The sequence below is a fragment of the Meriones unguiculatus genome, chromosome X (assembly GCF_030254825.1).
Source record: "Meriones unguiculatus strain TT.TT164.6M chromosome X, Bangor_MerUng_6.1, whole genome shotgun sequence".
NCBI classification, from domain to species: domain Eukaryota; kingdom Metazoa; phylum Chordata; class Mammalia; order Rodentia; family Muridae; genus Meriones; species Meriones unguiculatus.
This window is the reverse complement of record NC_083369.1, coordinates 52,591,808-52,663,896: the sequence shown is the minus strand read 5'-3', so window position 1 is coordinate 52,663,896 and position 72,089 is coordinate 52,591,808. Positions and strand designations below refer to the sequence as shown.

Sequence of the window (72,089 nt, the reverse complement as noted above, 5' to 3'; positions counted from 1 at the left end):
CTTCAGCAAAGTGGCAGGATACAAAATCAACTCAAAAAAATCACAAGCCCTCCTCTATACCAAAGACAAAAGGGCCGAGAAAGAAATTAGGGAAACAACACCCTTCACAATAGCCACTAATAACATAAAGTACCTTGGGGGTGACACTAACCAAGCAAATGAAAGACCTGTTTGAGAAAAATTCCAAGTCTTTGAAGAAAGAAATTGAAAAAGATATCAGAAGATGGACAGATCTCTCTTGCTCATAGATTAATAGGATTAACATTGTGAAATGGCCATGCTGCCAAAAGCAATCTACAGATTCAATGCAATTCCCATCAAAATACCAAGTCAATTCTTTACAGACCTTGAAAAAAAGATTCTCAGCTTCATATAGAGAAACAAAAAACACAGAATCTCCAAAACAATCCTGTACAACAACATATCATCTGGAGTTATCTTCATCCCTGATCTCAAGCTGTACTACAGAGTAATAGTAATAATAACTGCATGGTATTGGCATAAAAACAGAAAGGAGGATCAATGGAATCGAATAGAAGACCCAGAAATAAACCCACACACCTATGAATACTCGATTTTTGACAAAGAAACCAAAACCATTCAATGGAAAAAGGACAGCACCTTCAACAAATGGTGCTGGTCCAACTGGATGTCTACATGCAGAAAAATGAAAATAGATCCATATTTATCACCCTGCACAAAACTAAAGTCCAAGTGGATCAAAGACCTCGACATATGTTGCGAGCCGCGTGGTCGTCTCGCCAGCAAGAACGCACGCGGACAACAGGATCCTTCTGCAGCAAGCTTTATTGCAGTCAAACGATGACAGGAGGAAGACCCTGAGCCCCAAAGTGGCGCTGTTTATATAAGCCCTGCTTGCACCAGAGTGGTGTGAGATGACGTATCATCCCCTGATTGGCTGCTCACCCATCACCCCATATGATGCCCCAGGCTGGGCTCATGATGACGGTTGCCTAACGGTCATAACGGTCATAACGTTCATGCACTCTAGGACTTGTTTACCAGTTTGGAAGGGCAGAAGCCAGCGCCATGGCAACCAAACCCCGGCTCTCCACATCTCCCCCTTTTTTATTTTGTTTGAACAGTAAACTTCCTACTGTCAATACAGCATTATGCCAGAAAGCCAACGTCTGAGCCTGGTGGAAGGCAATGCTTCAGCTGTTGCCATCATTGGAGCAACCTCCTCACTGTGAGGCTGTCCTGTCTTAGGTCGGTGCAGACTTATTTGCACTCTTCCGTCACTGACTTTCCAGATTGTTTGGCAAGAGAAAAATTGTGATTTACACCCATCCCCATGCAATGGGAAACACATCCCCAGGGAGTGAAAGGGCTGTAAATCCAGATTGTGGCATGTGCCTGCAAAGACAGAGGCAACCTTGTCAAACATTAATTTTTCAGCATGGATAACCAAATATCAGGGGAGGTGCCTTGCTCCAGAGCGGCTAGCGCCTGTACGATCACCACCTTGTCACATTTTTGTTGGGTTTTGAGTTTGCAGAACAACCAGAGGACAAATATTAAACCACAGCACAGGGCAGTGCCAAACATCCCAATGCTCACCCATTCCTTAAAATAAGAAAAGGCAGAAGAAACCCAGGATAATAAGCCATCTGTGAGTGATAAATCCACTCTAGGAGAATTAATGGTCACCACCACTGCCACCCTTAGCTCTTCGTTTCTTCAAATCCTTCTAACTAATTTCCTGCAAGATATAGGGACAATTTCCTGGACAAATTAGCGGCTCAGGTAAGATTTTCATATTGTACACTGGTAATACAGAGTGCTCCTATTTTTCTTTCACACCCTAATTGAGCCAATTGAGATAAAATATCTATTCTTTCTTCCACAAGATCCAGACGCTGGTTAAGAACCATCAATCCGCCTTTTAATTGTGCGCTAGCAGATGCATGAAGGTTTATGGCTTCAGCCACACCTGCCTACAATTGATTTACCGTTGTGCTTATTTGGACTGAATTTGCCATTGCCAAGCCGACTGCAGTCAGCGATGGCAGTAACAACGGCTGCGATGATGCCAAAATCTCTCTTCTGTCTAAACAGGGAGAGGGTGGATGGAGTCTCCACAGGGATTGGGATCCACTGCGGGACTCTAACAACCAGGGCACGAGCATAATGCCTGGCATTCCAACATTGCGAAATCCAGCATGTCTCATTGGTACAATTTCTAAAAGAATTCTTGGACAAAAGAAGTAAAAAAGGGGAATAAACACAGACAGGACTAGGCGGAAAAACCGTCTGATTTGTATTGGACGAGAAAAATTTAGGAAAAACCAATGAATTATGTGTGACTGGCATAGGATTCGGGAATGCAGACAAAATGGCCCAACATTGTACCCCCACAATACTAGGAACCCGATTTAGAAGGATCCAAGCAAGAACTGGAATTAGTTGCAGGTATATTCGTTGAAAGATCATCTTCAGCTGCCGCGAGCTTTCGCGTGAGGTGCTCCGGTACCCAGAATGGATTGTTTTCTTCCTGTGGGAAAACACAGACAGCTCCCCTGGATCTTATTAAGATAGGATCCGGGCCTTTCCATTGACCAGTCAAGACATCCTTCCATTTGACCATTTCCTTAGGCCTATCAGGCTCTAAGCAGTGGCGATCAGCCGCCGAGTGGCCCTGACTGTCCAAATTTAAAAAAAATTGAGAGTAAAGAGTGCCAAGGAAACAGTCACTCGTGGCACTGAGGGCAGAGCCTCCTCGACTCCCCCTTTTTGTTTTATTAAGTAGGATTTTAGAGTGCGATGAGCACGTTCAATAATACCCTGTCCCTGAGGGTTATATGGGAGACCCGTTAGGTGGGTCACTCCCATTTGATGACAAAACTGTCCAAATTTCTGAGAAGTATAGGCTGGCACATTGTCAGTTTTTAGAATTTTGGGCTTTCCCCAGGCACTCCATGCCTCCAGGCAATGTTGAATAACATGGGCTGCCTTTTCTCCAGTCAAGGGAGAAGCAAACATAACTCCAGAGCAAGTATCAATGGAAACATGTAAATATTGAAGTTTACCAAAAGATGAAATGTGAGTAACATCCATCTGCCACACTTGTAGCGGACAGATTCCTCTGGGATTAATCCCAACATGAGGCATAGGTAAGAACTGACAACAATTTTGACATCGGGTTACAATATCTCTAGCTTCCTTTCTAGTTATGTCAAATTGATGACGCAGTGTTTCAGCTGTCACATGAAATTTCTTATGAAACTCTTTAGCCAATTCCAAATTTGAGAAGAGGGCAAATGCAATTATCTCTGTGGCTCGATCTGCCAGGTCATTTCCATGGGACATGGGTACCGGTGGACCTGAGTGAGCCCTAATATGTGTAATAAAAACAGGGGATTTTCTGATAATTAAGGCTAACTGAATTTTTTGAAAAATTTTTGCAAGCTTGCTAGATGCCTTGATCAATCCAACAGCCTCTAAAATTTTGGTTGCATTTACCACATAACTAGAATCAGAAACAATATTTAAAGGACCTGGAAATTTGGTCAAAACTTCTAACACTACTAAACATTCCACAATTTGAGGCAAAGTCTCATGATATTGCTTAGAAACAACTTTATTATTAACCACATAAGCTCCTACTCCTGTTTTTGACCCATCTGTATAAACTACCAGTCCATCCTGAAGTGGTTTCTGGGACGTTACATGCGGGAAGACTACCTCTTGAGTTAAAGCAAATTGCAAAACAGGGTGTCAAGGGTAATGATTATCAATCAAGCCACTAAAGGAGGTAACTAGCACCGCCCAAGTATCAGAGGTAGCAGTCAATACCTGAACCTCATGAGCTGTATAAGGCACTATTAAGAACATTGGCTCCTTCCCAAAGTATGTAATGGCGGCTTTTAACCCTCGTAGTGCAAGTTGAGCAACTGCATCTGGATACCATTCAATAATTTTTGCAGGAGAAGCATTGGGATGAACCCACAATAAGGGTCCATCTTGCCATAATACAGCAGTTGGTAAATGTTTAGTTTTAATAACACACAGGTCAAAGGTCTTAGTTTTATCTACACGTTTTAATTGGGCATCTTGTAAAGCATTTTCTACCACTTGCAGGGCACAGCTTGCAGCCGGTGTTAAGGCTCTGGGTGAAGAAATATGAGCATCCCCTTCCAAAATATCAAATAGGGGTTTTACTTCAGCATAAGGAATCTTTAAAAATGGCCTAAGCCAATTTATATCACCTAATAATTTTTGAAAATCATTTAAGGTATGCAAATGGTCCCTGCGAATTTCTATTTTTTGAGGAACTATTTTGTCCGGGTAAATGACCGTTCCCAAAAAGGAACCTACCTCAGAAATCTGGACCTTTTCAGTGGCAATATGGAATCCCCAATGCTGCAGGGTTTTTTGCAACAAAGGATACGCATCTTGCAAAATGCCTAACTCCTCATGGCACAAGAGAATATCATCCATATAATGAATCAGCAACAAGGAAGGAAATTGCTGTCTAACTGGTTCAAGAGCCATCTGCACATACAATTGACACATGGTGGGGCTATCAGCCATGCCTTGAGGTAAAACCATCCATTGATATCTTTTGTCTGGCTCATGGTGATTAACAGCAGGTAGGGTAAAGGCAAATCTCTGTCTGTCTCGTGGGCACAGAGGAATGGAGAAGAAGCCATCCTTGATATCTACAATTATGACTCTCCATTGTTTAGGCAAAGCAGAAAGTAAAGGTAGGCCTCGCTGAACAGAGCCAAAGAGCCGCATCTGTGCATTAATGGCTCTTAAATCATGAAGAAATCTCCATTTTCCAGACTTCTTTTTAATAACAAAGATAGGTGTGTTCCAGGGGGAAGTAGATGGTTCCAAATGACCAAGCTGTACCTGTTCTTTAACCAGTCTTGTAGCAGCTTCCAGCTTTTCAGAGGAAAGGGGCCATTGAGGAAGCCATACGGCCTCCTCTGTGAGCCAAGATATGGGCATGGAACCCTCAATGGCAGCTAATGAAAACCCAAGCCTTGTTTCCCTGTATTACTTTCCTGTGAAATCGGGTGTAATCTCCCTTGTTCCTGTTTACCAAGGCCTTTTCCTTCCTTATAACCCATCCTTTTCATTATATCAACCGCTTGTTGCGAATACTCATTGGTCAATGCTAATCTTAAATCCTGCAAAATATCTCTTCCCCAGAGATTGACAGGGAGAGGAAGAACATATGGTATGAAGCTTCCTGTTTGACCTTCTGGTGCCTGCCACATCAAAGAACGTGAACTAATCGCAGGGCTGGCCTCATATCCCAAACCTTGTAAGGAGTGGGATGATTGTGTAACAGGCCACGCCTTAGGCCACCAGGTGGAAGAGATAATGCTTTTATCAGCCCCTGTGTCCAAAATACCAGTAAAACTTTTCCCTTCTATCTGTAATTGTAGAGTAGGTCTAGTTTTAAGATCAACTACCAAATGAGCAAAATCTGTTCCTGTGGAACCAAGCCCTCTTGCACCCCTTGATGTTTCGGTAAATAGAAAGCAATCATGAAGGCTTGGGAGGAGGACAATTTGAGCAATCCTATCTCCAGGAGAAATAGAAAATACGCCTTGAGGGCAGGAACAAAGCACCTGGAGCTGTCCCGTAAAATCTTGATCTAATACTCCAGGATGGACCATAAGTCCTTTTAGAGTGAGAGAGGAGCAACCCAAAATAAGACCTACACTTCCTTCAGGCAGGGGGCCTTCAAACTCCACTGGGACAAGTTGCACCCCCATGTGTGGCATTAATAAGAATTGGGAGGTGGAACGGAGGTCCAACCCTGCTGATCCTCTTGTTGCTCTACAGCTGGATAAACCCTCCCGTTGTCTGCCTGTGTCCCATATCTTTTGGGGCCCTGAGATCTGGGGCCCTGAAGTCCGTTTTTTGGAACATTTTTATCTCTCTCCTCAGAGGGGGTGTCGTGCTGTATAAGTTCTCCCTGAATATCTCTGATTGAGCGGCATTCATTAGCCCAGTGATTGCCTTTTCTACACTTAGGGCAAAGTCCAGGAACTTTCTTTTGTGCAGACATACAACAGTCTCTTTTTAAATGACCCATTTTGCCACAATTAAAACAAACTTTATTGTTTCCAGAACTTGGGTGGTTATTGTTTTGTAATATGGCTGCCACCAGGCCGGCGTTGGTAAGCGGGCCTCTGAGTCCTCGGCAAACTTTTATCCAATCTGTCAGTCCTTTGCTCTTTCTGGGGGTAATGACTGCCTTGCATTCTGGTGAAGCATTCTCATACACCAGTTGCTCTATCATTGGTTGGACCCTGTCTGGGTCTCCAAATATTCTGCCTGCTGCGTCTGTCATTCTGGCCACAAATTCTGGGAATGACTCCTGAGGACCCTGGATAATTTGTGTTAAATGGCTCTCGGTCCCGCCGTTCTTTGAAAGGGCCTTCCATGCTTTAATTGCAGCAGCAGATATTTGGCCGTACGCTCCCCAATCATAATCTGTCTGTTGCTGAACATGTGGACCTTGTCCTGTTAGTAGCTCAAATGTCCAGTGTCGTTGATTGTCTTCTGCATTGGCATTAGCCCTAGCTTGGGATTGACAGGCATCATGCCATAAGGCTTTCCATTCTAAATACACTCCCATATTAGGGAGGGCAGCTTTCACTACAGTCTGCCAATCATTTGGGGTCATTGCTGTAGAGCCTAGCCTCTCAAGCTGCATAATTGTAAAATTAGCATCCACCCTGTACCTATTAACTGACTCTGCCAGTTCCTTGACTAAAGGGTAATCTACAGGTACATGGACAAGGCCTCCCTCCACATCTTCAAATACTGGAAAAGTCTGAAAAATTTTGTGTCTATCTTTTGTTGAAAAGAAGGAATCAGGACAGTGCCTCCTGGTGTAGGGTGGAGGAGCACTAGAGACAACAGGAGCGGCCGACTGAAAAAGTGCACCCTTCCTGTTCCTCATACTACTTTGCTTCCGATACAACAGTAATGGCCGCTCATCTGGGTGGTATCGGTCTTCCTCATAGCGAGCTGCTTCTTCCTCTGACCCCTCGGAGGGACTTAACTCCTACAACTCAGAATTGCCAATTTCTAAAGCCTCTCGTTTTTTTGTCGGATAGAGAGGCTCCTTTTTAGATTTTTTTCTTCTCCATATCATGTTTCTCTCCCAGGGCGTTCTTTCCCTTATCTCTCACTCCTGTGGCTTTAACATCCACAGAAGGGCCGTTTTTCTTAGAGACGTCTTTATTTCTATCCATTGGGGCCCCTAATCTTTTGTCACGTTCTGTTTCTGACATGCTGTCTTGTATCTCCTCTAACACTCCCTTAGTGCCTACTCTTAGCTTTCCATTAATCTCTTTCCTTTCGAGGTCACCCTTAAGCTTGTACGACACCAAAAGAAAGAGGACGAGGGCAACGGTCACAACAGAGAAAGAAATAAAGGCTTCTGCCAGCTGAAGTGAAAGATGAGATAAATCAAGACCAAACATGCCTCTCAGAACTTATCTCGCTGCTGCAGTTCTGAATCCTCTCCGCGAACAGGGGTCTCCTCGGGCACTGGCGATGGCAGGCTCCCAGCGTCCCGGGTTTCAGCACCAAATTTTGCGAGCCACGTGGTCGTCTTGCCAGCAAGAACGCACGCGGACAACAGGATCCTTCTGCAGCAAGCTTTATTGCAGTCAAACGATGATAGGAGGAAGACCCCAAGCCCCGAAGTGGCGCTGTTTATATAAGCCCTGCTCGCACCAGAGTGGTGTGAGATGATGTATCATCCCCTGATTGGCTGCTCACCCATCACCCCATATGACGCCCTGGGCTGGGCTCGTGACGACGGTTGCCCAACGGTCATAACGGTCATAACGGTCATGCATGCTAGGGCTTGTTTACCAGTTTAGAAGGGCGGAAGCCAGCGCCATGGCAACCAAACCCTGGCTCTCCACAGACATAAAACCAGATACTCTAAATCTGTTAGAAGAAAAAGTGGGGAACAGCCTAGAATTCATTGGCACAGGAGACAACTTCCTGAACACAACACCAACAGCACAGGCTCTAAGAGCAACAATCAATAAATAAGACCTCATGAAACTGAAAAGCTTCTGTAAATAAAAGGACACTGTCATCAAAACAAACTGACTGCCTACAGATTGGGAAAGAATCTTCACTAACCCTTCTGTAAATAAAAGGACACTGTCATCAAAACAAACTGACTGCCTATAGATTGGGAAAGAATCTTCACTAACCCTTCTGTAAATAAAAGGACACTGTCATCAAAACAAACTGACTGCCTACAGATTGGGAAAGAATCTTCACTAACCCTTTATCTGACAGACGACTAATATCCAGTATATATAAAGAACTAAAGAAGCTGAAAAACAACAAACCAAGTAATCCAATTAAAAAATGGGGAACAGAGCTAAACAGAGAATTCTCTGTAGAGGAATATCGAATGACAGAGAAACACTTAAAGAAATGCTCAACCTCATTAGCCATCAGGGAAATGCAAAGCAAAATGACCCTGAGATTTCATCTCACACCCATCAGAATGGCCAAGATCAAAAACTCAAGTGACAACACATGCTGGAGAGGTTGTGGAGAAAGGGGAACCGTCCTCCACTGCTGGTGGGAATGTAAACTGGTACAACCACTTTGGAAATCTATCTGGCACTTTCTCAGACAATTAGGAATAGTGCTTCCTCAAGATCCAGCTATACCACTGCTAGGTATATACCCAAACTTTGTTCAAGTACATAAAAGGGATACTTGCTCAACCATGTTTATAGCAGCTCTATTTGTAATAGCCAGAACCTGGAAACAACCCAGATGTCCATCAACAGAGGAATGGATACAGAAATTGTGGTATTTTTACACAATGGAATATTACTCAGCAATCAAAAAGGAGGAAATCGTGAAATTTGCAGGCCAATGGTGGGATCCAGAAAAGATCATTCTGAGTGAAATATCCCAGAAGGAGAAAGACAAACACGGTATATACTTGCTTATATAGACCTATACGATATGATAAACATAATGAAATCCATACACATAAAAAAAGATAATCAAGAGAGAGGGCATGGGGTAAGATGATCAATCCTCATTTAGAAAGACAGATGGGATGTGCAGTGAATGTATGACAGGAGTCTACTGAAGGCATCTGAAAGACTCTAAGTAGCAGTGTTTTCAAAGCAGATACAAAGACTCATAACCAAACCTTTGGCAGAGTACAGGGAATCATATGAAAGAAGGGGAGTTAGTATGATGGGGAAAGGATAGAAGCTCCACAAGGACCAAATATATATGGCACAGGGTCTTTTCTGAGACTGATATTCAACCAAGGTCCATGTATTGCTATAACCTAGAACCTCTGCTCCGATGTAGCCCGTGGTAGCTCAGTAACCAATTGGTTTCTCATAATAAGGGGAACAAGGACTATTTCTAACAGGAACTCAATGGCTGGCTCTTTGATCTTCCCACCTCACAAGGGAGGAGCAGTCCTGTTAGGCCACAGAGGAGGACTTTGCAGCCAGTCCTGAAGATACCTGATAAAACAGGATCAGATGAATGGGGAGGAGTTCACTCCCTATCAGTGGACTTGGAATGGGGCAGGGTGGAGAGGAGGGAGGGAGGTGGGAGTGGGAGGGAATGAGGGAGCGAGATACAGCTGGGATACAGAGTTCATAAAATGTAACTGATCAGAAAAAATAAAAATTACAAAAAAGACAAAAAATAGCACTAAGCATCTTCATAAAGAAATTCCAGATATCTCATACAAGCAAGGTAATGACACACCTGAAAGCCCCCCAAAAAAAGAAGCAGACACAATAAAGAGGAGTTGGTAATTGGTAATAATCAAACCCAAGGTTGAAAAGAATAAATAAGAAACAAAGAGAACAATTCAAACAATCAACAAAACTACCAGTTGGGTAGTAAGAGAAAAATCAACAAGATAGTTAAACTTAGTCAAGCTAACTAAAAGGCTGAGGACACTATCCAAATCAACAAAATCAGTAATGAAAAGGAGAACATAACAACAAACACTGAGGAAATCCAAATAATCATTAGATTCTACTTCAAAAGCTTATATGCAACACAATTTGAAAATATAAACAAAATGGACAATTTCCTTGATAGTTTTGATATACAAAAGATGAATCAAAATCAGATAAATAAATTAAATAGTCCTGTACCCACTAAGGAAATAGAAGCTGTCATCAAAAGTCACCCATCCAAAAAAAGCCTAGAGACAGACAGTTTCAGTACAGAATTCTACCAGACCTTCAAAGAAGAACTAACACCAGTGCTCTTCAAATTATTCCACAAAATAGAAATAGAAAGAATATTACCAACCTCATTGTATGAAGCCAGAGTCACCTTGGTACTTAAAATGTTCAAAGACCCAACAAAGAAAGAGAATTTCAGACCAATCTTGCTTTGGAACATTGACACAAAAACACTCAATAAAATATTCGCTAACAGAATCCAAGAATGCATTGTAGATCTCATCCTTCATGAGCAAGTAGGCATGCAGGAGTGTTTCAATTTATGGAAATCCATAATTGTAATTTACCATATAAACAAATAGAAGGAAAAAAAACACATGATCATCTCCTTAGATGCTGAAAAAAACATTTGACAAAATCCAACACCCATTCATGTTTCAAGTCTAGGAGAGATCAGGGATACAACGCACATACCTAAGCATAGTAAAGGCAATATACAGCAAACCTATAGCCAACATTAAACTAAATGGAGAAAAACTTAAGTCAATCCCAATGAAATCAGGGACAAGGCAAGGCTGTCCACTCTCTCCATATCTCTTCAACATAGTACTTGAAGTCCTTGCCAGAGCCTTAAGACAACTAAAGGAGCTCAAGGGAATACAAATCCAGAAAGGAAGAAGTCAAATCATCACTGTTTGCAGATGATATGATAGTATACAAGAGTGACCCCAAAACTTCTACCAGAGAATCCTTTCAGCTAATAAACACCTTCAGCAAAGTGGCTGGATAGAAATTAACTTAAACAAACAAACAAAGAAACAAAAAACAGAGCCCTTCAGTATACAAAAGCCAAACCATTAGAGAAAGAAATTGGGAAAAAAAAAAAAAAACGTCCTTTACAATAGCCACTAATAACATAAAGTACCTTGCTGTGACGCTAACCAAGCAAGTGAAACACTTGTATGAATAAACTTCAAGTCTTTGAAGAAAGAAAGTGAAGAAGATATCAAAATGGAAAGATCTTCCGTGCTCATGGATCAGTAGGATTAACAGAGAAATTGGCCACTCTGCCAAAAGCAATCTACAGATTCAATGCAATTCCTATCAAAATACCATCATAATTCTTTACAAACGTTGAAAGAATAATTCTCAATTTCATGTGGAAAAAACAAAAATAACTAAAAAACAAGAATAGCATAATAAAAGATCTTCTGGAGGTATCCCCATCCCTGATCTCAAATTGTACTATAGGGCAACAGCAATAAAAATGGCATGGTACTTGTATAGAAAGAAACAAGTTGTTCAATGGAATCAAATAGAAGTTCCAGAAATAAACTCACACACCTACGGATACTTGATTTTTGAGACTGAAGTCAAAACTATACAATGGATAAAATAAAGCACCTTCTACAAAAGGTGCTAATCTTACTGGATATCTCCATGTAGAAAAAAAAAAAAAAAGTCAAGTAAATCCATATTTGTCATCCTGACCAAAACTAAATTCCAAATGGATCAAGACCTAAACATAAAGCCAGAAACAGCAAATCTGTTCAAAGAAAAAGTACGGAAGACCCTTGAACTCATTGGCACTGAAGACAACTTCCGGAACAAAATACCAACAGCACAGGTTTTAAGATCAACAATCAATAAATGGGACCTCACAAAACAAGAAAGCTTCTGTAAAGCAAAATACACTGTTAACAGAACAAAATGAAAACCTAAAGATTGAGAAAATATCTTTACCAACAGTACATCTGAGAGAGGGCCAATATCCAGAATATATAAATAACTCAAAAAGTTAAAAATCAACAAACCAAGTAATCCAATTAGAAAATGAAGCACAGAGCTTAACAGAAAATTCTCAATAGAAGAATATCGAATATCAGAGAAACACTTAAAGAAATGGTCAATGTCCTTAGTCATCTGGGAAATACAAATCAAAATGATCCTAAGATTCTACCTTACACCATTAGGATGGCTAAGATCAAAAATTAAAGGGATGACACATGATGGAGAGGTTGTGGAGAAAGGGGAACCCTCCTCCATTGCTGGTGGGAATGTAAACTTGTACTACAACTTTGGAAATCAATCTGGTGCTTTCTCAGAAAATTAGGAATAGTGGTACTTCAGGATCCATCTATACCATTCCTAGACATATATCCAAAAAATGCTAACCCATACACAAGGACATTTGCTCAAGTATGATCATAGCAGCTTTATTCATAATACCTAGAATCTGGAAACAACCTAGTTGTCCCTCAGCTGAGGAATGGATACAGAAATTGTGGTAAATTTATAAAATGGAATTCTACTCAGCAATTAAAAACAAGGAAATCATGAAATTTGCAAGCAAATAGATGGAACTAGAAAAGATCTTCCTCAGTGAGGTAACCCAGAAGCAGAAAAATCACACATGATATATACTTACTTATAAGTGGATATTAGCCATATAGTATATTAAACATTCTAAAATTTGTAGTCCTAAAAAAATCTAAACAACAAGGAGGTCTGTTGTAGATGATGATTAATATTTACTAATAATTATCTTTCAGTAAAGCTTGCTGTTAATCCTAAACAGCTGTATACCCAAATCGCCACACAGAGACTGGGTTTATTTAGTTAACCTAGTTCACAATGCTGGGCAATAGTTACACCATCCTAAACTTCCAAGCCCTCATAGTTTCCTAACATTTAGATTTCCCCCATGATACTTGCTTTTAGTGATATCTTAGGTCCAGTCCATCTCTCCATGTAGTTCCAAGATCTCTTCTCCAACTCGTCTCCAAGCTCTCCTCTCACCCCTTCTCCTCCCACCCATTTCCTGCCCTCTAGCTCTTCCCGTATTTCCTGTCCTCTGGCTCCTCCCAGCTCAACATTGTGTGTAGTTGCTTTATTTTTGGTCTGTTTACACAAGAGTTGAGACAGGATGCTTAGAATGAGTATCACAATGCAATATCCGTATTGAAACCAGAGAGGGGAGAAATCAACATTTGAATGAACAAGGGTAAGGTGTATACATTTTAAAAGAACATTATACCAACATTTACCCCTTTAAGTTCAATAAAAGTCTCCTTTTCTTTCAATACAATAATAATTATGAAATTAGGAAAACTGTTAGGTAAACTCTACATGTGCAATATCCAGTCCATGCGTATTTAGCAACTTAGGAGAAAATATCTGCTTATCCTATCTATCTTGACAAGTTTAGAGTTCTATACCTAAATTAACTTTTATCCTTATTGGTATTACCTACATGAAAAGATCTTATAACTTCTAAACAACTCAAGCTTAATTGTGGCATTATAACTACTTGGTTTTCAACACCATCAGAGACTTGAGAAGGAATAAAGTTAGTAATTAGAGTAAATAGGAAGTGCATGTTAGCAGCTTTCAAAAAATAGAAATTTGACAGAGACAGTTTGCTGCTTGAACTGTCACCCATTATTCTCTATAACGTTAGAGCATCATCTTCAGCCTTCTGGCTCAGAATATTTGACAGACATACATGTAAAGCAGGAACTATTTAGGACTTGCTTACTCTGTCTTTGCACAGTTCGGCAGTTGACTTGCTCTGTGTTTAAGCTTGCCCATTTTAGGCAGAATTTGTCTGTCATGGAGCTAGGGTATTTTCTTTACCTAAGTGGCTTGTTTGCCACATTCGAAGCCATCTCCATATGGAGGTTCTTCGATGCTCATCATTTTCTTTCAGGTAGACTAGCAAATAACTTACATTACCTAATACCTTAATCTGTTTTTAATAGCTGTTTAAAAGTATTGTAACCATAGCAAACAACCAAAAACAATCCAAACCCCCTTTAAGGAAAATTGGATGCCATTGTCATGAATTTCTTCTAGCTGACATTTTGGACATGTAGAAATCCTTTAGGGGGCCCAAATAAAATTAGGAAAAATAGTCAATTAAGCAAGCAATAACATTTGTAGTCCAGTCTTTGAATTTTTGAGAAATTTCAGGCTTAATAAAAGTCCTCTTTGAACAGTCTAAAATGCTGGATCAATTAAAAGTAGTAGCTTTCTTCAAAGTTCTTTTGGGAGTAGGCTTTGATGAGAAAACAGCGATTGAAGCAGTTGAGCAGGAGCAAGCAAAATGCTGGAACATGCAAGATGCTGGAACAGACATGTCAATGTCTCAGCATGATTCTGTTACGTTTGATCCAGCATCTCTGGTGCCCAGTTCTTTTGTTCTGCAAACATACAATTTCTTACAAGCATTATAACGTTCTAAAAATATAAATGTATGAGATGTGCAGGATGAAACTAAACTATAAGCCAATTTTATCTATGCAATTAAAAGATTAGGACAATGCATCTTGAGGATATTATAACCAAGGATTTACTCTCCAAGTATTGTTGGAGTTCTGGAGACATATTTTATGTCTCAGTTAGTTTTAGAGTTGTTCCCAAGTAAAGGGATCAGCAATATAAGTTACCATTATTATTGAACATACAATCATTATCATGTTGAAATCAAAACAAGGTTGGCTAGATCAAAATATCATTTTGGGCTCTTGCATGCCTGTTGTATTAGGCCAAGTTGATACCTACTTCCCTAGAGAAGCCTCCCATAGAGAGACAAGCTGGTTGCCTTGAGCAACAGAAAACTCATGTTTTAAGTAAACTTTACATTAAACTCATTTTTAATTTAGGATATAAGCATACCATAGGTATCTTGTACCTAGGCTTTATATTGATAGTTGCTATTTTTTGGCTTGCCCCTTTTTTTTATACCGGATGGGCAGTTACGCCTTTATAGCTGAACTTTATTTAAACTCTCTAACATTAGCGTGTAAACTCTCTAACCCTTAGCATTTAAATATATCCTAGGCATCTTGAACCTGGATTTTCACATTGGCTTTGACTATTCTTTGGCTGACCCCCTTTTTGATATGGGAAGGACAGTTTTGTTTTTTAAACATATGAATATAATTTTTGAGTTTTTAGGACTAAACTAGGTTGGCATGTACTTTGCCATCTTTAAGCCTTTTGTGTCTTTTTTTGCATCAGCATGATGCAACATTTTTCCCCTGTGAAAATGTCTCAAGTTTAAAAGGATAAGGCAGTTGACATTATCTCTCTTTAAATAAGTCTAAAATTGAAGTGAATCCAACCTTCAGAGCAATAAGTACATAACATATATTATTAAGAAAAAAGAATTTACATGGTAACCTTAAGGAAAATTTTGTCATTTTGAATCTTAGAGTATCTCTGCAAATGGCTAAACAGCAGGGGTTGCCATCCTGGCTTTTATTATATAGGTAAGCTTGATCCAGAACTTAGAGATATGCCTGTTTCTTTTTACTTTGTGTTGGGAAGAAAGGCATGTTCCTTCACCAACTCGTTCAGACATTTACATATATATGTATATGTATATCAGTATCATTGTAACTCAAAGCCTTTAAATGAAAATCAAGCAAAGAGAAAATAAAAATTTAAGTTAAGTTTGGGGTCAGTTGTACCAATTTACGCTGTCACAAACAAAGCCCAGTTGGTTATTTCAGTTGATGTTTCAGTGAATCGGCAGACCCTTACCAGAAAGAGCTGACAAATATCTTGCAGCCAGAGAGCTTTGAATTTTAGCCGTTATTAATCTAATTCCTAGGAAGAGTGCCCTTTTTCATTTGTAACTTAGTACCCTAATCCTTGTTTTATTTTTCCCCCATTTTCTCTTTGAACTTTCTAGGAGAAGGCATGGAGAAGAACCATCACGATTAAACCTACTGCAACCAGATCCATGACTATGACAGCCAAAATGAAGCCAAAAGAGATTAAAACACCCTCTGCCATGGCAATTTTTTTTAGATGCAGTTTAGGTCAAACTCTGTCTATAGGTCTATCTGCCTCCAGTTCCTTTCTTTCTTGCCATGGTTGGGGAGCTGAGCCAACCACAGTATAAAAGAGCCATGCTTGTTTACCCCTCAGTTAATGGCAGCAACCAGTTTTGTTATGGAAATCGCAGATCTGCCCACAGGAGGCCGCTTTTCGCTCCTGGGTTTGTTTAAGAGTCTCTCTTAAAGAGACAGTAATTTACCTGGGGGTTTTCGGTTTTAAGTTCGGGTTTTGTCACTGGTAGCTTATTCCCCCCACCAAATTATGATAAAGTATGATTTAAAGGGTCTGAATACTTAAGATTAGTTGGGTGCCATTTGTTGTAGATGACGATTAATATTTACTAATAATTACCTTTTAATGAAGCTTGCTGTTAATCCTAAACAGCTGTATACCCAAATCACCACACAGAGACTGGGTTTATTTAGTTAACCTAGAACACAATGCCGGGCAATAGTTACACCATCCTAAACTTCCAAGCCCTCATAGTTTCCTAACATTAAGATTTCCCCCATGATACTTGCTTTTAGTGATATCTTAGGTTCAGTCCATCTCTCCATGTAGTTCCAAGATCTCTCCTCCAGCTCTGTCTCCAAGCTCTCCTCTCGCCCCTTCTCCTCCCACCCATTTCCTGCCCTCTAGCTCCTCCCCTCTTCACTGTCGTCTGGTTCCTCCCAACTCAACATTGTGTGTAGTTGCTTTATTTTTGGTCTGTTTACACAAGAGTTGAGACAGGATGCTTAGAATGAGCATCAAAATGCAATATCCGGAGATTGTGTGTGTGTGTGGGGGGGGAAATCAATATTTGAATGAACAAGGGGAAGGTGTATACATTTTAAAAGAACATTATACCAACAGAAGTCCCTAGGGAAGATACATAATCCTCACTCAGAATAGACGTCAAAAGTGGGAGAAGACAGGGACTCTGACCAGCAAGGTAGCTAGGCAGTTGCTGAGACTCATAGTCAATCTTTGGCCAGAGTACAGGGAATTTTATGGAAGAAATGGGAGAAAGAAAAACCTGGAGGGAACAGGAGTTACACAAATAGACCAACAGAGCCAAAAAATATTGGCCCGGGGGGCCTGCAGAAAGTGATATATCATCCAAGGACCATGCATGGAGAAGACCTTGATCCCCTACTCAGGTGTAGCCCATATTCAGCTCAATCCCTATGGGGATCCCCTAGTAGGAGGAGAAGAGAGAGTATTGGTTGACTGCTCTTTGATCACCCCCCACCCAGGGAGGTGGCCTTACTAGGCCACAGAGAAAGAGAATCTGAATGAGACCAGATAGGCTATGATCAGATAGTAGGGGAGGAAGACCTGCCCTATCAGTAGACTAGAGCATAGAGAGCAAAAAGAGAGGGAGGGTGAGACTGAGAGAAGATGAGGGATGGGGCTACAGCCAGGATACAAAGTGAATTAATTGTAATAAATACTACTACTACTACTACTAATAATAATAATAATAATAATTTCCTACATTTTATAATGTGTTTTGAATAAATACACCTCCACATCCTTTTCTCCAACTTTTCCCAAATCCTCGCTACCATTTTTCCCTTCCAAATTCAATGTGCTTTTCTTTTTAACTCACTGAGTTCACTAGATCTGCCAATATGTACATGGGTTTAGGGCCATTCACTGGAACATGGGCAACTTACCTGTTTGTTAGATTTTTGACATAGGGTTTCATGTAGGCAAGGTTGGCCTTGACTTTGAAATTATAATGTTGTGATGGGATAAACGCAAGGTTTTTTGGTCTAGTCTCCACAAGCATTTTTTCAAAAAACAAAAAAGCAAAACTCGACATGGTGGTCCACATCTTTGGTCCCAGCACTTAGGAGGCAGAAGCAGAAAGAGCTATGAGAGTTTGATGTCATTCAGAACTATGTGTTAAAACCCTGTCTTTAAAAGAAAAGAAGTGGAAAGAAGCAATGGACTGGAGGAACATGAACTATGGAATATAGACAATGTGCAGAAGCTGGAAAATTTAAAGAAAAAAAAATAGATTCTCTTTTAGCTCTTTTTGGACAGTGGTATAACTGTGCCAACTTCTTGATTTTAGCTCAGTGAAACCTATTTTATTGTCTGATTTACAGATCATTCTGAGATTGTTGTAATTTGTGGCAGCAACAATAGAAAACTAATTATACATACAAAAGGATGATATGAATTATAATAACTTGTAACAAGCTTGTCAAATGTGAATTACATAAATTTACATCTTTAATAATAGTACTTTGATATCTACTGGAAGGAATGAAACAGTTATTTTAAAATAGTTTCTCTATTATTCAAACATGGAAAATAATTTTTAATATCCAAGTATATTAAAGTTGAGGTTGTGTCTCCTAGTATTGTCAAAAGCTACACCCAAAAAGTGTCATAAACATGACTATCCAAATGTAAGCTTAACAAGAAAGACACTAATGGACATGCCAAAATGGATAGTGAAAAGGCCATGAGGCTTCAGCTCTACACAAAGGAATGTGGGCAACTGAAAAATGATAGTAGTAGGAGAAGTAGTTCTTCCCAGGAAAGAGCACACCAATTGGCTGTCCATACCAGTCAGCCCTGAAAATATACATACAAGTAACATTATACAGACTGAACAGGTGGCATTTTTAGGGTTTCCATTTTTGGGAAGAGGTGCCATGACTATGTCAACTCTCATAAAGGAAAACATTTAATTGGGGCTGGCTTCCAGTTTCAGAAGATTAGTCCATTATTGTCATTATGTGGAACATGGTAGCTTGCAGGCAGGTATGGTGCTGGAGAAGGAGCTGAGAGTTCTACATTTGATTTCCAGGCAGCAAAAGGAGACTATGTTCCACACAGGGTAGAGACTGAGCATAGAGGACCTCAAAGCTGGCCTCCACAGTTACATACTTTCACAAGGCCATACCTACTCCAACAAGGCCATATCTCCTAATACTGTCACTCTCCATGGGCCCAGCATTTAAACATGGGAGCCATAACTACTGAAACCACCACATTCTATTCCCTGGCCCCCATAGCCTTGCAGCTACAATATAAAGGATCATATATTTAGCCCAACTTCAAAAGCCCCCATAGTCTATTACAATCTCAATAATGTTTAAAAGTCCAATGTTGAAAGTCTCTTCTAGATTCATTCATTCTCTTAACTATAATCCTCTACAAAATCAAAATCTAAAAGCAGGTCTCATATCTCCAAAATAATATGGCATAGGATAAATGTTGCCAATCCAAAATTTAGGGAATGGAGCACAGTGAGGAAATAATGCACCAAAACTAGACCAAAAATCAGCTGGTTAAACTGGCTATGGTAGCACATGTCTATAACTGCAGCAATCTGCAATACAGAGGCAGTCAGATCTCTGTGAGTTTGAGGTCAGCCTGCCCTGCAAAGCAAATCCAGGATAAACAAGGCTACATAGACAAACCCTGTCTAGAAAAACAAGACAACAACAAAAACAAACAAAAAAGAATATAAACATACCAACAAAAACAAAAACAAAAAATGGCTGGCTAACTTCCATACTCTCCATTTTCATATCTGATATCAAACTGCTCTTCAGAACCTAAACTCCTTGAAGCTGTGTTGACTGCAACAAACTTTATTCTTTTGGGCTGAACCACTCCCTGCTAGCAGCTTTCCTTGGCAAGTATCCTATGGCTCTAGTATCTCTAACCTGTTGGGGTTTCCAAGGCAATCCATGCTTCACTTTCACAGCTGCACAGAATGTTATCTCTGGGCCTACATGTAGGGAGACACTACTGCACACATGACCTCAATGGCTTTGCTTAATTGCAGAAGAGAGGTTCCATATCTCCTTTCTTCTATTCTTGACTCTAAAATCTGAAACTACACAGCAAGTTCTGTTGCTTGCTAGGGCTAGAACATATCCCCCTTGTTCAATTACATCTTCACTAGCTCTCTGTTTTTGATGGCTTCCTTTAATGCCTAAGCTTGGAAGTCTTTGGACTTGTTCTGTAGAACAAGCTAGCCTTGAACTAAGAGAACTGCATGTTTCTGTCTCATGAATGCTGGAATTAAAGACATGTGCCATCTTGCCTTAAGCTTTCCTTTAATTTCATTTCAAAACATGGATGCTTAGCTGGGTGGAGGCTTGCCCAAAGGTCACAGAACTCTTCTTTTATTAATTTATTTATTAATTACACATTATTCAATTTGTATTCCCCCATAGGCCCCTCTCTCCTCCCCTGCCGGTCCCACCTTCACTCCCCCTTCTTCACCCATGTCCCTCCCCAAGTCCACTGATAGGGAAGGTCCTTTTCTCCTTCCTTCTGAACTTAGTCTATCAGAACACAGCAGGATTGGCAGCATTGTCATCTTCTATGGCCTGGTAAGGCTGCTCCCCCCTTAGGGGGAGGTGATCAAAGAGCAGGCCAATCAGATTATGTCAGAGGCAGTTGTTCTTCCCATTACTATGTAACCCACTTGGACACTGAACTGTCATGTGCTACATCTCTGCAGGGGTTCTAGGTTATCTCCATGAATAGTCCTTGGTTAGAGTATGAGTCTCTGAGAAGTTCCCTGTGTTCAAATTTTCTAGTCTGTTGCTCTCCTTGTGTGGTTCCTGTACTCTCCAGCTCTTAGTATTTTCCACTTCTTATATAAGATTCCATGCACTCTGCCCAAAAGTTGGCCATAAGTCTCAACGTCTGCTTTGATAGTCTGCAGGGCAGAGCCTTTCAGAGGCCCTCTGTGGCAAGTTCCTAGGTTGTTTCCTGTTTTGTTCTTCTTCTGATGTCCAACATCTTTGCCTTTCAGGATGGGGACTGAGCGTTTTAGTCAGGGTCTTTTCTCTTGATTAGTTTCTTTAAATGTACAGTTTTTAGTAGGTTTATCCTGTGTAATATGTCTATATGAGTGAGTATATACAGTGTGAGTCTTTCTGCTTTTGGGACAGCTCACTCAGGATGATCCTTTCTAGGTCCCACCATTTACCTGCACATTTCATGATTTCCTTATTTTCCATTGCAAAGTAATAAGCCATTGTGTAGATGTACCACAATTTCTGCATCCCATCCTTTCTTCAGTTGAGGGGCATCTGGGCTGTTTCGAGCTTCTGGCTATTACAAATAAAGCTGCTACAAACATGGTTGAGCAAATGTCCTTATTGTGTACTTGAGCCTCTTTTGGATATATGCCTAGGAGTGGTATGGCTGGATCTTGAGGAAGCACTATTCCTAGTTGTCTGAGAAAGCACCAGATTGATTTCCAGAGTGGTTGTACAAGATTACATTCCCACGAGCAGTGGAAGAGCATTCCCTTACTCTATAACCTCTTAAGCATGTGTTGTCACTTGTGTTTTTCATCTTGGCCATTCTGATGGGTGTAAGGTGAAATCTCAGGTTCGTTTTGATTTGCATTTCCCTAATGGCTAATGAGGTTGAGCATTTCTTTAAGTGTTTCTCTGCCATTCGATATTCCTCTACAGAGAATTCTCTGTTTAGCTCTGTTCCCCATTTTTTAATTGGATTACTTGGTTTGTTGTTTTTCGCTTCTTTAGTTCTTTATATATACTGGATGTTAGTCCTCTGTCAGATAAAGGGTTAGTGAAGATTCTTTCCCAATCTGTAGGCAGTCAATTTGTTTTGATGATGGTGTCCTTTTTTTTGCAAAAGCTTTTAAGTTTCATGAGGTCCCATTTATTGATTTTGCTCTTAGAGCCTGTGTTGTTGGTGTTCTGTTCAGGAAGTGGTCTGCTGTGCCAATGAGTTCAAGGGTAAACCCCACTTTTTTTTCTAACCGATTTAAGGTGTCTGGTTTTATGTTGAGGTCTTTGATCCACTTGGACTTTAGTTTTGTGCAGGGCGATAAGTATGGATCTATTTGCATTTTTCTATATGTAGACATCCAGTTAGACCAGCACCATTTGTTTAAGATGTTATCTTTTCTCCATTGTATGGTTTTGGCATCTTTGTCAAAGATCAGGTGTCCATAAGTGTATGGGTTTATTTCTGAGTCATCTGTTCTGTTCCATTGATCCAACATTCTGTTTCTATGCCAGTACAATGCAGTTTTTATAACTGTTGCAGCTTAAGATCAAGGATGGAGATACCTCCAGAAGATCTTCTATTGTAGAGGATTGTTTTAGCAATTCTGGGTTTCTTGTTATTCCATATGAAGTTGAGAATTTTTCTTTCGATGTCTGTAAAGAATTTTTTTGGTAATGATGGGAATTGCATTGAATCTGTAGATGGCTTTTGGTAAGATGGGCATTTTTACTATGTTAATCCTGCCAAATCATGAACATGGGAGATCTTTCCATCTTCTGATATCTTCTTATAATTATTTCTTCAGAGACTTAAATTTTTTTTCTTACAAGTCTTTGATTGCTTGGTTAGGGTTACTCCAAGGTACTTTATGTCATTTGTGGCTATTGGGAAGGGTGTTGTTTCCCTAATTTCTTTCTTAGCCCATTTGTCTTTTGTATGAGGGCTACTGAATATTTTGAGTTAATTTTGTATCCGGCCACTTATCTGAAGGTGTTTATCAGCTGTAGGAGTTCCCTGGTAGAGTTTTTGGGGTCACTCACGTATACTATCATATCATCTGCAAATAGTGATAATTTGACTTCTTCCTTTCCAATTTGTATCCCCTTGATCTCCTTCATCTGTCTTATTGCTCTAGCAAGGACTTCCAGAACTATGTTGAAGAGATATGGAGAGAGTGGTTAGCCTTGTCTTGTCCCTCATTTCAGTTAGATTGCTTTAATTTTCTGTCCGTTCAGTTTGATATTGGCTACAGGCTTGCTGTATATCGCTTTAGTATGTTTAGATATGTCCCTGTATCCCTGATCTCTCCAATACTTTGAACATAAATGGATGTTGGATTTTGTCAAATGATTTTTTCAGCATCTAGGGAGATTATCGTGTGTATTTTTTTTTGTTGTTGTTGTTCAGTTTGTTAATATGGTGGCTCACATTGATGGATTTACGTATATTGATACACACCTGCATACCTGGGATGAGACCTACTTGGTCATATTGGATGATATCTTTGATGTATTTTTGTATTTGGTTTGCAAGTATTTTGTTGAGTATTTTTGCATCAATGTTCATAAGGGAGATTGGCCGGAAATTCTCTTTCTTTGTTGGGTCTTTGTGAGGTTTAGGTACCAAGGTGACTGTGGCTTCATAGAATGAGTTTGGTAATGTTGCTTCTGTTTCTATTTTGTGGAATAGTTTGAAGAGAATTGGTGTTAGCTCTTCTTTGAAGGTCTGGTAGAATTCTGAGCTGAAGCCATCTGGTCCTGGGTTTTTTTTTTTTTTTTTTTTTGGATGGGAGACTTTGGATGACTGCTTCTATTTCCTTGGGGGATATATGGCTATTTAATTGGTTTCCTTGTACTGATTCAGCTTTGTTAAGTCAATTCGATCAAGAAAAATTGTCCATTTCATTTAGATTTTCAAATTTTGTGGCATATAGACTTCCGAAGTATGTCCTAATGATTGTTGGGATTTCCTCAGCATCTGTAGTTATGTCCCCCTTTTCATTTCTGATTTTCTTGATTTGGATGGTGTCTCTCTGCCTTTTAGTTAGCTTGGCTAAGGATTTGTCTATCTTGTTGATTTTCTAAAATAACCATCTCTTGGTTTCATTGATTCTTTGAATTGTTTTATTTGTTTTTAATTGATTGATTTCAGCCCTGAGTTTGATTATTTCCAGCCATCTCCTTCTTTTTTGTGTGTCTGCTTCTTCTTTTTCTAGGGTTTTTAAGTGAGCCATTAAGTTGCTTGAATGCACTTTCTCAAATTTCTTCTTGAAGGCACTTAGTGCTATGAACTTTCCTCTTAGCACTGCTTTCATTGTTTCCCACAATTTTGGGTATGTTGTGTCTTCTTTTTCATTGAGTTCTAGGAAGACTTTGATTTCTTTCTTTACTTCTTCCCTGACCCAGCTGTCATTTTGTAGCAAGTTGTTCAGTTTCCATTTGTGTTTAGGCTTTTTGCTATTTCTGTTGTTGTTGAGGTCCAGCTTTATTCCATGGTGATCAGACAGTATACAAGGGATTATTATTCTTCTTGTAACTGTTGACGCTTGCTTTGTGACCAAGTATATGGTCAATTTTGGAGAAGGTTCCATGAGTTGCGGACAATAAATTCTTTTCTGTTTGGGTGTAAGGTTCTGTAAATTTATGTTAGGTCCATTTGATTCATGACCTCTGTTAGAGACACTATTTCTTTGTTTAATTTCAGTTTTATTGACCTGTCGCTTGTTGAGAGTGGGGTGTTGAAGTCTCCCAATATTAATGTGTGTGTATCTATGTGTGGTTTAAGTTATATCAGTGTTTCTTTTACAAATATGAGTGCCTTGTACTTGGGGCATAGATGTTCATGATTGTGATGTCTTCCTGGTGGAATTTTCCCTTGATGAGTATGAAGTGTCCTTCCCTATCTCTTTTGATTAATTTTGGTTGAAAGTCTATTTTATCAGATATTAGAATGGCTACTCCTGCTTGCTTCTTGCATCCATTTGCTTGGAAAGTGTTCTTCCAACCCTTTACACTCAGGGAATGTCTATCTTTGTCATTTAGGTGTGTTTCTTGTATACAACACATTGGTGATTTTGTTTATGCATCCATTCTGTTCGTCTGTCTTTTTATTGGAGAATTGAGTCCATTGATGTTGAGAGAGATTAATGACCAGTAGCTGTTAGATCCTTTGGTTTTGATGTTGGCTGTGGTCATAAGGTTGTGTACTTGGTTGCTTTTTGTTTTACTGTAGTGAGGTTAATTATTTCCTATTTTTTCTTGAAGTAGCTCATTTTCTTGGGTTTTATTTTCCCTTCTACTGTCTTCTGTAATGCTGGATTTGTGTGTAGGTATTGTTGAAATTTCCTTTTCTCATTGAATATCTTGTTTTCTCCGTCTATGAGGACTGAGAGTTTTGCAGGGTATAGTAGCCTAGGTTGACATCTGTGTTCTCTTAGAGTCTGCATGATATCTGTCCAGGCTCTTCTGGCTTTAATAGTCTCTGTTGAAAATTCAGGTGTGATTCTAGTGGGTTTGCCACTATATGTTACTTGGCCTTTTTCCCTTGTAGCTTTTAATATCTTTTCTTTGTTTTGTGTAGTTACTGTTTTGATTATTAGGTGGCTGGAGGATTTTCTTTTCTGGTCTAATTTATTGGGTGCTCTGTAGGCCTCTTGTATTCTTATTGGCCTCTCCTTTAAGTTGGGGAAATTTTCTTCAGTGATTTTGTTGAAAATATTTTCTGGTCCTTGGAGCAGGGAATCTTCTTTTTCCTTTACTCCTATTATTCTTAGATTTTGTCTTTTTATGTTGTCTTGAATTTCTTGGACTGTCTGTGTCAGGAATTTTTTAGATTTAACATTTTCTTTGAGAGATTCATCTATTTCTTCCATTGTATCTTTCACACCTGAGATTCTTTCTTCCATCTCTTGTAGTCTATTGGTTATGCTAACGTCTGTAGTTCCTGTTTTCTTCCCTAAGTTCTTTTTCTCCACAATTTCCTCCATTTGTGTTTTCTTTAAGTTTTCCAATTCTATCTTCAAGTCTTGAGCCATTTTGTTGATTTCCTTCACCTGTCTGACTGTATTTTCCTGTTTTTCCATCAATTCCTTCAGCTGTTTGTTTGAACAATCCTTTGTTTCTTTTATTTCATTCAGTGTATTAAGCATTTCCTTCTTTATAGACCACAAACTGTTTCGCTGCCAAGTCCTCTATTTCTTTATAGATGGCCATAATCTGTTTGTTTTTATCTTCCTCTATTTCTTTATACATTTTATTTGTTTCCTCTGTTATCCTCTTCATGATCATAGATGTTAGGTCCTCTTCCTGTATTTCAATTATGCTGGAGTGTCTAGGGCTACTTTTCCCTGGATAATTGGGTTCTGGAGATGACATATTGCTCTGGCTTTTCTTGGTTGAACTTTTACGCTGGCCTCTACCCATTGGGTTATCTTAGGTGTTTGGAGTTGGTTTCTGGTGGTTCCTGGAATCCTGTGGTGGAGAGAATCCCTTTGGCAGGAAGATGGTTTTTCCTGAAGGAAGCCTTCTCAGCTTTTTGGGTACAGTCACTGGAATGCTGTTTTTCAGGAGTTGCTACTGCTCACCTCAGGCATAGAGACCTGAATGGTAACTCTGGTCCTTGTTAGTCGAGAGGGCTTTCCTCTCACCGGGAGAAGTCCTGAGGACAGCTGCCCTGTTTCTTGCTGTGAATTTAGTGATCTGCTGCTGTAACCTGTGTGTCTCTTGGTGTGGTGGTTTTGTTAGGGATAAGTGGTTGCCCCTTGTAGCAGTATCTGGGGGTTGATCTCGGGGATCCCGGGCTTTTGTAGGTACGAGGTTGGGGCTTTGTGCCCCAGTACCCAAGCAGTAATCTGTGTTGGGTGAGTACTGCTCATGGTAACAGCAGGCTATCTGGTGCACAGCAGGTCCCTGGTTTGGGCCAACTGCGGGACCTTTTCTGAGGATATACTGGGTGGTCTAAGTCTGTCCCCTTTGCTTCTTTCCCTGTGAGGATTTCTACAGACAGTGACTCTAAGTCTCTGGTGTCCTGGGGGCGCACAGTTTTGTCTTTCAGGAATAGTTGGTACAAAGCAGGTCTCTGGGCTGGTGGCACACGCACCCACCTGCTAGTCTGCAGGAGCTGGGTGCCCAACTACAATGTGATTCCTGCTTGGGGCAAGATCAGTGATGGCAGCTTGTACCCGCAGGTCTACGAGACTTTCCCCAGGAAAAGCCTGGATGTTCAAGTCAGTACTGTTTCCTTCCTTCCCTGTGGGGGCCTCTCCAGGCAGGAACTCCTAGTCTCTGTTACACTAGGGTGCACAGCTCCGTCTGTGCTAGAGAGCTGGGCACACAGCCCCTCTCCGTGCTGGCGCTGGCACCTGGAGCCCAGTTCAGTGAAGGCGGCTTGTGCCCGCTAGTCTGCGAGAGTTTTTCCATGGGAAAACTGAGTGACCTGAGACCAATTCCATTACTTTCCTTCCCCGTGGGTTTTTCTTGTGACTGGGACTCCCAGTCTCTGGTGTTTTTGTGCCCACCATTCAGCCTGGGAAGGTGATGGGGACATGCAGGTGTGTGGCTTTGGTCTGGCGACCTAGTGCCTGCACGACCCAGGATCTCTTCCGGGTTCTGGCTGGGTGGCCTGAGTGTGGACCCTACTGATTCCCACGCCATGGGGGTTTCCTTTCACCTGGGAAACACGATCGCTGCTGTTTTAGGGCCCTTCGTTCAGTCTCTTGGTTGCTGTACTACGGAAAATATTATCCTGCTCCTCAGATCAGTGTTATCTTGGCACCACCATCTTGCTCCACCCCTTGTCACCACTCTCTTAATTCTATTTTTTATTTTTAATCTATTTATCTCATCGGACACAGGATTTAGCTCCATTCCACTTTCTGGCATCCCATTAATCCTTGAACCATACATTTTGTATTTTTCCTCGCTCCATTTCATAAAAAGTTCTTAATAAGAGTTAACATTAGTTACCATACAACAAAGTTTACACTAGGCATTTTGAGATTTCCTTTGCCAATGCAATTAATCCAAAACTCTTCACTTTAGCCTTAGGTAAAATTTTAGGACTTGGACAAAAAGCAACCAAATTCTTTGCCAAAATATCACAAGAACAATTTCTATACCACATAATAAAATTATTCTCTGATTCCTCTTGAGACAGGCTCCCACAGTTTAAATCACCCTCACCACCACTCATACCTATTCCTACTAAAACATTGCATTAATCCCAATTTAAAGTGTTCAACTATGTTTATAATCCACATTCCCAAAGTCCATATCCCTTCAAATAAACATGGTCTGGCCTATCACAGCAACACCCTGGTCCCATCTAACAACTTCTTTATTAGTTAAGATTTCCATTGCAGTGAAGGGACATCATGACCATGGCAACTTTTATAGAAGAAAACATTAATTGGGGTTAGTTTACAGTTTCAGAGGTATAATCCATTATTGTCATGGTGGGAAGCATGGTAGCTTGCAGGCAGATATGGTGCTGGAGAAAGAGCTGAGAGTTTTACACCTTGGTTCACAGGCAGCAGAAGGAAACTATTCCACACTGAGGAGTGTTTGAACATAGGAGACACCAAAGTCCACCCCCACAGTGACATACTTTCTCCAACAAGGCCACTCCCCATGGTCCAAGAATTTAAACACATGAATCTATGGATTCCATACATATGCAAACCACCACAACAATACTATAAATGTAAACACACACACATACAAACAAATGCACCCATGCAATAACAATGTTAAAAAAGCTATGAATTTTGAAGGAAAATAGGGAAAGTTAAATGGAGGTATTAGAGGGAGGCAGAAGAAAGAAATGTAATTATATAATAATCTTAAAAGAATCGCTATATGAGTGAGTATATACCATCTCTGTCTTTCTGCTTCTGGGATAGCTCACTCAGGATGATCTTTTCCAGTTCCCACCATTTACCTCGAAATGTCATGATTTCCTTGTTTGTTTGTTTTTTTTTTTTTATTGCTGAGTAATATTCCATTGTGTAGATGTACCACAATTTCTGTATCCATTCTTCAGTTGAGGGGATTCTGGGTTGTTTCCAGTAAAATCTGTATACCTAAAGAAACTAATCAAGAGGGAGGCCCCTGGCTAAGATGTTCAATCCCTATCTGAAAGACAAAGAGGATGGACATCAGAAGAAGAAAACAGGAAACAACTTAGGAGCCTGCCACAGAGGGTCTCTGAAAGGCTCTGCCCTGTAGACTATCAAGAAGATGCTGAGACTTATGGGCAACCTTTGGGCAGAGTGCAGGGAATCTTATGAAAGAAGTGGGAAACAGCAAGATCTGGAGAGGACACGTGCTCCACAAGGAGAGCAGCAGAACCAAAAAATCTGAGCACGGGGGTGGGTCATTCCTGAGATCCTACTCCAACCAAGTACCATGCATGGAAATAACCTAGAACCCCTACAGAGATGTAGCCCATGGCAGTTCAGTGTCCAAATGGGTGCCGTAGTAATAGGAACAGTGACTGTCTCTGACATGAACTGATTGACCCGCTCTTTGATTACCTCACACTGATGGGGGAGCAGAATTATCAGGCCACAGAAGAAGACACTGCAGCCACTCCTGATGAGACATAATTGACTAGGATCAGAAGAAAGGAAAAGAAGACCTCCCCTATCAGTGGACTTGGGGAGGGGCATGGATGCAGAGGGAGGAGGAGGAAGGGAGATATTGGGAGGGGAGGAGGGAGGGAACTGCTGGGGGAACACAAAGTGAATAAAATATGATTAATAAAGAATTAAAAAAAGATTCCATGTACTCTGCCCAAAGTTTGGATATGAGTCTCAGATTCTACTTCAGAGACTTTGTGGTAGCCTCCTGTTTTATTACCAATCTTCTCCTTCTTCCAATGTCTGTTGCATTTGTCCTTCAGAATTATGATTGAGCATCTTCCCTAGGGTATTCTTTGTTGTATAGCTTCTGTAAGAGTATAGCTTTAGTCCTGTTCCCTGTTTTCTCCTTTTTCTGATGTCCATCCTCTTTGCCTTTCTGAATGGGGATTAAGTATTTCAGCCAGAGTCTTCTTTGATTAGTTTCTTTAGGTGTACAGATTTTAGTAGGTTTATCCTATATTATATGACTAATATCCACGTATGAGTGAGTATATACCCTTTGTGTCTTTCTGCTTCTGGGATAAGTCACTCAGGATGATCTTTTCTAGTTCCCACCATTTACCTGCAAATTTCATGATTTCCTTGTTTTTTATTGCTGAGTAATATTCTATTGTGTAGATATACCACAATTTCTGTATCCATTCTTCAGTTGAGGGGCATCTGGGTTGTTTCCAGCTTCTGACTATTACAAATAAATCTACTACGAACATGGTTGAGAAAATGTCCTTGTTGTGTACTTGAGCATTTTTTGGATATATGCCTAGGAGTGGTATAGCTGGATCTTGAGGAAGTAACATTCCTAATTGTCTGAGAAAGTACCAGAGTGATTTCCAGAGTGGTTTTACAAATTTACATTCCCACCAACAGTGGAGGAGGGTTCCCTTTTCTCCACTTGCTCTCCAGATGATCATTTCTAGTTCCATCCATTTGTCTGCAAATTTCATTATTTCCTTGTTTTTAATTGCTGAGAAATATTCCATTGTGTAAACATACCACAATTTCTGTATCCATTCCTCAGTTGAGGGAAAGCTAGTTTGTTTCCAGCTTCTGACTATTAAGAATAGAGCTGCTACAAACATAGTTGAGCAAATGTGCTTGTTGTATACTTAAGCATATTTTGGATATAAACCTAGGAGTGGTATACCTCGATCTTGAGGTAGCACTATTCCTAATTTTCCTAGAAAGCACAAGATTGATTTCCAAAGTGGTTGTACCAGGGTACATTCCCAGGAGTAATAGAGGAGGGTTCCCCTTTCTCCACATCGTCGCCAGCATGGTTGTCAATTGAGATTTTGATCTTTGCCATTCTGATGGGTATAAGGTGAAATCTCAGGGTTGTTTTGATTTGCAATTCCCTAATGACTAAGGACTTTGAGCATTTCTTCAAGTGTTTCTCTGCCATTCCATATTCCTGTACAGAGAATTCTCTGTTTAGCTCTGTACCTCAAGTTTTAATTAGATTCCTTGGTCTGTTGGTGTTTAACTTCTTAAGTTCTTTATATATTCTGGATATTAGCCCTCTGTTAGATATAGGGTTGGTGAAGATCCTTTCCCAATCTGTAGGCTGTCATTTTGTTCTGACAATAGTTTGTGTTGCTTTAAAGAAGTTTTTCAGTTTCAGGTGGTCCCATTTTTTGATTGTTGATCTTTGAGATTCTGTTCAGGAAATTGTCTCCTGTGCCAATTAGGTCAAGGTTCTTCCCCACTTTTTCTTCTAATGTGTTTAGTGTGTCTGGTTTTATGTTGAGGTCTTTGATCCACGTAGACTTTAATTTTATGCAGAGTGATAAATATGGCTCTATTTGCATTTTTCTACATGTAGACATCCAGTTTGAACAGTATCATTTGTTGAAGAGGTTATCCATTGTGGGTTATTTTGTTTTTAGTTTTTGGCTTCTTTGTTAAAATTCCAGTTTCCTTAGATATGTGGGTTTATTTCTGGGTCTTCTATTCAATTCCTTTGATCCACTACCATTCTGTTTCTATTCTAATACCGTGCAGTTTTTATTACTGTTGCTCTATAGTACAGCCTGAGATCAGGGATGGAGACACCTCTTGAATATCTGTTGTTGTACAGGATTTTTAGCAATTCTGGGTTTTTTGTTTTGCCATACGGAATTGAGAATTGTTTTTTCAAGGTCTGTAAAAAATTTTGTTCATTGTTTGTTGGAAATTATCTTGAATCTGTAGATTGTTTTTGGTCAGGCAGCTATTAATCCTACCAAACCATGAACATTGGAGATCTTTCCATCTTCTGATATCTTCTTCAATTTCAGAGACTGGAAATCTTTTTTTTTTTTCATAGAGGTCTTTTTTTCTTGTTGTTAGAGTCACACCAATGTAGTTTATGATATTTATGACTATTGTAAAGGGTATTCTTTCCCTTAATTTATTTTTCAATCCTTTTATTTTTTGTATACAAGAGGGCTACTGGAATTTTGAGCTAATTTTGTATTCAGCCACTTTGTGGAAGGCGTTTATCACCTGAAGGAGTTCTCTGGTAGAATTTTTGTGGTCACTCATGTATACTATCCTATTGCCTGCACATAGTAATGCTTTCACTTCTTCCTTTCCAATGTCAATTCCCTTGATCTTCTTTAGTTGTCTTATTGATCTAGCTGGGACTTCAAGTTCCATGTTGAAGACATTCAGAGACAAAGGGAAGCCTAGCCTTGTCCCTGATTTCAATGGGATTCATATAACTTTCTCTCCATTTAGTTTGATGTTGGATATAGGCTTACTGTATATTCTCTTTCCTATTTTTAGGTATGTGCCTTGTATCCCTCATCTCTCCAAGACTTTTAACTTGAATGGGTGTTGGATTTTGTCAAATGCTTTTCAGAATCAAAGGAGATGATTATGTGTTTTTTTTCCTTCTGTTTGTTTGTGTGGTGGTTTACATTGGTGGATTTCCATATATTGAACCACCCCTCCATGCTTGAGATGAAGCCTACTTGATCATGGTGGATGATATCTTTTATGTGTTCTTGGATTCAGTTTGGCAGCATTTCATTAAGTATTTTTGTGTTGATGTTCATAAGAGAGATAGGTCTGAAATTCTCTTATTTCGTTGGTTCTTTGTGTGGTTTAGGTATCAAGGTGACTGTGAAGTCATAGAATGACTTTAGTACTATTCCTTCTGTTTCTATTTTGTGGGAGAGTTTGAAGACTATTGGTGTCAGCTCTTCTTTGAAGGTCTGGTAAAATTTTGTGCTGAAACCATCAATCCCTCGATATTTTTTGGCAGGAAGAGGTTTCATGACTGCTTCTATTTCCTTTGGGATTATAGGACAGCTTAACTTATTTACCTGATCTTGATTTAATTTTGGTAAATAGAGTCTATCAAGAAAATTATCCACTTCATTTAGATTTTCAAATTTTTATGGCATATAGGCTTTTGAAGTAAGATCTAATGATTCTTTGAATTTCTTCACTGTTGTTATATTCCCTTTTTCATTTTTTCAGTTTTGCTGATTTGGATAGTTTCTCTCTCCTTTTTATTTAGTTTGGCTAAGTGTTTTTTTCTATCTTGTTGATTTACCAGCTCTTGCTTTCATTGATTCTTTGAATTGTTTCATTTTTTTTCTATTTTAATGATTTCAGCCCTAAGTTTGATTACTTCCAACTACCTACTCCTATTGTGTTTTTATGCTTATTTTTTTCCCTAGAGCTTTAAGGTGTACCTAAGTTGCTTGTAAGAGATGTCTCAAACTTCTTTCTGAAGGGTCTTAGTGCTATTAACTTTCCTCTTAGCACTAATTTCATTGTGTCCCATAAATTTGGGTAAGTTGTACCTTCATTTTCATTTAATTTTAGGAAGTATCTAACTTCTCTTTTATTTCTTCTCTGATCCAGCTGTCGTTGACTAGAGAGTTGTTTAGTTTCCATGCATGTGTAGGCTTTTTGTTATTTATGTTAATGTTGAGATCTTGTTTTAGGCAATGGTGGTCTGATAGGGCACAGGGATTATTTCAAATTTCTTCTACTTGTTGAGGCTTTCTTTGTGTCTGACTATATGGTCAATTTTGGAGATGGTTCCAATGGTATGTTTAAAAGAAGGTATACTCTTTTGAGTTTGGATGAAAGGTTCTATAGACATCTATTAGGTTGATTTGATTTAGGACCTCTGAAAGTGTCATTATATTCCTATTTAGCTTTGGTCTGGATGTTCTGTCCCTTGGTGAGAGTGGAATGTTAAAGTCTTCCACTATTAAGGTGTTGGGATCAATAAGTGGTTTGAGCTTTAATAATGTTTCATTTACGAATGCAGGTGCTCTTGTATTTTTGGCATAGAAGTTCAGGATTGTTTTGTCCTCCTGGTGGATTTTTCCTTCCATAGGAATGAAGTGTCTGATTCATCTTTTATGCTTACATTTGGTTGAAAGTCTATTTTATTAGATATTTGATGGCTATTCCAGCTTGTTTTCTGAGTACATTTGCTTGAAAAATATTTTTTCCAGCCCTTTACTCTGGGGTAGTGTCTGTCACTGTTGCAAAGGTATGTTTCTTAGATACAGCATAATGTTGGATCCTGTTTCTGCAACCATTCTTTTAGTCTGTGTCTTTTTATTGGAGAGTTGAGTCCATTAATGTTGATAGATAATAGTGACCAATGAATGTTAGTTCCTTTTATTGTGCAGTATTGGTGGTGATAGTGTGTTTGTGCGCTTGTTTTCTTTTGATTTTGTTGCTGTTGTGAGGTTATATATGTTCTTTGTTTTCGTGACTGTAGTTGATTTCATTAGATTAGGGTTTTCCTTCTAGTATCTTCTGTAAGGCTGTGTTGCTGTGCAGGTATTAGGTTTAGTTATGTCCTGGAATATTTTATTTCTCCATTCATGTTGACTGAAAGTTTTGCTGGGTACTGTAGTCTGGTTTGACATCTGTGTTCTCTTAGAGTCAGCATGACATCTGTCTAGGCCCTTCTGGTTTCTTGGTTTCTGTGGAGAAGTCTGGTGTGATTATCTTGGGTCTACTTTGTATGTTACTTAGCCTTTTTCCCTTGTTGCTTATAATATTTTTTTCTTTCTTCTGTTGGTTTAATGTGTTGACTATTATGTGACATGTAGAGTTTCTTTTCTGATCTAGTGTATTTGGCGTTTTTTAAGCCTCTTGTATGTTTAAGGACATCTCTTTCTTTAAGTTGAGAAAATTTTCTTCTGTGATTTACTTGAAAATAGTTTCTGGACCTTAGAACCTGGAATATTATTTTTCATCCATTCCTATTATTCTTAGATTTTTGTCTTTTCAGGGTATCCTTGATTTCTTGGATTTTTTTTCATAAGATAAAAATTATTTATTTTAAATGTTTATATATTTTTCTTTAAAAAATTATTAATTACAGTTTTTTTACTTTGTATCCCAGCTGTAGCTCCCTTCCCCATCCACTCCCAATCCCACCCTCCCTCCCTTCCTCTTCTTCTCCTATACCCTTCCCCAAGTCCAATGACTGGGGAGGTTCTTCTCCCCTTCCATCTAACCCTAGTCTCTCAGGTCTCATCAGGACTGGCTTATTTGTCTTCTTCTGTGGACTGCGAAGGCTGCTCCCCCCTCCAGGGGAGGTGATCAAAAAGTCATCCCATGTGTTTATGTCAGAGATGGTCCTTGGTCCTATTATTGGGCAACCATCACGGATACTGAGTTGCCTTGGGCTACTTCTGTCCAGGGGTTCTAAGTTATCTCCATGCATGGTCCTTGTTTGGAGTATCTGTCTCAGAAAAGACCCCTGTGCCCAGATTTTTGGTTCTGTTGCTCCCCTTGAGGAGCTCCTGTCCCCTTCATGTCTTTTTATATCCCCTTTCTTTCATAACATTCCCTGCATTCTGCCCAAAGTTTGGCTGTGAATCTCAGCATATGTTTTGATAACCTGTTGGGTAGAGTCTTTTGTCTTTGTGACTTTTCTGATTTTATATTTTCTTTGAGAGATGTATCAGTTTCTACAACTGTATATTCAGTGCCTGAGATTCTGTCTTCTATCATTCGTATTCTGTTGGTGATGCTTACCTTTTCGGTTCCTGATTTTTTTTTCTCATGTTCTCCAGTTCCAGGGTTTTCTATATTTGTGTTTTATTTCCTGATTCTGATTCTGTTTTCATGTCTTGCACCATTTTCTTCATTTGTTTGAATGTTGATTACTATCTTTCCACGACAGCACCTATTTTTTTATTCATTTCCTTTTTTATTCTTCTATTTCTGTGGCTATGTTTGCATGTATTTCTTTGAGATCTTTGTTCCATTCCTCTTTATGTACCTCTATTTGTGTGGCTATATTTGCCTCTATTGCTTTGAGTGTTTTGTTCATTTCCTCTTTATGTGCCTCTAATAACTCGATGAGCATAGCTTTAAAATAATTTTCCTGTTTCTGATTAATTAAAATATCCATTGATTTTGTGGGTTGCTGGTGGCTTCATAATGTCCCGGTTCTTGTTGGATGTGTTCTCAGATCAGTCTCTAGCCATCTGCTTATCCATAACCTTTGCTCTTTGTTCTGGAGCCAGTACTGCAGACTGGGTTCATCTGTCTCTGGAGTCTGGAGTATTCTTAAGGAAGATGAGAGTCGTCCACTGGTTTGAGAGTGGGTGGTGGTGTTTCAGATGCAACTAAGGGAGGAAGGTTGCAGGCTCAAGTGCGCAAGGAAAGGAGTTTTCATGGAGTTGTGCCTGCCTGGAAGAGTGAAGTATAAGGGAGGAGTGCATGTGCAGGTTGTGATACTGGGGCAGTTTGCTGTTTATAGGCACAGTGTGAGTGTGCAGGTGCCCTGAATGGCTCAGTGGCCCTCTGGCCTGTCTCAGTGTTGTGCTCTAAGAACTCAGATCTGCCTGAGGTGCAAGATCTTGACTCCAGGAATTGTTTGGCTCAACTCCACTGGGAGTCTCATAGAACAGGGGTTTCAATGTTGAGAATGCTGTCTCAGAGATCTCTATGTTGCCCATAGTCAGGGTGTGGGTGGTAGGGATCTAATGTCTGGCTGCTTTGTATAAGGGACCTCAATCTGGGGCACTCTATGAATTCTCTTGCTGAAGCGCTCACTGCAGGCATGTGTGGAAAGCATTGAGGGCCTATGTACTCACTTGCAGGTGTGTGTGGGAAGCACCGGGGATCCACATGCACTCATTGGCCGGGGAGTGTGCAAAGTGCAGAGGGCCTGCTAACTCACTAGCAGGCATATGCAGTATCTCAGAGAGCCCAGTTTTCTACTCTCAGATTTGGTTCCCCTGCTTGAACCTTCAGTTGGGAGTTTCCCTGTACCTGGGGTTATCCAATCCCTGCTGTTGCTGCAGCACAAAGAAGATGCAGCCGAAAGTGCAGGGGGTTGATAGTTTGCCAGTGTCAGACACAGGAGAAGTCCACTAGCTGGATCCAATCTGTCCCAGCTCACAAGTTGTCCCCTTTAGCCCGAGAAGCCTCAAAGTCAATGCTCTAGCTTCAGCCGCCCATCCAATCACTAGTTTTGGGGTTTAGAATCTTCTGTCCTTCAGAAATGATGCTCATTGGCCACCACCATCTTGGAGAAATGAAGATTAAAATGTTGGAGGTGTTACCTGCTTTCCTGAATACTGAATCAAATAAGTATTTTCAAAGCTCAGCAGTTTCAATCGCTATATTTTCATGGCTAATAACAACACTTGTATTATATTTTTAGATAAGGATGATCAAACTTATGCCTCAAACCATAAGCTGATTGACACAGAGTCAGGATTTTTCAAAATATCTCATGCTCATTATGCCTATGTATATAATTCTCTCTAGGTTTCACTTTTATAGAACTGGAAGAGAAAGAGCCATTATCAATGAACAAATGTTCTTACTGCAGGAAACATGAAGCACTGTTCTCATCTCTAGACATCTCTAGACATTTTGTTGACCAAACTTATTCACTGCTTTTGGCCTAAAAAAATATTGTTAAAATGTAATTCATTAGTCCAATTATTAATCTTAAACCAAACACAAGGACTTATTATTCTTTGAAGCCCAAATCCAAATGCATATGACGTTTTTTTTTGTTTTTTTTTTTTTGTTTTTTGTTTTTTTTTTTTTTTTTGCAGCTTGGATAATGTTCTACTCTTAGCAGCTCTTTATGCATTTCTTTCAAATCCTCTGCTTGTAATCTCATGCAATTCTTGGTGCCTAACAAGATTTTTCTCTTTTAATACTAATTCAGAAAAAAAGAGTTCTTTTGGAAAGGTTGGTCTGTGTTTAGGAACAGCTTTCAGTTTCTTAATTATGTGTTTCAACTCTCAGTGCCAGCTCTTTTCTGTTTTCAATTCCAAGTTAACCTTACAGCCAAGGCTAACTGTGTGTGTGTGTGTATGTGTGTGTGTGTTTCTTGATTAAATGAGCTTTATTGTGGTCATAAGGATCATATAAGCTCCCTAATGTTTCTCTCTATAAAAATCTTAGGCTATTATTGAATACATCAGTGTGCCAAAAGTCAAGATAAAAGATTTTTGTTCTTATTAAGAGTAGGCCTCTTACTAATTTTAGGTACCTACATAAGTATAAATATGTCATAATTAAACAGAGATAGAAGTAGTCATTCCAGGAATGTTCCCTAGATGGCTTGGTGTTCTTCCGTTGAAAAGTACTATAGTATGCAAGTACTAAGTATGTATGAATGCAGGCTCTCCATTACTAGATTATAAGCATAAATTAACAGATGTTATGTTTGCTAAGTACACTATATATACAGATGATGTAAGACATACACAGTTTAAGTATTTAGACAATATCTGTGCTGAAAATAAGTTACTGTTCACAATGAAATGGTTTTTTTTTTCAACTTACTCCTGTGATAAATATAATGTAGGATTTATTTATTTACATTGATTTCTTTCTTGTGCTGTTTCTAGATGCAGTTGTTGGGTTTGATATTTCTTATTTTGAACTTCCACCCTCCTTGAATTTTATTTACCCTTGTGTTTGCATCACATTTTATTTTAGAAGAAAAAAATTAAATATTTTATATAAGAATTATATACTTTAAATTGTAACAAAGGGCAAATAAGTATAGTCAGAACATATATAAAAAAACAGTGAAAGATGACTAGGCATGAGAAAGGGACAAGAAAGGATAGTGGGGGCAATGAATCTGAGCAAAATATATCATGTACTCATATTACTATATTATAATAAAACTCATATATTTTATGTAGCTAATGTATGTTAGTAAACCTTTAAAAACCCTTAACCTTGTACACTTTATAGCATTTGTAGTTCTCTTTCTAAATTCAGTATCCTCCCAAGAGTGCCTGAAATCAACATACAAGTCATAAAGCAAAGTGGGACAATAAGATTTATTATTTCGTTTCTACGGCAGGTCAAACCACATGCATGTAACTACAGATGAGACCAAGAAGAGTTGATTGCCAAAAGTAGTATTCATTTTCTTCAAGTATTTTTCTTTCATGTCTCTTGGTTTACAATAGATGTCTTCATTATTTTGAATGCATTACACCTGTTTCAGAGCAAAACAAATACATTTTGAGCCTTCCCAACATACGTGCAAAATTTGTGAATTGCCAGGAAAAAACAAACAAACAAACAAAAAACAGTTTCTGATTTCCAAAAGCATAAATCTCTAAGATGTGTTAGACAGAGCCTGTTTTCCTCCTTGCCCTGATCAGGGGTCCTCTCCTATGCTTGTTGTGTCTGTGATTTGATGAATTGCTATCTTCATTAGACCTGGAGCAGGAACATCATCCATCCACACTGACACAGTTTCATAGCTCTAGTGAGCCCCTGAAGTTAGCCCTTTGTTTCTCCTTCTCCATTCACTCCAGATATGCTAATCTTCTTCTTCTTCTTCTTCTTCTTCTTCTTCTTCTTCTTCTTCTTCTTCTTCTTCTTCTTCTTCTTCTTCTTCTTCTTCTTTTCATTTTCATTATGTCAGGTATTACTTTGTTTATACCAATACATACTCCAGCTTTTCCCAATAACACACTAAAGAATCAGCAAGCCAATTTAAAAGTCAACAATCATCATATGCAGGCCCCTCTATTTTTTTTTCAAAGCTCTACATGTTTATTTTAATCTTAGTTTCCTTTTTAGGAACCATTGCTACAGTACTTTTCCTTGTTGCTTTTCTAATGTGTCTTTATGGTTCTTTCTTTAATTTTATATTGAAACACTGTTATTTTAGGGCAAAGTGCATTCAAATCTGGCCTCTTGTTTTACATCTGACTTTGTTAACTGCTACTTTTTAGATTAAATATAATTTAAACACTATGTATTTATTCATTTAGTGGGAGCTGGGTGTGCACCTGCTACAGTGCCTGTGTAGAAGCCAAAGTACAATTTTCAGGAACTGGTTCTATCTTTTTAATTTTAGAAGTCAAAGTACAATTTTCAAGGACTGGTTCTAGCTTTCTAATTTTACTCAGGCCTAGTTGTGCTTGTTTTTACACTCTTTGAGCTTCAGGGCAATGTTGTCTCTGCCTTTAATCTTGCCATAGGACTACCTAGATTATAGGTGTGCACAAGTGAATCTGGTTTTTGTTTGTCTGTCTGTCTGTTTGTTTGTTTGTTTTAATGTGGTTTCCAGAAAATTGAATTCAGGTTGTCAGGCCACTTACTCAGTCCTACCGGAGTACTGGGTACCAACCTCTGCTTGTAGTTCCTTTTTGTGGGGGTAGGAGGACAGCCTTGCCAGCCTTGCTGGACTCCACCACTTAATTGTATTTTTAGGGGAGTTCCCTTGACTCATTCCTTTTTAGTAATGCCAACCTGTCCAGTTCCCCTAATGGGAAGGGACTTTTTAGCCAAAGTAAGAGCTTCTATTTCCTTTACTCCACCCATCTGCTTGACCCCAAGCTCGCCAGCGTCCTCTCTCCTCCTCCTCCTAGCCACCTTACCTACCAGTTCTAACATGTCGCTTCCCTTACCAGCCTCTCAAGTGGACCCCCAAGTCTCGGATATCCAAAACCTCTCCGTTGCTAGGCACCATTCCCCTGTAGCCATTCAACTACGGGACCCCAGCCGGTATATTGTTAAAGCTCAATACCCTCTTCCTCTTAAGAGTCTTAGGGGACTTAAGCCTATTATCTCTTCTGCCCCACTTTCTCTCTTTTTAACACCCCCATCCTCGTGTTTAAAAAGCCCAATGGAACCTTTCGCCTGGTTCAAGATCTCTGCCTACTAAATTCTGCAGTCATTCCTCTCTACCCTGTTGTAGCTAACCCTTATACCCTTCTCTTCACTATCCCCTCAGGTACTTCCCATTTCTCAGTTCTGGATCTCAAGGATGCATTTTTCTCTATTCCCTTAGACACGCAGTCACAAAATATCTTTGCCTTTACCTAGACTGACCCTGACACCCTGGTCTCTACTCAGCTTACCTGGACTGTTTTACCCCAGGAATTCTGGGAAAGCCCTCATCTTTTTGGCCAGGCCCTAGCCTCTGATCTACTCTCCTTATCTCTCCCTAAATCTAAACTTATACAGTATATAGATGACCTTCTCCTCTGTAGCCCATCCCTACAAGTTAGCCAAATTAACACTTCTGCTCTTCTAACTTCCTATCCAGCAGAGGCTATCGGGTCTCACCCTCCAAGGTCCAGCTATCCACTTCTGAGGTCACTTACCTGGGACTAACAATAACCCCAATCCACAAGGGAATCACCCTAGACAGAAAAGACCTAATACGGTCACTGGCAGTTTTCTTTAATAAAGAAGAAATCTTTCATTTCTGGGAATGGCCGGTTTCTTACGGTCCTGGGTCCCCTTCTTTTCCCTTCTTGCCCGCCCCTTATATGAGGCAGCCTTAGGCCCTTTGCATGAATCTCTTCTAAAACCTGTTACTAAACCCTTCCGGAGGCTCCAACAGGCTCTTCTTGAGGCCCCGGTCTTACATCTTCCAGACCTAACCTATCCCTTCTCCCTTTATATAACAGAAAAAGAGGGATATGCCCTTGGGGCCCTGGACCACCAATTGGGACCCTCTTTGATATCTGTAGCATATATATCAAAAAAATTAGACCTGACAGTCCAGGGATGGGCACCTTGTATTTGTGCCCTAGCGGCTGCAGAGCTCCTTATTTGAGAGTCAAAAAAACCCTAACTTCCGAGTCACCTATTACTGTCTTCTCTTCTCACAATCTGTCTCACCTTTTAACATACAAAGGCTTACAAACTTTACCTCCTTCCAGGGTCCTTTCTCTCCACTAGTAGAAGACTAATAGCACTAATAGAAGACTCTACTCTCACTTTCCAACCATGCCCACATCTTAATATTTTAAGCCTTCTTCCTCGACCTAACTCTGACTATACCCCATCTCACTCTTGCACTGAAATTTTAGAGGAACTATTGCCCCACCCCTCACACATAAAGGAGGGCACATTGCCTCAGGCTACCTATACCTGGTACACAGATGGCAGCTCCTTTGTACACGAGAGAGCTCGAAAAGCAGGCTATGACATAATGTCAGATACTGAGGTGGTTGAGGCACAAACCCTCCCTGCCCACACCACTAATCAACAGGCTGAACTAATAGCTCTTACCGGAAGTTTCCAATTAGCCCAGGGACAATCCCTTAATATCTATACAGACTCTAAATATGCTTTTCATATTCTTTTCTTCCATGCTGCCATCTGGAGAAAGCATGGGTTGCTTACAGCAAAGGGAGGGTCAGTAACCAATGCAGACCAAATTATGGCAATGCTAGAAACCTCCCACCTTCCCACAGCCATTGGAGTAGTCTACTGCCAGTCTCACCAGATGGACGATTCCATAGTTTCCAAAGGGAATGGCCGGGCTGATGAGGCAGCTAAGGCTGTGGCCCTAAGAGGCCTAGATTCCTCCCTCCCACCACAAAACATCCTCACACTGAAACCCACATCTCCCCTGACCTCTCCTGACACTCATTAAATCCTGTCTTATCTACACCAGCTCTTCCATCCTAACAGTCAAGCTTTATCTAACTTCGTTAGAGCTCACCTGCAGCCTACCTCTGAGGACTTATGCTTCCTAAAGACCATTACTGCTTCTTGTAAGATTTGCCAGACTTCAGATCCTAACTCAGGATGTTGTAGCCTCCTTTTCCCTACCCACCAGGCTAGAGGCTCTCTCCCTAGGACTGACTAGGAACTTGATTCTACCCGCATTCCAGCAGTCAAATGTGTCCGGTACCTCCTGGTTTTGGTGGACACATTCTCAGGATGGGTGGAGGCTTTCCAAAAGAGCTCAGACAGTTTCTGATCTCCTTCTCCATGAGATTATCCCACGTTTTGGAATTCCTACCTCTCTTCAGTCAGATGATGGCCCTGAGTTTACTTCTCAGATTTCCCAGATCTTATCTAAATCCCTTAACATTCCTTGGTATTTTCATATCCCATACCACCCCCAGTCTTCAGGAAAGATAGAACGAACTAATTGATCCCTAAAATACACTCTTGTTAAACTATCACAAGAGCTTCACCTCGATTGGGTAAAACTTCTCCCCCTGGCTCTTTTCAGGCTGCGTGCTCTCCCCAAAAAAACTCTGTCTATTTCACCTTTTGAGCTCATGTATGGGAGACCGGTCCTAACTCCTGGTCTTTCAACTAAATCCTCTCCTCTCCCTGACCACCTGCTTACTCCCTTACTCTGTCATCTCCCTTCCCTTCTATGGGTCTTTATTGACCACTATTTACCACGGCCATACACTAACCCCTGTCCATCTCCTATTAACATTGGGGACCAGGTCCTTCTCTCCCCTCCAAACCAAAGTTCCCCAAATGGCGTCCAAACCAAAGTTCCCCTCCAAACCAAAGTTCTCCTAAATCGCAGGGTTCTTTCAAGGTGATTCTTGTGACCCCCACAGCCGCTAAGCTTGAGGGCTTCCCTCACTAGATTCATCTATCCCACCTTAAGCCTTTCACCCCCTCTCCTCAAGATAATGCCCCTTCCTACATATCAACTCCAACAGGACCTTGCTCCCTCAAGCTCCAAAACACACCAAGATCAACCACCCTGTCTCCAGTTCCAGAAGAATGAGCCCTCACCACAGGAGCGGTGTTCGATTCTACTGGATTGGATATGTATTTTTTCCTCCTCTCCGTCTTGCCTATTTCTTTTAAAGGTAATCCCTACATATGGAGATTTGAGGTTCGAGAAACCGTTATTAATAATAAACAATCTCTACAAATAGAGTCAACAAATTGTTCTATGGGAGGCTCTAGGGAGCTGCTTGAGATAGCCATCACCCCCACTTCTATCCCTCCCCTCTTATTTGATAGAATTTTTGTTTGCTTTCTCTTTGATCAAACAAAGAATTATTGCAAAAAATGGCCAGACAGGTATGGAGGCTGCCCATACTGGTCTTGCCAAATCCACTCAGAAAGACCCTCTACTTATACATCCAAGACCCGTGGGATGCCAGATGGGAAGCAGACGTCATTGGAAAACTCTACCGCTGCTACACACCCAATCTACCGATAAGTACTATCCATTTCCAGAGAAAATATGTCCCAATTACCCAAAATCTGGGAATGGGAGAAGTAGAAAAGATAATTACATACTCCTTTAAGATTATTACCTCTCTAACATCCCCTCTCATTAGTAACATAAACTTGTCATTTAATCTCCTTCTTCAGACTCTGACCTGGGCCTACAAGCTCCTTAATGTGACCTAACCGGGCCATTTTAAAGCTTGCTGGCTGTGTGTACCACAGGCGACCAAGTCAGAGGTACCGCTGACAACCTCTGCAGTGACTCTGTCAAGCAACCTCACTTCACCATTTACTAACTACCCTGATTCTGACGTTGCCACAACCACCTACCTTTCTCATATGACTCTATTTGGCATTGTGAGCTGTTTCAAGGCATCTGGGACACACTCTTTAGGATTGCTAAATTCTTGGGCTGGCTTTCCCCAGGGTCCGATGATTGTTCAAGGTTCTGAATAAAGTGCATTGAAAAAAAAATAAATTCTTTAGACTGTAATAAAACTGTAATCCTTGAAACCTCATCTCAACCCCAATGCCCTACCGCTAATAATATCTCAATTCTTTGTGGCACTGAGGTCTACCATCGTCTACCTGCTCATTGGTCAGGAGTTTGAGCTCTGGTATTCCTCTTCCCTGAGCTGGGGGTGATAAATGGAAGAGAGCCCTTACCAATCCCGGTTTTGGACTCAAAAGCTGCCCAGGAGGAGAAGAGGGCAATTCATATCCTACCCCTGCTGGCTGCTGCAGGAATCACGGCAGCTCTAGGGACCGGAACAGCAGGATTAGCCACCTCACTAACTTTGTGCCATCAGCTTTCTTCCCAGTTCATCCAGGACCTCCAAAAAGTGGCTCAGACAATACTAACCCTCCAAGGACAGATTGACTCGCTGGCAGCAGTAGTACTTCAAAACCGATGCGGATTGGATCTCCTCACAGCTAAAGAAGGTGGCCTTTGCCTCTTCCTCCAGGAGGAATGCTATTTCTGTTGGGACCAGTAAGCAGGCACTTCTATGGCCAGCTCCCAAGGGACCTAATAGACTGGTTATCAGGCATTTGTGAAGACACCCTGACCACCTAGAATTACCTGCGCATGCCCTGGATCACCTTATAAGAGAACTGGAGCCCTCCCCCCTCTCTCTTCTTCCTCTTCAGCTCTCTGACTCTCCCTCTCTCTGTAACCCCTTCCCCTAATAAACCTCCCACGTGGAACTGATCTCGTGGTGTGATTTGTGGACCAGAGTGTAACCTCCACATCAGTGCTTTGGTCCTAACAATTTCTATGTCAACCAGTCGGGTATAGTAAAGGACAAAATCCAGCAACTCCAGACAGATTTACAAAAAGGAAAGGAAGAGCTGGAGGCATCTAGCTCTTGGGCCTTTCAGAATCCCATATGGAAATGAATTCTGCCCCTTCTGTCACCTCTCGTGTTAGTCTTTCTGTTTTTGCTTTTTGCACCCTGCTTAATTAACTTCCCTCTACATTCTTCCAACAACAAATGCAAAAAATCTCTAACCAAACCATTAATCAGTTACTCTTACAGGATTATCAACCTCTGCCCACAGAGCCAGATGACTATGACCCTGATGGTGGGGACCAGCTGTACCCAGAGAAGGAAAACACCCCTTCCCCTACCATCACCCTTTCCTCACTCCTCACTTTTTAACAAAACAAAAAGGGAGGAATGTTGGGATCAGTAAGCAGGCATCTCTACGGCCAGCCCTGAGGGACCTGACAAACCAGTCATCAGGCATTTGTGAAACAACCAGACCACCTGCTGATCACCTGGAACTACCTGCACATGCCCTGGGTCACCCTATAAGAGAACTCCTGGAGCCCCCCCTTTCTCTTCCACCTTGCCTCTCTGTGACCCCTTTTCCCTTCCCCTAGTAAATCTCCCACATGGAACTGGTCTCGTGGTGTGATTTGTGAACCTGTCGTGTAATCTTCACAGACCCTGTTTCCTAACAGGGTCCTTGTGAGGGTCATCTGTCTTGGGCTCCCACCCTAGGCCTGCCGTCCCAGATGGGGTTCTAGTCTCTAGCTTTCTCCCTGGTTCGGGATACCATCTGGGCCTATCTGGTGCCTGATTCATGGTCATCTGAGGATCACTTTTTTGGGGGAATGTTAGGCTAGTAATTATTCAGATGTCCATAGGTCAGAACACTGGGTGTAGACACAGCCTCTCTCTGCCATCTGCTGATGCACTTGTGACACATCAGCCACACCTGATATGCTTCTAGAGGCAGTACTAGGCTCTTCTTGATGCTTTTTTTTTTTTTGGTTTTCAGGGACAAAATTTCTCTGTGTACCCTTGGGCTGTCCTGGACTCCCTTTTTAGACCATGGTGGCCTCAAACACATAGCAATCCACCTTGCTCTGTCTCCCTGAGTACCTGAGTACCGAGATTAAAAGCATGGAAGATATCTCTGATACAGACTTTGTTGCCTGCTTTCTGATCACTTCCCCCAATGAGACTTCTTACAAGACCACAGGGCAAAAAGAGGAACTCAGTCCTTATATGAATAGATGTACTGGGTGTGTATGTAAGGGTCCCTTGGCTCCCCAGTCTGAGGCATAGGGGAGAAGGGATGTAGGAGGGAGGCTGGGACTGAGAGGAGAGGAGGAAGGGGCACATGGACAAGATGTAAATTGAATTAATTAATAATAAAAATGAAAAAAAGAACTGAATAGTTCTATAAAGCCAAAAAAAATTGAAAAAGGATGTGCCACCACACCTGGCTGAGCCTCTCTTATTGCAATAACCTGTCTTTCAAGACTAAAGTTAAGTCTGCATTGCTTTAGGTTTTAGAACAGAATCTGGTAAGAATAACAAAATTACTAAGCTTCCAGATCCTCTTACCTACTATTTGTAATCAAGCACTTATCTACCAGTTATCTTACCTAGCATTAACCAAAAAACTTTATAGCAAATGGTACAAGTACACTTAAATTCACTGCAACTGGAAAATATTATAGGACTCTTGAAAAGTCTTGAAACAACTCAAGATATATACAGCATTGACCAAGGTGTTCATAAACATTCTGTCCTCAGCATGTCTTCATTGTTAGTATAATGTTCTTGTGGAATGCATGCAATTTACCCTTGTTCATTCAAATGCTGATTTCTCTACCCCACTATCTGGTTTCAATCCAAACAATGCATTGTGATGCTTATACCTCTCTCAAGTTTGTGTAAACATGTCACATTTGCTCTCTGTAATTTCAATAAAACAAGCAGCCAATGCTGAGCAATGGAGAGAATAGGGTGGGACATCTTAGTCTGGAGAGGAGAAAGAATCAAGTGGGAGGAGTAGGAGAGGAGAGATCAGCAGGAGAGGACTTGGAACCATGGGGAGAGATGAACCAGACCTAAGATATGACTAAAAGCAAGTATAATGGGAAAATCGAAACTGAGGGCTTGGAGGATGAGGATGGAGTAATTTTTGCCCAGCTCTAGGTGAACTAAATAAATCCTCTATTGTGCTCTAGGTGAACTAAATAAATCCTAGGGCACCCACATTTCTAAAAGAAACATTAATAAAACTTAAACCACACATAGATTCCCACACATTAATAGTGGGAGACTTCAACACCCCACTCTCAACAAAGGACAGGTCAACAAAACAGAAATTAAACAAAGAAGCAATGTCTTTAACAGAGGTCATGAATTAAATGAACCTAAAAGACATCTACAGAAACTTACACCCAAACACAAAAGAAGTTACCTTCTTCTCAGCACTTCATGGAACCTTCTCCAAAATAGACCGTGTAGTTGGTCACAAAGCGAGCCTCAACAGATACAAGAAGATTGAAATAATCCCTTGTATCTTATCTGATCACCATGGACTAAAGCTGAACCTCAACAACAACAGAAATAGCAAAAAGCCTACACAGAAGAAAACTGAACAACTTGCTGGGTCAGGGATGAAATATAGAAAGAAATTAAAGTGATGGTAACCTTTAATTCCCCTCCTCTCCTTAGATCAATAAATATTTTTTCCTATACTGCAAGGGCCATGTCACTTCCCACAGTTTTCATAAAGACTATTTTTATTTCTTTATTTGCTTATTTATTTATTTGTGTGTGTGCGTACACAATGGGGAGAGACAATCACATGCTTGCCACAATGTGCTATGGATGTCAGAGAACAACTTTATAGGATTAGTTATTTCTTTTCACTTTTTATGTAAGTTTCAGGGATTGAACTCAGGTCACCATTCTTACACTGTCAGCACCTATTTCTACTAATCAATTTCATGATTAGAAATATTTTCTAACAGAAAGAAAACTGAAAGTAAATAACCATGTATAATTACCTAGATCAGAGCTAATTAATATTTTGTTCGTATCACATGTCTGTCCATCTACCTGGCTTTCCATCCTCCATCAACTAAACTTTGTTTTTGATGTGTTTCATAGTAAATATCAACACTCATATTAGCTAAAAAATCCCTAGGAACTAATTTTTTTTTACATTTTTGTTATGTAAGCTATACTTATAGTAGTGTATAGAGGTGATAGCTATTGAATGCTTCAGGCAACTCAAAATCACTTCAAAAAAAAAAAAACAATACAACCAATTAAGACAGTCCATTAGGCGGTAGCAGAGGTTCTGTTCTGGCCTGGGATGGGCTGAGGGGCTTGCTTGCTGCTGTGTCCCCCTGATGTCTGCGTGGGGCTGCCCATCTGCTCACTGAGGAGATTCCTCAAGGGTGCAGAGAGTGCCCCTGAGTGCCTCAACCTCTTGGGTGCTTATCGTCGTGTCCCCTCAGCCAAGTGAGTGGAATAACACTCATGGGCATGTCCCTGAGCCAGGCACCCTCTCTCCTGTGTTTCCCCTGATCTCCTGTCAGAACCAAGAGATGAGCTGCAGTCGAAAAGGCACTGGCTGATGAAGCCCTTGTTGAGAGGCTGAGGGACCATGAGAATGCTGCAGAGTCCCTCACTGAGCAGACCACAGCCCTCAGAAAGAGAGTAGAAGCAATGATGGAGTAGCAGGAAGAAATCCAAGAACTTAATGAAGTTGCAAGATGTTGGCCATGGTCCAAACTATGGGAATCCAGCAAGAAAAGAGACAAACCAGAGAATTATAACAAGGGAACAAAGAACTGCTAATATCCTTGGAAGAACACCAGTCTGCCTTGGAACTAATAATGAACAAGTACTAACAGCAGATGTTCAGATTCCTAATGGCTAGCAAAAAAGAAAAAAGGAAGACCCGGGCATAATAATGAAGTTAAAAGAGTTGAAGGAATTGCAAACACATGTTGACCAGATCACTGAGATGGCAGCAATAATGAGAAAAACTATTGAAATTGATAAACAGCAGAGTTGCAAGGAACAGGAGCGAATATTTCAACTTGAACAAGAAAACAAAGGCTGGAGGGAGATCCTTCAGATAACTCCAGAATCCTTTTTGAACCTCTGGAAGGATGATACTTCAGAGAGCAGTATATCTCTTTCCGAATTAGTAACCAACAGTGACCTGAGTCTGAGGAAGAGCTGAGTGGCTTTTTGCATGTCACTAGGATGGGCCCTGAAATGGATGGATGATCATAAAACCCAATTTCATTCTGTCCTTTTCCCTCTATAGTATGTAAGGTACATTGGCAAGAGACAACAGAAGAATGGATCACTAATGGTCATACTTGATCCCAAACATGGAAGGAGAAGCTGAGCCACCAAGAGAAAAGTGAGTCTTGACAATACTGTGGAGCACTGCAATCTCAGAAGTGCTGTTGGCGTACTGGATGACATAGAGGCCATCACGCTGAATACTCCCAATAAACATTGGAAATCCTAAACTTTTCCAACTTTAAATGCAAGTTTTGCTGTGGTTTTCTGAATGGAAGACTTTGTTCTAAGTCTTATCCTTCCTGCTCGGTATCAGAGTTAACATTATTACATACCATGAGACATCTGCCTTAGTGCTTACCTGTCAGCTTTCCTGTTTGTTCAGTCTTCCTCAAAGACACCTCCAAGGTTATAGGAATGTGGTACTTGCACCACAGACAGAAACAATATGTATACACCTCGTTCCCATAACTCTTAGGTAGCACTTCCCATGACTTGTTGCATGTATGCAATACCATTTCAGGAAAGAAAAACAGGTATTACTTCATAAGAAAGACCACTGTATATAGATACATTTAGTAGGTTAAACTACTTTGGAAGACTGTTTCGGTTCTCAGTTAACAATGAAACCAGCTTTTCCTCCTCTCTTCATCTTAAGGATGACAGACAGTGGGTAGAGTTGACGTGTTTAATGTAACAAAATAGACACGGTCATGTCCAAGTCTGAGCTCTGTTTGGTTCTTAAACCTGTGAGGTTTTCCCTACAACTTGCGACTCAGTAAATAGCAGTGAAGTGTGGACCCATAGGCATTTTTTCTTTGCCCTTAAATATATTGTATTATCAATATGTAAAACTTTTTAAGGCCACAGGATACAGAAGTGTGCTTTTCTAGCAATTGAAACCTAAATTATTTTTGTTTGTAGTGATCAGAATAAAAGGATAAAAAATTATGAAATAAGGTTAAAATATATTATACTTGTATGTGAAGTCTATACTACAATTGGTACAAATAAAAAGTTCTCCTTTTGAGTATATCATTTGTTAGGTAAATAATACTTTCCATTGTAATGTTATGTATAATTTCATGTACTGGCAAAATTCAAAGGACATTTCACTTGAAAAACTTTCAGGCTAAAGTTTGAGGTGAGTGGGATCATAGGGTTGTTTGGAAAGGGCCAGTGCCCAGAAGTTAAGTTAAACAGTTCTAATATAGAAGCCTTAATATTATGTGTGTGTGTGTGTGAATTTATTTTTTAAGGTTTTTCTATTGGTTTTTGGAGAGTATGCTTTAATTTAATGACTCATCCTTTAATGTAGTTTTATCCCAGACCAGAATTTGAGAAAGAAGAAAAAGGTTGTAGAGCTGAGATGTCAGAGTCAATGCTTTGAGTAGCTCTGTTGTAAAACATTATGTGAGAAGTAATTATTTTTATAAACATATATGCAGTCTTGAGTTTGGAACCTTATTGGTGAAATTATAAGGAAAACCAATTCCATCCACATCCACCTACCCAAATCCCATATAAGAAGGCTTCTGTGACTCTGAAGTGACAATCACAGAACTTGAATGGAATTGTGATGTTGTCTGTATATGATTGTGGTTTTTTAGCTTAGAATTTTATGCTACTCCTAAAAGTGGGAGTGGCACGTGTCTTTCATTCTTGCCTGTTCTTGCTAACCTTTTCTTCTACTATATTGCTTCATCCAGCCTTGATATGAGACTGTGTGCTTAGTCTTATTTTAGCTTGTTATTGCTGTGTTCAATAGATATCTCAAGGAGGTTAGTTTATTTCTGAAGAGAAACAGGAGGGGGGAAGGTGGGTTGTGCATACTGGGAGGAGTGTAGGGAGGGAGGCTGCAGTTGGAATGTATTGTATGTAAGAAGAATAAAAAGCAATAATAAAACAAAAGAAGGCCTCTATCAGCATGCCAGGAAAAGTGTTCACACTGAAACCAACCACATTGACACCTTAATCTTGGATTTCTACCACAGGAGTTGTGAAAACAACAAGTCTGTTGGCAAATTGCCTTAGCTTACTATATCTTGTGATGGTACTGAGAGTTGACTCTCATTATTTTTACTGAAATTCTACTCTCCAAAAAATAGCACTTTTTATTAGAGAAGATTATGATAAACCTTTGGTTAGAAAAATTCTGATTGGGGACTGTGTTTATGGCTTAGTGAGGGATACATTAAGTGAGGGATACATATCCAGTATACAGCATACAGCACACAGGATGTCCTGACTTCAGCTCTCATCACCTCCTAGAGCCAAGCATGGTGGCACATGGTTCTGATTCCAATATCCAGGCAATGGAGGCAAGAGGACCACACTGTCAAGATCTGCCTCAGCCACACAGAAAGTTTGGTGGCCAGCCTGGGTTATGTGAGAACCCTTCTCCCCCAATTCACTCCTAAAGTCATGATAATTACATAGGAACTATGTTATGGACTGAACTGAGCTCAGTTCATACCTGTAGTATTAGCCTGCTAATGTATTAATAAAACCAAAGGCATACATATATTTTTTGAAGAGATCCAAAATACCCTTTTATACAAATATCCATTTATCAATTACATGGGATACTGTCTCAAAAAAAAAAAAAAACAGAAAGAAAGAAAGAAAGAAAGAAAAGAAAGGAAAGGTAAACAACAACAACAAAAAAAGGAAAGGTAGACATATTTGTATTTATCTGGGTGGATAGATGTAGAGATAGAACATTGTAGTGGAAAAGTAGCTAATATTTACATAAATGGAGAATTCCCAGTCAAATCTTAATTTCTAGTCTCTGTTGAAAACTAAGATGTAGAAGTAGTAGGCCACCTTTCCTAACACTGTAGTTACCAAATATGAAAGAGCATTTTTCTCAATTTTGACACAGTCCTAACAATTCATCATATCTTTCATTCCTGGTATGACTTTATTATGGTATCTGATAAACTTCCAACTCCCAGAAGGCTTTCTTGTTCATTATTCTTGGCTCAAGAGTTAAGAGGCTAGAAGTGCAACAGTGATTGAAGAAAGGAGACCTTTTTTTTTGTCAATGAAAGCTCAGAGACACCTAGAGTCTTTAGTCAAGCTACCCAGAATATACTGGAACTCATCTGATCCCAGAAGCTAAGGAGTAGCTGGTTGTCATTAGTATTTGGGTAGCAGAGACACAATGAATATAGAATGAAGTATTGACAGGGATCAAGAGTATTCAGGAGGGTAACCTGGTTTGCCCATTTGAAGTTAACACTAATGAGGTACATCAAACTTTAGTCTCCAAGATTTCATTTTCTGAAATGCTTCCTACTCATTTCCCATGATCCTCTAGGCAATTAATTAGCTGCCCTTATGATGCTGTTATTACTATGACTTGCTTCCAATTCAGCACTGCATTTTCCAATTTATTCTAACAATGTTAAAATAATTTGCAATTGCCATTTTGAATACTCATATTGTTCAGTATGATGAAGGTTAAGAAAATAATTTTGTCAGTCTCCTGCTTTATATCTTCCTGAATACTCCATTTTTTATAGATTTCCACTTTCAAATGGATTTCTTACTTCCACATTATACAAAACTGAGAAATACAAAGAGATGTAAGATTACAAAGACATTAATATTATCAAAATGTGATGACACATCAAACTAAATTTGTTTTAAGAAGTATCTTATTTTGCTGCTTTGAAAAGAGATAGAAATAGTTGTCATATTTTTTTGGAGCCTGACAGTTTCCTTGTGAATGAACAAAGGTTATTATTATTAGCTGACATAGCACCTAGGATAGTGTCTGAAAAAATGAAATCCTCAGCAAATGTTGCCTTTTTATCCTCAAGCTCATTTGCTTCCTTCCTTTGTCCCTATTATTTCAAGTTGGGAGATAGAATTGCATGTGTATGAATAAAGATACATCATTTACTCCTGTCTTTTCTGTTATTTTCAGAAATTTACCTTAAGATTTGGGATTAAGAAATTGATTAAAAACTGCCATTTTCATTGATGTTTGTGGTCTTTTTAATTCCAATATCCCCATTTACTAAGATAGCATGGACTCAAATTTATGACACTCTAGGGTGCCATTTTTTTTTAATCTAGACATTCTAATACATTTTCTTTACTTCTTCCAACACATAGTGGTGGTCTCCAGTTTATAGTGTTTGACTTAGACTTTTAAAGTTTTATTATGTTGCAAAAGCAAGGCATTAAATTCTGGGGAGATGGCTCAGAAGGTAAAGTGACTACTGATCAAGTATCAGAATATAGGTTAATATCCTTATCATTTCACATAAAAGATGAACACATAAATATACATCTGAAACCCCCTGTGCTGTAGGAGTAGGGTGTTGGTAAAGAAAGGTAGATACTAGCGTTTGTTTGTTTACCAACAAGTATACAAATGATTAAGCTCCAGATTAAATAAGAGACATTGTCTCAGAAAAAAAGGTGACAAAAGATAGAGGATGACACCTGATATTGATTTCTCTCTCTCTCTCTCTCTCTCTCTCTCTCTCACACACACACACACACACACACACACACACACACACGCACATCCACATATTTCATACATTTATACACACATAGATTAAATAAATAAATTTATTCATTTTAAAAAGAATTACAAGTACTAGAACCCCTAGATCAAACTATGATCCTTTTCCAGGCTAGTGATATACAGCACAATACTGTCTCTTAATGTTCTGCATTGGCAAAGGGCTGTGCCTCCCCATAAGTCACTCAGTCATGAGGTTGTATACCAGATACTATAGTATTCTGTGTTGCCAACAGATTTTTTTATATTGCACTTTTATGATTTTGCTTTCAATCATGTCTTCACAATGTCTATATATGTCTCCTATTCTGGTGTGTTAAAGATATTTGCAACATATGTTGTTTTCAACATACAATAAATTCATCAATACATAATCCCATTACAAGTTGAAAAACAACCACACTTTCATAAAAATTTCTGTTCATAAAGTAAGAGAAATATGTATTTGCATGCAATGGTTAGACATGACTTTTAATTAAATTCATTTTCAAAGTATGATGTCTACGTATATCTGTTGCTTGAAATAAACTACACAGAAAAAGGATTTTGTTTAATGATATAGTCCTACAGATACAGAGCCCCATATGGGTAACATCATCCCACGGTCTGCAGATATCCAAAGAGACTTTTTCACTGGCACACTGAGCAACACTTTCAAATCACTACCATTGCTAGATCTTGTCTGTTTATTAGGGGTATGGAATGAAAAGACTGCATTTTCATTTACTCTCATTTATTGTTCAAAGTGCTGGGAAACCAGTGAGAATCTAATGAACAAAGAGAATAAAGCAGTGAGTAAATGCATAAATTGCATAAATACTACGTATCCAAGAGCTAAAGAGTGTAAATTTTGGAATGCCATATCAGAAATGGTATCTGTCCTATTAGAGTCATATATATATATATATATATATATATATATATATATATATATATATATAGAGAGAGAGAGAGAGAGAGAGAGAGATAGATGGGTATATTTCCTCTAACTCTAATACTTAGAACAATGTTGACAATGTAGCAGACACTCACTAAATGTTTATTGATTTAACAAATTCTATATAAAGGGTCATTTAAATTGAAACAGAAACTGTACAAAGGTGGGATAGAAATATGATATCAGCTTTTGCATAGAGGACATGAGTCAAGATGATGGTGACAGATAACACATCTGAAAGTAATAGATTTATGTATAAATTCCATGTAAATTCTTGTCAAAATCTGAATTATAAAATTATGTGTATGACCATTTTGCCTTTTTTTATGCCTGTGCACTCATTTGAGTTTCTGGTGCTCAAGGGAGTCAGAAGAAGACAACTGAGCCCCTAGAACTGGAGTTAGAAATGGTTGTAAGCCACCAAGTAAGTTCTGGGAATTAAACGTGGGTTCTTCAGAAGAGTAGCTTTTGTGCTTAAATTCTTATCCCTCTCTCCAGACACCAAAACTGATTTTTCTTTTATTGTGTATGGAGTGAATGTGGGGAGTGTGCAGTGAGGAAGTTGGAAGATAACTTTGTCCAGCTTATTCTCTCCTTCCACCAAAATCAGTAAGCAAAACTCAGGTTGTCAGTCTTGTACAGCAAGGACTTTACCCACTGAGTTTCCTAGATGCCCTTAAATCCTTTTCATTTTTAGTAGTATAATAAGGAATTACTCCAGGATAGCATACGCATCAAGTCTGCTTTGAGCAAGCTGGAGTATATGATCACCCTGTTTATATGACAATAAAAGACACAAGTTAAGATGTTATAGTGATTTCAGCTTTGAATTTGTTTCCAATCAACTACTCTTCTTGGGTGTGTCTGCATCTTTTTTTTTCCTAGTGCTTTTAGGTGTGCCATTTAGTTGCTTGTATGAGATGTCTCAAACTTCTTTCTGGAGGCACTTAATGCTATGAAGTCTTCTCTTAGCACTGCTTTCATTGTGTCACATAAGTTTCGCTAAGTTGTGCTTTAATTTTCATTGAATTTTAGGAAGTCTCAAATTTCCTTTTTCATTTCTTCCTTGACCAGGCTGTCATTGAGTAGATAGTTCTTTAGTTTCCATGTGCATGTAGGCTTTTTGTCTTTTCTGTTGTTGAGGTGTAGTTTTAGGCAATGGTGGTCTATCACCAACCCTATATGTGACAGAGAGCCAATATCCAGTATATATAAAGAACTGAAGAAGTTAAAAAGCAACAAATCAAGTAATCCAATTAAAAAATGGGGTACAGAGATAAACAAAGAATTCTCAATAGAGGAATATTGAATGACAAAGAAAAGCTTAAAGAAATGCTCAACATCCTTAGTCATCAAAATGACCCTATGATTTCACCTTACACCCATCAGAAAGGCTAAGATCAAAAACTCATACTGGAGAGGATGTAGAGAAAGGGGAATACCCTTCAGTTGCTGGTGAGAATGTAAACTTGTAGAACCACTTTGGAAATCAATCTGGTGCTTTCTCAATTAGGAATAGTCCTACCTCAAGATAAAGCTATACCTCTCTTAGACATATATACAAAATATGCTCACTATACACTAAGGACATTGGCTCAACAATGTTTATAGAATCTTTATTCATAATAGTCAGAATCTGGAAGCAATCCAGATGTCCCTCAACTGAGGAAAGGATACAGAAATTGTGGTATTTTTACACAATGGAATACTACTCAGCAATTAAAATCCAGGAAATCATGAAATTTCCAGGCAAATGGTGGGAACTAGAAAAGATCATCCTAAGTGAGTTATCCCAGAAGCATAAAGACACATAAGGTTATATACTCACTCATAGTGGATATTAGCCATATAATATAGGATAAACATACTAAAATCTGTATCCCTAAAGAAGCTAAGTAAGAAGGTAAGATGATCAATCCTCATTCAGAAAGGCAAACAGGGCAGACATTGGAAGACAGAGAAAACAGGGAATATGACAGGAACCTACCGCAGAGGGCCTCTGAAAGACTCTACCCAGTAGGGTATCAAAGCAGATGGTGAGACTCATAGCCAAGCTTTGCACAGAGTGCAGGGAATCTTATGAAAGAAGTAGGAAATTGAAAGACCTGGAAAGAACAGGAGCTCCACAAGGAGAACAACAGAACCCAAACATCTGGGCACAGGGATCTTTTCTGAAATTGATACTCCAACCAATGACCATGCCTGGAGATAACCTAGAACCCCTGCATAGGTGTAGCCCATGGCAGTTCAGTCTCCAAGTGGGTTTCTTAGTAATGGGAAAAGGAATTTTCTCTGAAGTGAACTCAGTGGCTGGCACTTTAGTCACCTCCTCCTGATGAGGGAGGAGCCTTACCAGGCCACAGACAAAGACAATGCAGCCAGTCCTGATGAGACCTGAGGGAAGTCAGAGGGAAGGGAAGGAGGACCTCCCCTATCAGTGGAATTAGGGAGGGTTATGGGAGGGGATGAGCGAAGGGGCTACAGCTGGGATACAAAGTGAATATAGTGTAATTAATAAAAAAATAAAAATTTAAAAAGTTATAATGATAAAAGTCAAATCTAAAAATGATGATTTTTTTATTATCATTGTCCCATGAAATTTTTATTATGATCACACTTCAGACAACAGGAAAAAGGTTCAGAAAGATAAATTAACTTAATCAAGGACATGTAATTATAAGGAGGTAACCATTAAACATATTTATCATCTAACCAATCTTAGTCAATTGCAGACAACTCAGGAGACATTTAGAGACAATAAGTTTCGCTACCTTCTGTACGTACACACACACACACACACATACACACACACATACACATTTTTTTCCTCTTCAGTAGAAAACCTTTTCTTTGGCTATTATATGGAATATTCATGATGATTTTAGTCTCCATCAGAGTTATAGATTTTAATTTTGAAAGAGAGACTAAGGAAGTTCATAGAAGCCAGGATGTCTCGTAGGATTGTATGATTATAGTCTAGGAATGATGCCTTGGAGAGCAGAAGGAGGAAGAAATCTGAAGGAGTTTCTTAAGAACCAAGCAGAATCAATCATGTCTACAATATTATTTCAAAAGTATATAGAATTCAAGCTCTGATAAGTTTTGTGGTCAGCTGAACATGTCTTTACACTTTCTAGCTTTTTAATATTGGGAACACTTACTTAACCTTTTATTACCATAGCTCAAGGTAGGTTAGTCAAATAAACGGTTTTATAGTCTCAGATTATTTGGAAATCTAAATTATCTCCTTTTTTTTTTTCAATGCAGTTTATTCAGGAACATTGAACAATCCTCGGACCCCGGGGAAAGCCAGCCCACAGCTTAAATAGCCTCTGGGTAGCCAACCCAGGCGTGCCACGGGAGCAATGCAGATAGGTCCACATACATGGAAGCAAGCCAGATACTAAATTATCTCCTTTTGAGTTAGTATTTCCTTCACTATTTCTAGTCCACAAAGTTTTTAAGTAATATTTTCTGTCTTCTTGGAAGTACTTGAACACACATAGGAGCACGGAGGAAGCTAAAACTATAAAAGATTTTTTTTAATCTTTCATGAACCCAGGGTGGCTCAATTTATAGAGAATTTCCCCAAGGTATGTTTGTGCCAATTGCATCTCGAATATTTCCTCAATCCGAAGGCATTTCTGTTTGGAAATCACAACAAAATGATTAGATTTGAAAAAATTTGCATTTATCCTAGTAACTCTTGACTTTCAGAACGAGAAATTTATGGGGCAGAATATTTGAGTGGTAGACACCCGGGTTCTTTCGCATAATTTATTGCCTTTTCCCCCTCCCAACTCTTGAGAACTCGTGATTTGATCCAGGCAAACAGCTGCAGACCTTGCAATCTTCTGTTACCACTCATCTGAGTGAACACTGCATTGTCTTGAAAGCTTTAGCGCCTCTGATTTTCTACCCCATTTCTCATCCAGAGCCCATTTGAAGCTCCAGTCTTGTTGACAGGTCAAATCTCTTCATCCTCTTCCCTCTTGACACAGATAGAGGTTCTCCAAAACTGTGGGAAGAGAGATATTAGTTTCCAATCTCTACCTCTTATTTTTGTCCTTGAAAATGCCACTACATTGTTTCTTTTTTTTTCTTTTTTTTGGTGATCTTTCTATGCAATAACTGCAACGCAGCATCACTGCTTTCACAGGGATCAATTCAGAAAATAATGGAGGTTCCTGATAGCACCTATATACATTGCACTCATACTTTCCACCACAGAAATTTAAACTACTTCTAGCTGATGAAATTCTTGCTAAATATATTAATTTCCCCTGACTTTTTTAAACAGTAAAATCTTTATTACTCTCATTATATGCTCAACAAAATGCTTTAAATCTTGAATTCTGAAATAATATCTCCTGTCCTAAAAGCACTGAAGCTTTTCATGAGAATGAAAAAGAAAGAAAATGCATTCCAAAAAGGTAGTTTATGGTTTTGGAATTCTATCACAAGTTTGGTTCGTATATTTTTACTAACTACCAGATCTATATGTAAATTAAATATGAAAGAATTTTTATAATGCAAGAAATAATTTTCCATTATAAATGACAGATGCATGTACACCAATAATGCAGCCCTGAATGTGTCTGATGGCTGTGAAATGACCTGTTTGATTTTCTTTTATAGACAAGCAGACTATGCTGCCCTGGCAATCCAGATACAAATGGTCAGGTAGCCAACTTCTCATTAGGAATGGAGTGCATTCACAGCCTCTAATAAATAAAATGCATTTAAGACAACATTTATAGAAACTGGCCTCCATTGTGAAGGCAGTCACATAAAAGCATGTTTATCCTTTGAAATACTACTGTAGAGGAGAAAGCAATGTTTTGCTTTTTTTTTTTTTTTTTTTTTTTTTTGTTTTGTTTTATTGTGCTGTGTTTTTGCTGGCCAAAAACAAATGACAGATGAGTTTATCATTTGACCATATGGGATAGTGTATTCACACATATCCAAATAGTCAAAATCATTGAAATTGGTCCAGATAGATTAATTCACCAGTTCTTTGGAGGGGAAACCCAAGCTGAGTTAAATAAAATGTTAAAATAAAAGCAGTTTAATTACCTCAGGGGAGAAGTAGTAGGAAATTGGCCTCAAGTCTTAACAAAATTCCACAATGGCCTTCCTGAATGCATAATCACTTCTAATCTTCATGTTCCTTATATACAAAAGCTTCAGCAAAAGTTGGCATCCTTTTAATCTTCACACTTTGTCTGATTTATCTAGTTGAGCAAAATCATATATGTGTGTATGTGTCCACAGTGACCTCCTATAATTAAGTTGGGAACACTGAAATTTTTGCAGACTCCAAATTAATGCAGTTTGGGTTAATGTAGTTTTACTGTCAGTGTGTACACATTAGACAAAGGCAGTAAAGTATGCCACCTGCACTTCAGAATTTAAGACATTTGTTTTCTTCACTGCCAAGGTAATAAATTCTACCTTGCATGCGAGAAGCATGTTATTTCTCTCTGTTTTTTTTTATTGTTCTGTGATAAAATTTTTTCTAATCAAAATTTATCTGAGAATCTAGAGATATGTGAAGCAAGGTATTCCCAGTTATAATTTTTCCTTGTTGGGTGTACATCTACTTTGTTTCTTTACTGAATGCAATAACTCAAAAGAGGTGACATATACTATATTCATAGTATCTTTTTAACAGTTAAAAAATTATAAGTGAAGTGATACAGAAAAAAACCAATAAGCAGGGAGTCACTCATAGATGATACATTTGAAAGGAAAAGAGAAATGTACAGAAACTTAGTAAAAGAGCAAGATAGAATTGACGTATTAAAAGGATTTCAGATAGAAGGTATAGATAGTGTAGACAGGATTCTGTCTATACCATCCATGCACCAGAAGATTCAGCCAGACTTAACTATCTGGATCTCTTGAGTTTGTGAAGGCTTGCAAGTTCCTTGGGAAAGACTTAGACAACAAATTGGTGTTAATTTTAGTTCTGAATTCAGTCATCATTCATTTCAGATAGCCTCATGGAAAACAATGATACACAAGTTTCTGGAGCAGCTTACACACCATTTACAGAAGCTAGGGTGGGCAATAAGAACACTGCCTTCTGAACAGTGGTCATCTGCACTCCGATCATGCAAAATATATTCACAGATACACACACACACACACACACACACACACGAAAGCAGTTTTTGTTACTCCACTCTAATAATGCTGAAACCATGTTTCAACAGTGTCCCGAGCACCTGCTCTCCTACTGAAATGACATGGAATGGATTTTTTTTTCACACTTTATTCACTTTGTATCCTCCCATAAGCCCCTCCCTCCTCCCCTCCTGACCCCACCCTTCCTCCCCCTTCTTCATGTATACCCCTCCCCAAGTCCACTGATAGGGGAGGTCCTCCTCTCCTTCCTTCTGATCTTAGTCTATCAGATCACATCCGGAGTGGCTGCATTGTCATCTTCTGTGGCCTGGTAAGACTGCTCTCCCCTCAGGGGGAGGTAATCAAAGAGCAGGCCTTATCAGATTGTGTCGGAGGCAGTCCCTCTTCCCATTACTATGTAACCCACTTAGACACTAAACTGCCATGGATTACATCTGTGCAAGGGTTCTAGGTTATCTCCATGCCTGGTACTTGGTTGGAGTATGGGTCTCTGGGAAGACCCCTGTGTTCCAATCTTCTAGTTCTGTTGCTCTCCTTGTGGGGTTCCTGTCTTCTCCATAACCTACTATTTCCTACTTCTTACATAAGATTCCATTCACTCTGCCCAACAGTTGGAAATAAAGTCTCAGTGTCTGCTTTGATAGTCTGCAGGGCAGAGCCTTTCAGAGGCCCTCTGTAGCAGGTTCCTAGGTTGTTTGCTGCTTTCTTCTTCTTCTGACATCCATCCTCTTTGCCTTTCGGGATGGGGATTGAGCATTTTACTCAGAGTCCTCTCTCTTGATTAGTTTCTCTGGATGGACAGATAGTTATAAAAACTGCATGGTACTGGCATAGAAACAGAATGGTGGATCAATGGAACCGAACAGAAGACCCAGAAATAAACCCATACACTAATGGACACCTGATTTTTGACAAAGATTCCAAAATCATACAGTGGAAAAAAGATAGCATCGTCAACAAATGGTGCTGGTCCAACTGAATGACTACATGTAGAAAAATGAAAATAGATCCATACTTATCACTCTGCACAAAACTGAAGACCTCAACATAAAACCAGACACATTAAATCGGCTAGAAAAAAAAGTGAGGAATACCCTAGAACTCATTGGCACAGGGGACAACTTCCTGAACAGAACACCAACAGCACAGGCTCTAGGAACAACAATCAATAAATGGGACCTCATGAAACTGAAAAGCGTCTGTAAAGCAAAGGAGACCATCACCAAAACAAAGCAACTGCCTACAGATTGGGAAAGAATCTTCACTAACCCTTTATCTGACAGAGGGCTGAAAACCAGCAAACCAAGTAATCTAATTAGAGAATGGGGAACAGAGCTAAACAGAGAGTCCTCTGTAGAGGAATATTGAAGGGCAGAGAGAGAAACACTTGAAGAAATGCTCAACCTCATTAGCCATTAGGGAAATGCAAATCAAAACAACCCTGAGATTTCACCTTACACCCATCAGAATGGCCAAGATGAAAAACTCAAGTGACAATACATGTTGGAGAGGTTGTGGAGAAAGGGGAACCCTCCTCCACTGTTGATGGGAATGTAAACTTGTACAACCACTCTGGAAATCAATTTGGCGCTTTCTCAGAAAACTAGGAATAGTGCTTCCTCAAGATCGAGCCATACCACTCCTAGGCATATATCCAAAAGAGGCTCAAGTACACACACACAAAAAAAGACATTTGCTCAACCATGTTTGTAGAAGCTTTATTTGTAATAGCCAGAAGCTGGAAACAGCCCAGATGCCCCTCAACTGAAGAGTGGATGCAGAAATTGTGGTACATCTACACAATGGAATATTACTCTGCAATGAAAAATAAGGAAATCATGAAATTTGCAGGTAAACGGTGGGACTTGGAAAGGATCATCCTGAGTGAGCTGTCCCAGAAGCAGAAAGACACACACGGTATATACTCACTCATATAGACTTATAGCATGGAATGGATTTTTAAAACAAAGTGTTCCTTTTCCCTCTGATTCTCTCCTGCCATCACAAAAGCAAAACCATAAAGGCTAGAACTTTTTAAAAAATAGTTATGTATGAAGCCACAACTTGTAAAAGCCCTCCCAAGTCTGAGAAGATTTGCGCTTTACATCAGACTTATACTCAGCATATAAAAAGCCTATAGTAATTGGTTTAAAAAAAGAAAACACAGCAGATGATGGTAAGGAGAGAAACCTGATTCTCAGAGTTGCCACAATGCTAGATCAAAATGTAGAGTTTCAGCAAGAAAATTTTAAGATATGCAGAGAAACAAGGAAAAATATCATCCTGTGCAAACAAACAAACAAACAAACAAACAAAACATGTTTTTTCCAGAGAAACACAAATGGCTACTAAACAAAGACATGAATTTAAATGGTTTAAATATATCTAAAGAATTTATGGAGACTCCTACAGCTGATAAACACCTTCAGCAAAGTGGCCGGATACAAAATTAACTCAAAAAAATCAGTAGCCCTCCTGTATACAAAAGACAAAAGGGCTGAGAAAGAAATTAAGGAAACAACACCCTTCACAATAGCCACAAATGACATAAGGTGCCTCAGAGTAACCCTAACCAAGGAAGTCAAAGACTTGTATGGAAAAAATTTCAAATCTCTGAAGAAAGAATTAGAAGAAGATATGAGAAGATGGAAAGATCTCCCATGCTCATGGCTTGGTAGGATTAACAGTAAAAATGGCCATCTTACCAAAAGCAATCTACAGATTCAATGCAATGCCCATCAAATTACCAACACAATTCTTTACAGACCTGGAAAGAAAAATTCTCAACTTCATCTGGAATAACAAGAAACCCAGAATTGCTAAAACAATCCTCTACAATAAAAGATCTTCAGGAGGTATCTCCATCCCTGATCTTAAGTTGTACTATAGAGCAACAGTTTTAAAAACTGCATGGTACTGGCATAGAAACAGAATGGTGGATCAATGGAACCGAACAGAGGACCCAGAAATAAACCCACACACTTATGGACACCTGATCTTTGACAAAGACGCCAAAACCATACAATGGAAAAAAGATAGCATCTTCAACAAATGGTGCTGGTCTAACTGGATGTCTACATGGAGAAAAATGAAAATAGACCCATACTTGTCACCCTGCACAAAACTGAAGTCCAAGTGGATCAAAGACCTCAACATAAAACCAGACACATTAAATCGGCTTGAAAAAAAGTGGGAAATACCCTAGAACTCATTGGTACAGGGGAAAACTTCCTGAACAGAACACCAACAGCACAGGCTCTAAGAGCAACAACCAATAAATGGGACCTCATGAAACTGAAAAGCTTCTGTAAAGCAAAGGACACTGTCATCAAAACAAAGCGACCACCTAAAGATTGGGAAAGAATCTTCACCAACCCTTTATCTGACAGAGGACTCATATCCAGTATATATAAAGAGCTAAAGAAGCTGAAAAGCAGCAAACCAAGTAATCCACTTAAAAAATGGGGAACAGAGCTAAACAGAGAATTCTCTGTAGAAGAATTTATGGAGAAAGGGAGAAAAATGATGCACAAACAAAATGGAAAGATCAATAAGAAACATAAAAGCCCACACCAAGATGTTTTACAGCTCAAAAGTAAAATACCTGATATAAAAAAAATCACTATAGATTTAAATGAAGATTTAAAGTAAGCAAAAGAAAAAAATTTGTTTTGAATTTACTGTTTATAGAACAGAAAATAATGTGCTAAGTTCAAAGGATGTATTGTATAACATAAGCATGTCATATATGCATTGTGATGGTACCAAATGGAGAGAATAGGTAGAAAAAATGTATGAGAAAAATGATTTAATGTTCTCAAATGTGGTGTAAGGCATAAATATAATAATCAAGAAGCTGAATGAACATTAAATAATGAACTCATAGAGAACTCCATTGACAAATGAAAATCAAGTTTATGGATGCCAGATAGAATCTTGAAAGCAGTAAGAGAAAAGCAACTCAGAACACAAAAGGATTAATAAAATTATAAACAGACTTCACATCAGGAACTGGGGATGCTTTAGCATGCTGAAAGAAAAACAAACATTAGCAGAGAATCTCATCTAAAACAAAAACAAACAACAACAACAAAACCACAAATATATGTCATTCGATAATGTGGGACAAATTAAGATATGGCGAGACAAACAAAAGTTTTAGGGGTGTCTTAACCAGTGTTGTAATGAAAGGACACTTGAACAATAAATGAAAAAAAATCAAAAAATGACCTTACAAAACATGGAAACATTAGCAATCAGAACATTTGGCATTATTAGAACATCAATTTATAACTGTACTTTAAGCTTTTCCCACAATTTAAAAGTCAAATGTGCTTAAAATAAAACAAATAGTTATTTAAAACCAACATTCATTGTAACATTTGCTTGTAAGGCTACATTTTGTCATTTACATAATTTAAGATGACTCCTAGTTATAAAAAAATCATTAGCTAATTTTAGGCACTTTCTGTGTATAGAGGTAATTGCATCTGTGCTCGTTGGTTTTATGTCAATTTGACACAAGCTATAGCTATCTGAAGGAAGGGAACCTCAATTGAGAAAATGACTCCATAAGATCAAGATGTTGCATTTTGTTAACTAGTTATGGGATGTCTTAGCCTATTCAGGGTGATGTTACCCTTGGGTTGGTGGTACTCAGGGCAGGCTGAGTAAGCTGTAAAGAACAAGCCATTAAGCAGGCCCCCTCCACTGTCTCTGTATCAGATCCTGCCTCCAGGTTCTTATGCTATTTGACTTCCTTCCCTGACGGCCTTCAATGAATAACTGTGATATGAAAGAGTAAGTGAAATAAACCCTTTCCTTTCCAAGTTGCTTTTGGTCATGATGTCATACCATAGCAGTAAAAATGTTAAGATATTGTGCCATTGATAAATAAAAGATTGGGCAATGCCCTTTTTAGGTACAGAGATTTACATGGTACTGAGATAACGCATGTATAATTCAAACTTTAAAATGTTAAATACAATTGCCCTTGCAATCACCCAGAGTAGTAATATAAAGTAAACAAAAGTAAATGAAAAAGGAATGTATACATTTCACTACAAATGTTATCCAAATACAAAAAATGACACCCATGCAGAAAAAGGAAGAGACACAATGTACAGAGAATATGAATGACAGGATAGCATCACTAAGCTCCTCCTGACTAGTAACGTCTTTAAATATAAGTGATTAACTCTCCGATCAAAAGTCACAAAGAGATAAGTTGGTTATAAAAATGATTCATAAGATTCATTTTAAGCCAGGTGTGATGGTGTATATTAACACTTAGGAGGCTGTGCATTTGAGACCGTCTAGTCTTTGTACAAAGTTACAGGATAGTCATTGCCTTATGGTGAGACCCTACTTTAATCAATAAACAAATAAGCAAACAAAAAAGAGAGATTTTACAGTGATACAAAATTAGATAAAAGTGGAAGTTTGAGGTTATTCCATGCCAACAGGATCCAAAAGAAAGCAATAGCAGTTTATATGTAATGAAACCAAATAGACTTTAAAGTTAGAAGACAAAGAATGGCATTGTATGTAAATTAAATGCATGACAATATAAGAATATATGATGATTATAAAAATAAAAATATTTACATCAGTAAATGATAGAAGTGATGAGAAAAATAATTAGAGGATAATGTGGTAAAAAGTAGTTTATCAAATCAACTGAGAACTTTGACAGTATTTTTAAAAAGCTAGATTTAAAAGTATATGGTAAGAATATTTAATAACAACAGAATAAACATTTTTTTCTCAACTACATATGAAACATTCTCCAAAACATACAGTATGCTAAGCCACAAATCAATTGACCATAAATATGTTTTAGTATAACTTCTCTTACTATAACAGGATAGTGCTAAAAATCAATTACAAAGAAAAAACAGAAAATTGCTTAGCTTGTAGATATTAAAAAGCATGTAAGCCAACCAGTGGCTCATGGATCACAAGGGAAATTAACAAATACCTGGAAACAAATGAAAGTGAAAATACTATTATCAAAACTTTCTGGCCTCAGCACAAGCAGGCCTAAGGGAGAAATTTCTTGCAAAAGAAACCAAGCAACCCACCAAACACAAACATCCCAAAGAAACATCAACTTAACCCTGGAATACAGTGAACCAGTATAATCTGAACTATATTGAAACTTAGTTGAAACGGTCAGTAATGAGTGATTAGAATAGAGATAGCAAAGAGGACAATAATATGGAAGCTATAGAGAAAAATCAGTGAAACCAAAAGTGATCCTTTAAAACATTAACAAAACTGCCAAATTTGTAGAAGAAAATAGTGAAGTTAAATCAGCAATGATGCTAGGGATACTGCAACCAATCTGACAAAAGTAAAAAAGGATTAAAAGAGAGTAAGAAGTGACCTATCAGCAGATGAAATGAATAAATTTGTAGAAATACAAAGCCTACGAAGATCAAATCATAAACAGAAAGCCTAGATATCCCTATAATTACAAAGATACTGAATTTCCCGTTTTCTCCCTCTTCTGATGTCTGTCCTGTTTGCCTTTCTAAGTGAGGATTGATCATCTTACCCGGGTCCTCCTTCTTGCTTAGCTTCTTTAGGTGTACAGATTTTAGTATGTCTATTCCTATATTATATGTCTAATATCCACTTACATGTGAGTATATACCATGTGTGTCTTTCTGCTTCTGGGATACCTCACTCAGGATGATCTTTTCTAGTTCCCATCATTTGCCTGGAAATTTCATGATTTCCTTGATTTTAATTGCTGAGCAGTATTCCATTGTGTAAATATACCACAATTTCTGTATCCATTCCTTAGCTGAGAGACATCTGGGCTGTTTCCAGATTCTGGTTATTACAAATAAAGCTGCTACAAGCATGGATGAGCAAATGTCCTTGTGTACTTGAGCATCTTTTGGATATATGCCTAGGAATGGTATACCTGGATCTTGAGGAAGCACTACTCTTAATTGTCTGAGAAAGTGCCAGATTGATTTCCAAAGTGGTTGTACATGTTTACTTTCCCATGAGCAATAGAGTAGGGTTCCCTTTTTTCTCTCCACAGAGGGACTCTGAAAGACTACTAAGCAGGATATCAAAGCTAATGCTGAGGATCATAGCCAAATTTTAGGCAGAGTGCAAGGAATCTTATGAAAGAAGGAGATAGAAAGATCTGGAAGGGAAAGGAGCTCTGCAAGGAGAGCAACAGAACCAAGAAATGTGGGTCAAGGGGTCTTTTATGAGACTGACACTCCAACTAAAGACCGTGCATGGAGATAACCTTGAACCCCTGCACAAATGTAGCACATGGCAGTTGAGTTTCCAAGTGGGTTCCCTAGTAATGGGAACAGGGACTCTCTCTGACATGAACTCAGTGGCTGGCTTTTGTATCACCTTCCCCTGATGGGGGATCTGCCTTAACAGACCACAGATGAAGACAATGTAGCTAGTCCTGATGAGACCTGATAGGCTAGGATCAGATGGAAGGGGAGGAGGACCTCCCTATCAGTGGACTTTTAGAGGGGCATGGGAGGAGATGAGGGAGGGAGGGTGGGCTTGAAAGGGAATGAGGGAGGTGGTTACAGCTGGGATGCAAAGTGAATAAACTGTAATTAATATAAAAAATAAAAATAATTTTAAAATTAAATAAAAATAAAAATGGAAAATATTAAAATAAAAAAACAAATAAATGTACTGAATCAATTACAGAAAAGTTCCAAAGAAAAGCTCCATCTTGATAGTTTCCATACTAAATTAGACCAAACATTTATCTGAATTAACAGTAGCTCTTCTCTAGGCTCTATGAAAGATTAGGAAAAAATGTAACATACTGTCTCATTCTATGAAGCCTTCATTGCACTAATCCCAAAGCCAAAGCCAGCATAAGAGAATAAAGCCATATAACTTTTGAACAAAAACTCAACAAAAGAGTGTGAACTAAAATTCAGCAGCATGTTATACATCACGACCAGATGAGATTATTTTGTTTTGAATGCAAGCATATGTGAACATATGAAGACACGTCAATATAATGTAAGGTATTATCAGAATTAGTAAGAAAATATATGAGACTCTCCATTGACCCAGGTAAAGCATTTTACACAGATGTAACTTTTTCCTTGCAAAAAGCAAATCAAAATAGGAACATAAGAAAATACCTCATATAATAGATATTTGAAAACCTCGAAATATTGAGAGCCCAGATTTACACTGTCATGTATGTGAGTGATTTGCCACAAGGATGCCCAAACCATTCAATATCCAACATTTCCTCAGAGTTATGCCTCATGCTTGCCTGCAAGTCCCATCATCTGTCTCCATCTGCTCTTGGCTAGAGCCTCCCAAACGACAGTTAAGTTAGGCTTCTGTATGAAAGCATAGCAGAGTATCATTATTAGTTTCATAGGCTGGCTCTCTACCTTAGGGTGAGTCTCAGGTTGGGCCAATTATTATTTGGACTTCCCCTCTATCCTTTTCTCTCTTTATCCCTATATTTCTGGCAAGCAGGGTAATTTTTGTTTCACAGGTTTCATTGGTGGGTTGTTGATCCCTTCATTCCACTAGGCTAGGAGATGGTCACTTCAATCTTCCTGTCCTCTCAACCCCATGAGGAGTCTCAGCTACAATAATACTGATCCCAGGGGCCTATCCTGTAGCATGCCTCTAGCTTGACCAAGAGATGTCCCTCCCCAGTTTCCTTTCCCACCTCCACTTCTCCCCACATATGATCTCTACGCTTGTTTCCTTCCCTATTCCATGTCCTACCCAGTTCCCTCTATTCATCCACTTCTAATGTCTATTCTACTTCCCTTTCTGAGTGACATTCAGGCATCCTCCCTTGGCCCCTCTTTGTTTCTTAGCTTCTTTGAGTCTGTGAATTGTAGGATGGCTATCCTGTACTAACATCCACTTATAAGCGATTACATACCAGGTGAATCTTTCTGGGTCTGGGTTACCTCACTTAGGATGGTCTTTTCTAGTTCCATCCACTTGTCTGCAAATTTCATGATTTTTTTTAGAGCTTTAGGTGAGCTGTTAAGTTGGTAATATGAGCTCTCTCCACTTTCTTTATGAAGGCCCTTAGCTCCATGAACTTTCCTCTTAGCACTGCCTTTCATTGTGTCCCATAAGTTTGGATGTGCTGTGCCTTCACTTTCATTGGATTCTAGAAAATCTTTAATTTATTTATTTCCTCCCTTACCCAGTGGTCATTAATTAGAGAATTGCTCAGTTTCCATGAGTATACAGGCATTCTATTGTTTCTGTTTTTGTTTAAATCTAACTTTAATCCAAGTGGTCTGATAGAATACAAGGTGTTATTTCAATTTTCTTGTATTTTTTGAGGCTTGCTTTGTGTCAGAGGATGCGGTCAGTTTTGGAGAAGGTTCTGTGAGGTGCTGAGAAGAAGGTATATATATATATATTTTTGTTTGGATGGAATCTTCCTTAGATATCTGTTAGGTCCAATTCATTCATATCCTTGGGTTAGTTTCATTATTTCTATTTTTAGTTTTCATCTCAGTTATCTGTCCATTGGTGAGAGAGGTATCTTGAAGTCTCCTACAATTAACGTGTGGGGTTCAATATATGATTTAAGCTTTAGCAATGTTTGTTTGAAAATTGTGGGTGCTCTTGATTTTGAGGCATATATGTTCAGAACTGAGACATCATCTTGGTCAAGTTTTCCTTTGATGAGTATGAAGTACCCTTCTCTATCTCTTTTGATTAACTTTGTTTGAAAGTCTGTTTTATTAGATAGTAGAATAGCTACTCCAGCTTGTTTCTTGTGTCTGTTTGCTTGGAAAATCTTTTTCCAGCCCTTTATTCTGTGGTAATGTCTATCATTATTGCCAAGGTGTGTTTGTTGTATGCAACATGGTGGGTCCTGTTTACACATCCATTCAGTTAGCCTCTGTCTTTTATTGGGAAGTTGAGGCCATTGATGTTGAAAGATATTAATGTCCAGTGGTTATTACTTCCTGTTATTTTGATGTTGGTGATAGTAGACTGTGTGTGCTTCCTGGTCCCTGCTTGTCTCTTCTTCCTCATATCAGGGTGGGTCTCAGGGAATAGTGTACCGCGGGGTAGTAATGCTTCCTGATACATGCAAGTCTCCGAGGCATAAGTCAAGGTAGGTTCCAGGAAATGGCACAGGGCAGGTAACTGTTGCTTCCTGATCTATGCTCATCACAGGGGCTGCAGATCAGTGTGGGTCCAAGAAATGGCACAGGTCAGGGAACTGGGATGTAGGCCACTCAGAGGAAGTGGAACACAGAGGGAAAAGGGCAGACCTGTCCACCGTTGTCGGCAGGCTGTGGCAAGCCAGTAGATAGTTGTTGGGGAGGTATTTTACTTTCTGTTCCTTTATCCGTGCTAGTTTCTGGGGCTGCAGATGAGAGCAGGTCCCAATAAAAGGCGCAGATCAGGGAACTGTTGCTCAGTAATCTGTTGTAGGCTTAGATTTTTCATCAAACCTACTTTATTTATGGTTCTTAAACACCTTTACCTCCCTTCCAGCCAATTCCCCCACCCCCACCTGACCTTAGGAGATTAGTAGGGAAAAGTGCTGTATGCCTCTTTTATCTACTTGCTGCTGATTAAGGTCCTTGGATTTTTAGGGGATTACCGAACTCAGTAGTCAGGATACAAGCAAGCAGCAACAGGAATTTGTAGGACAAAAGTCAGCTAAAAGCATAAGGCCTAGTTGGGTTTCCCTGAGAAGCTCTCTGGAACATTGCTCTCTGCAAAGGCAAGCAAGAAGTTCAGCACAGCAACGTCAATCCATAAAGCAAAGCCTTGCTGTTTGTGGGCCTCTATATATCGCCTCTCCTCAAAGTCCCACAGATGTTCTCACCCTGCAAAAGTCATGCCCCTCACATGAGAGGGCTCACAGCAAAACATCATATGATAAAACTGAATCTGCAAAGAAACCAGAAACTTCTACTTCATTTTATATATGAAGACAGTGTGTTTTGATCATATTCATTTCTACCTGAAACTCCTCCTAGAACCATCCCCATACCCTATCCAAGTCATCAGCAGTTTATCTAGCTGTGAAGCTATAAACTACAATAATGAATGACAAGGCAATATACAAGTGGGTACAACAGTGATGTATTGTTGCAAATGTTGCAAGAATAAGCAACACATTTCTGACTGAATACAAAGCTCAGTCCATCAGGGAAACACATGCCTGATACTACAAATCTGGAAAATAACCCATTGGTGGGCAATTTGTGGGTCCCAGGGAAGAATCTACTACTATTATTCTGCT

The 72,089-nt window shown here is 39.3% G+C and overlaps 1 non-coding gene and 1 pseudogene across 1 annotated transcript; one reads left to right on the top strand and one right to left on the bottom strand.

Annotated features, from left to right (window-relative positions):
* The first annotated feature begins 18,492 nt into the window (after positions 1-18,492).
* LOC110541840 (FGFR1 oncogene partner 2 homolog) lies at positions 18,493-49,125 on the top strand (annotated as a pseudogene).
* Positions 45,739-45,865, bottom strand: LOC132650240 (small nucleolar RNA SNORA17). The gene has a single exon (XR_009588620.1). It is a non-coding gene; the product is annotated as a small nucleolar RNA SNORA17 (small nucleolar RNA).
* Positions 49,126-72,089: the final 22,964 nt, after the last annotated feature.